The sequence below is a fragment of the Miscanthus floridulus genome, chromosome 12 (genome assembly GCF_019320115.1).
Source record: "Miscanthus floridulus cultivar M001 chromosome 12, ASM1932011v1, whole genome shotgun sequence".
Taxonomy (NCBI): Eukaryota; Viridiplantae; Streptophyta; class Magnoliopsida; order Poales; family Poaceae; genus Miscanthus; species Miscanthus floridulus.
Window position 1 is genome coordinate 57,761,913 of NC_089591.1, and position 71,637 is coordinate 57,833,549.

A 71,637-nucleotide genomic window follows, 5' to 3' on the forward strand; every position below is an offset into this window, starting at 1 on the left:
AAGTAAGACCGCTAATCCTGATAAACAAAAGTTTCAGAAGCCATCGATAATGTCCTCCTTTGATTCACTCATAAATAACATGCATGGTAACAGAAAAACACACAATTTGTGCAACCAAAAACCTGTAGCATCAAGGAACAGTACCACACTTGTTACATTAAATTCACTAAATCCCACAATTCCCCGGTCACTAGATAATTAAACAAACTGGAGACAGACTCCATGGAGAGGGAACAGCTTGCCCAGCAGCGAGCAGACTCCAGGGGTGTGAGCCCACGCACCGAAGCATGTTTACCAAATTAATAAAAAAGGTTTAATCTCTGAAAAACAAAACCTGAACATCACGATGCCCTGGCTTTGGCCTGTCACAGGGGCCAGCACGATGGGTTTGGAGCATAGCTGCTTCCCTCTTGCTTGATGTGGCCCCTAGTCGCTCCCCCTCTCTCCCAGGTCAGGCATCCGCAGCTCCTTCTGCTACGCATCTAATCCGCCAGAAAAGGGCACAGGTAAGGGGGATTGAACACTTGTGGCATAGACATGATTGATTTGGTGAAATTGGGGGCGAATTAGTCGCTGCCACATTGGATTGGAATGGCAGCGGCGGGCGCCTTGGATAGGGGCAGAGGCGGGCATGAGCAACAGTTTAAGGACAGAGATGGCGAGCTGTTGTGGACTGCAACGCCGATGGCCATGAACTCGAGCGCGAGCGGCGGCGGCCAGGGCCCCGATGGAGAAATGCAGCGGTCGTGGACCCGGAGGAGCAAACAACCTGGCACCTCCTCTGGGAGCGGAATAGGGAATTTTGGGAGGTAGAGAGAGATTTACTTGGGAGGGGCTGCAGGAAGGAAGCGCGGCTTTGGGGAGGGACGGCGCGGGAGGAACGGATATTTTTCCTGGGCGAAAAATCATAGGAATCATCAAGAAACAAAGAAAAGGAAGCTGAAGCACACGTTTGGAACGAAGGAATTGAGATTTCTTTTTCTTTGACTCTTGTAGCCAGATGCTGCTGATTTCATACGAAAAGAAGAATATGCTTTAATCGCTTGTTTTTTTCTTTTACGATTCATGCCGATTTTTCTTAGTTTCCATTTAGATCTTTGAAATTGAAAGACTCTAATAATCATATTTGAGGCATATATCAATTAAGCTAATATGATTGTACGTGTAATATATTTATATGGTCATATAAGGGAGATACATATGTTGTATTTTTGCTATAGGGGAGCGGGCCACGTGCTATAAGTTATAGAGTAAAAATATAGCACGATAATCCAGAGAATAAATTTTTATCCTACATCCAATCAAAATTTGAGATAGTCTTATATGTGAAATTTGAAAATTTATGAAATGTTAAATTCCAAGCCATATAGCCTAGTCTATTAAATATATTTTAATTCATCAAGGATCCGAACGGATCATGCCTAAACAACCAAAAATCAATCTATTATCTTCTTCTCTTACCTTTTACTCTCACGACCTCATCATGTCTAGTATCTCCCTTGACGAGGTTCTTTGGTTTTCTAAGTGGCCTTGCTGGCTCTAGAATAACCTTGTCGTGACCTTTCCGATGGTTTTTTTGGGAGATGTTAGCAAGCTTTTCATGTGAAGAACATGTGTCAGGTTTGCATGGTCATCCTGCTGGATGGCCTAACTATTTTTGACGTATCTTCGTAGTGTGCTAGGGTCGTGTATGACGCTTGGGCATGCTAACTCTAGCTGGTGTTGAACCTTAATTGACATCAACAGCAGTAAAGTTTAATCTAAGGAATTGAGTTTGCAACTAACTCTAAAATTCCCACACTACTCATATTCCTGCGTTTCAAACACTCATTCATATAAATTCTTGTGTTTTTCAATCCTCTATTTTGTACCGCAATTCTTTTTCTATTCCTCCTTTTTTTCCCCCAATTCTCGTGTGTTTGCATTCCTTCTATGCAAACAAGCACTAGGCTAGAAGACCTAGGAAGAAATTGAAGAAAGAAGGCGAAAGGAAACATAATGTTTCACTTCTTCTATTATTTCATAGCAATTCACTAAATTTGCTTATCCTTTTCAGGTTAGAAAAATTTCACAAAAGAATATAACTAAGCAAGATTTTCTTTTTAAGTGCTATATCTATCTATCTATCTATCATGATCCTAAACCCCAGCTCCGATGACTACGCGAGGCCGCTGCAGCACCCGCCGACAGCGAGAAAGTGCGTTGCTCACCGTTCCTCCCGTTGCACTCAGCGCTCTTTGTGAGCGCGCGTCCTCCCCTTCACTACGCTGGCTTCCACATCCGTGCCATATTGGCCACCTCCACATCTGCACAGCCCACACTATCGTCCTCATCCGCGCTGCACAGTCTGTCTCCGCAATGGTGAGTGACGAGCTAGCAAAGCATAGGTCGTGCTTTGGAGCTAATCACCGTTGCCCTGACAGTTCCTTAATTATTCTTCTTCTCTTAGCTTTTTTGGTTTGCTGCAGTGCTGTCATGGTGTTTGATGAAATTTGCAGGGCGTCAATTGCACATTTACCCAATGATAAAGGCCAGCTAACTTGTCGGTTGACTAATGTGCTTGTTATTATGCAATATATCTGATCTTAGAAAATGAGCGTTGTTGGGGCTACAAATAGTGTTCAAACGAGCCGACCCTACAAATCCATTTGTAGAGGCTGCTGGTGTTATCAACCGTTCTTATAAATGACTCTATTTGTAGGGATAACTCTATATCCAGTCGCCCCTACAAATTCGATTTGTAGGGGTAGATTTAGAAAAGTTATAAAACTATGTTGTTTATAATTTTTTTCATTTAAAATCATTTGGTGCTTCAAAATGTTGTTTGAAATTTAATTTTGAAATTATCGAAGAACTCTGATTTTTCTTTTTAATCTCTGGCTAAAATTTGTAACTCGTCTTTCTCCCTCGTACTAACTCTAAACTTGATGATTTTTTCCTCAAATTTTCTAAAATCATGCTCTATCAATTTATTGGGTTGTTACAGCTATTATTTTGCCCATCTCTTTCATGTGACGATGTTTTATCTATTTGAATTTCAAAAAATGACAAATTCAAACGTCATGTTGAAACATTAAATGATTTCAGCTAAAAAGTCATGAACATAAAAATTGTAGAACTCGTCAAGATCTATAACTTTTATTTTGGTTATTTCTCTCATCCGATGAAGTGGTAGTAACATTGTTTGCAAAATTTACATATATCCCTTATAGTTTCATAAACTATAACAGGGATATGTGAAAGTTATGAACAATGTTAGTACCACTATGTCGGATGAATAAATGACCAAAATAAAAGTTATAGATCTCAAAAAGTTATGAAACTTTGTAGTTGACAATATTTTTATTTAAAATCATCTTGTCAAGGAAAACTACGTTTGAATTTCTTAAATTTGAAATTTAGATTTTTCAAACAACCTCTAATGGAGAAATAACCAAAATAAAAGTTATAGATCTCAAAAAGTTATGAAACTTTGTAGTTGACAACTTTTTGATTTGAAATCATTTTGTCAAGGAAAACTACGTTTGAATTAACAAAAATTTAAAATTTGATTTTTTTAAACGACCTCGGATGGACAAACAATAAAAACGAAAGTTGTAGATCTCGAAAAGTTATAAAACTTTTTAGTTGGCAACTTTCTGATTTGAAATCATCTTGTCAAGAAAAACTACGTTTGAATTTTTAAAATTTGAAATTCAAATTTTGTAAACAACCTCGGATGGAGAAACTACCAAAATAAAAGTTATAAATCTTGAAAAGTTAAGAAACTTTGTAGTTAATAAATTTTCCATTTGAATTTGTTTAGGGCTTCAAACAATCAATTTAAGCTCGGTTTAGAATAATACGTGGGGAACCAAAATCCAATATAGACACAAGTGAGTGTGAGGTGCAGTGGTAGAGGAGGCTACGCGCAAGGAGAGGTCGTGGATTCGAATCCATGTAGCGTGCGATTTTCACGTTAAAAATGCCACGACTTGCAGGTGGGTGACCGGTGGGGGCCTCCTCGGGTTATAAAAAAAATCGAAAAATTTTTGCTATTTTTTTGCCCGATTTCGTGAATTTTCGAAAATTGATTTATAGGGGTGGTTGGCCAGGCACCCCTACAAATCGTTGATTTGTAGCCACCTCTTTGTCCGATTTTTTTGTTTTTCAGCCTTTTTTTGGAAGATTTTCATAAATATGCCCCCGGTAGTATCATTTCAAAAAAATAAATCCTGACCTTGGCGCCGTGACAATTGGCGCCGAGTTTACACGTCTCGGCGCCAATTGCTTTGGCGCCAAGGTCTATGGTCATTTTCTTCGTGTCGTTGACGTGGCCGCTTGCGTGGCGCGGACATGGCATGAGCTCGGCACCGTGGATCTTGGCGCCGAGCTCGACGCTGTAGATCTTGGCACCGAGCTATGGAAATTGATAAATTTTAATTTTTACCATGACTTGGATATTGAGAAATGTGGCTAACTCTAGATTTTTTACAGTGACTTGTTGTTTGATCACTTAAAACAGTCTCGAAATACTTAAGACAAAAAATAATCTAGGATTTATGTTCATAAACTAGCTTAAAAATGCTTCTAAGTGTTGGATCTATAGTTAACTCATTTTTTCATGATGCTGTTTTGACCAGGGTAAAACTATAGTTTCTTTTCTAGATATGAAGTTTGATCTTTAATAGAAGTTGTAGTTTGAGTTGAGTACAACAAATTTTGATTTTGACCTAAATCTAAATCAGTCTTTAACATGGCCGAATTGTGACGTTGTTTTGGCCCCTCTAAATCTTTCTAATTCCCTTATCGCCGGTAGTGAATTGACATGTTTGCGACATTTTATCTTCCCTTATCTACCTTTTGCAACCAAATTAGGCCTATTGCAATGTTTTTTCGTCGTTACGCAAGGGTCAGAAATTAGTAGTGAACAACGCTTCCCACGTCGCCAATCTTTTCGACAACAACGTCTGCATCTTGTCATAGGCCGTGTTGAGCGTGTTCCATCTGTGTGCGTTCAGGACCTGCCGCGACAAGACGCCCTCGCACACCTCCTGTGCACGAGACATGCTACACCACGGCTGCGCATCATCGACACCCTCTTATCGCTGTGTCGTGACGTAGCCTCTGTGCAACACCCGGTCGCACCACCATCACCGCGGTGCTCCCGCACTCCGGTCGACCCGGCTCCCACCATGTCTAGCCCTGCAAGTACGGATTGCGAGCCAGTCGACCCTCCCCGGGCCGCCTTCAACAAGCACTATGTCGGTCCAACTGCCACGTCTGGCCTATCCTCACCAACTACAGCCCATCGGACGGTCTAGGCCTCCTTCCTAGAGTGTCCGACACCACCAAACCAGATCACCGGTCGCCGCCATGCTCCACCTTGCGCCGCCCTGAGCAGCACCGCGACACCCATAGAGCATGATCCCCGAGTCTTCACTTTTTCCCTCGCCTCCTAAGATTCTCAAATCAACCTGGAGCTCTTGATACACCAATTGTTGTGATTCTAGTGCCTAACACGGAAGTGATTGCTTGGAACTACCTAGGCGAGATGCTCACAAGAGATCATACACACCGCACAAGAAACTCGATATTTGGTAACGAGGTTCGGTCGAAGCCTACATCCCCGGGGCATGCTTACAGGCGCTCCTTCCTGAAACCGCGACACCGGCTGCCCGGGGCACCGGCCAAAGCCGCCGGCACCCCCCTCGAGGCTGTCAGTCTGTGTTGCTTTTCACTCTCATGACTCGAGTGGGTTACAAGTGCAGCCCCCTCCTCCATTTATATAGGGACTGGGTTACAAGAGCCAACACCAAAGTCACCTAACCCTATACTACTAATTACAACACAAGTCTACTGTAACCCCATTAGTATAAATAAATATTCGACACATTTCTAACACACTGCGTAATGCACAATTTAATACAGATAGCCACTAGTTATGTGTGCAAGTTGTATTTGATGAATTCGCAATGAGTTCTCAGCCCCTGTTAAGCTAGAATTTCACCAAAACCTGGACATATAGTCCAAGCGCAGGTAAACCATCATAAAAATGCAATATCTTGTTATCATCCTCATGTTATTGCTATATTAGTAATACATGGGGGGGGGGGGGGGTGGGGGGGGGGGGGGGGGGGGGGGCTTCTGAACCAGGAAGGAGGATGGTCAGATTATGTACTCTGCTTCTTTCTTTTTAGTAAACTCCCTTTAGATGCATATTTGATAAAAAAAAAATGGTTGAGAGTTTATGGCACTGGCATACATGAACACGAGGAAATTTACCAAATAATTTCCTTCGTAAACATCTTTATTTATCAAATAACTGGGTATTATTGTACATACATGGACCTTGAGATTTCTGTATTTCTGTTCTAGGAAACCAAATGCTTAGGTGATTCTTCAGAGGCCATCTCTATCTGTTCATAGCCCTTGATAAACCTGCTGTACCATTTAGCAGACAGTTTTGGTGTTCGCTTTAGTGACTTGAAATCCACATGATAAAGACCGTACTTTGTGGTGTAACCAGAGAGCCATTCGAAGTTATCCATCAAAGACCACACAAAATAACCTCTCACATCTGCTCCTTTCCTGGAAGGAAGTAACAAAGTTTTGTTATTACCTGGCTGCAGAGCAGTTTAGATGAAAAGATAATTGAGGAATGTGACAACCTTATTGCATAGCTCAAGTAAGTGAGGTAGTCACGAATGTAACTAGATCTTTCAGTATCATTAATTAATTCTTCTGCTGTGGTGCTGCTATTGCCTATTTGGGCATAACCTGAAAAAATAAAAAGGGAGATCAAGAGGGTCCACACGGATATTATTATGGTACCAGTGTACTATATATAAAGATGCATAGAAGTGAACCATTGTTCTGTACAAAGGCACACGTTTTGTAGCTAATGTGTAGATTTTGCCAAACCTAGTAACCCACCATTCTCTGTGATGTACAAAGGTATGCTTTGATATCTCTGGTTGAAATACATGACCAACTTCTCCATAGAGCTTGGAACCACATAGGTGTTTGCAACCGGTGTCTGCAATATTAATTTACTGGTGTTAGGTTGTGCCAATCAATTTGGAAGTAGGATTGTTGTTGCATAGAATAATGCAATGTAACATGGACAACTTTTACCGGTTTTCCAATGAGTATCCCATTTCGTTCTGCTGATTCAGTAACTAAAGCATCACCGGCGTAGGTGTCCAAATCACATAGAGAATATATGCAATCCTTGATGTATAATGTTTCGTAGTGATTTATGCCGATGAAGTCAATTTGGTTTTTCAGTAGTTGCTTCTCTCCTTCTGTGAATTTCGGCAAGTTTGGACCTAAGATTTGGCGCATTTGATGAGGATAGTCACCAAAGAACAAGGGATCCAGGAACCTATTTTAGCATATATCATCAAGTGAGGATTCAATCGCGAAGACCAAGAAGTCAGTTCCAATAGTATAATACTAGTATGATGGAAGGTTACTGAATCAACTGATACCATGGAGCTTGGAAAGACAGAGCTCGGCTTACTGCCAAGTGGTCCTCTGTGATATTCCTCAGTGGTTCATACCATCTCATATATAGTGAAATTCCAACAGAGCCACCTTGCTTGGCCTGAGAAGGATGGAGAACAAGGAAAACAACTTATACAACTTCCATGAGGATTTAAGAGCAAGCACACGGTTAGTCCCCACTCCCTTTTTATCCAAATGTGTCTGTTGTACCTTGTAATACTTTCTGTAGATGTTGACCGCCTTTGCATGAGCTAATATCATGTTATGCGCTGCAATGTAGGGCTCAGTTGATGAATTCCCAGAATCGCATTTCCCATACGGCTCGGAACAGTGGCTGGGTGGAAATTTCCCCATGAAGTATTTGAGCTTTGTCAGAAAATTTGCCTCATTGAATGTAGCCCAGTGCTTTACTCGGTCACCAAACATCTTGAAGCAAAGCTCAGCAAAGTAGGTGAAGTCCTCCCTGAACAGAAATGCAGAAACAACCACATATGAGCTTACTGCATCTTCATTGATAAAGCTATGATATGGGCTTACTGAATCTCTGGGTTCAACCAGGAGCCGTATCTTTCTTGGAGTTCCTGGGGTATGTCATAGTGGTTGATCGTCACAAATGGCTGTATCCCTAAACCAAGCGTATCAAATGCCATGCCCAGATGAAAGAGACTGAACTGAAAGGCTTGCTTGTTTTGCAGGATGGCAATTCTGGAGAGAGGTAGCTGGCCACATAACAACAGAACAAAGAATGCATTACCTTTTCCTAGCAGTCCGTTGATGAGGCTGTTGTAGAATTTAACACCTGCCGGATTAACACTTCCGAAGCGACCCTCTGACCAGGGACATTTGAAAGGTAAGCATATAATTTAAGTTAAACGCTGCTATTAAGGACGGACTCCGTGCGTGTTTGTCGGGCTGGAAGCTGGGGCAAAAGGCATCGACAGTTGGTGTACTCATGAGATTCTGAGAATGAGCTCACTTGGAAGTATTCTCGACCAGGACAATGAGAATCTGTAGGAGTCGAGGCCAAGCGAATGAATTATTTCTATGTCCTCCTGCCAGTGTGACTTTGAGTGAGATGCTGTTTTTTGGAGGGAACTGCCGGCCCCTTTATCTTTCTGATTTATGCAGGGTTAACAAAAATTGCATGAGCACTGATAAAAATGTCTTTATGTTTCTGATGATGCTTACCTTGTATCGATGATAATGGTCAGCGGCCACGTCGCCATTGCTTCCATCCTCAATCTTTCCTGATTTTTGGTTAATAGCCAAGACTAAGACTGACAGGCAACAAAATCAAGTGACGTCTGTGATTTTCAAAGTGCACATGTCTATAGCAGGGACAGCCACCTCCTGAATCGAGTCTATCAGCGGTGAATTAATGATTTTGGTTGGCTTTCAGCACAAAACTGTAGTAGTTGGGTGGGCTCCAGCGCGGGTTTCGCGTTAGGCATCACTATCACCATTCACCACGGATCCTCTGTGAGCGGGCCACGTTCTGTGGATCTCTGGTTACTATAGCACAGAGCCGGTGAGTCATCCTAATCTGGTCCTTTACTTCCAAAACTGTTCACTTAGGCCCCTCCCAATTCTAAACAGAAGATGCATTCGTTGGCCAAAACTGTTCACTTGCTATAGAACAGACAGAATGTCTGCAGCGGAAATTCACTCCTGGAAACAGGGCCTTTGCCGAGTGCAAAATGCTTTGCCGAGTGTCAAAAATCGAGCGCTCGGCAAAGAATTGCACTCGGTGGCAAAAAAGGGCACTCGGCAAAGGACTTCTTGGCCGAGTGCCAGGCTCTTGGCAAAAGCGCGGCACTCGGCATAGGCTGCCCCGCGTAACGGTGTTCAGCCACGTCCTTCTTTGCCGAGTGCTTGCTGTTAGGCACTCGACAAAGTTTTTTTTTGGAAAATACTTTGCCGAGTGCCCCTGACACCGACGCTCGGCAAAGATTCAATATTTTTTTTTGAAATGTCTTTGTCGAGTGCCCCTGAACAGCTTCGGCACTCGGCAAAGGGACGAATTAAAAAAAATACAATTTTTTTTGAAATACCTTTGTCGAGTGCCCCTGTGAAGACACTCGACAGAGAGAAAATTTCTAAAAAAAATCAAAAAACCTCTTTGCCGAGCGCCTTATTCTTGGCACTCGGCAAAGACCCCCTTTGCCGAGTGCCATGCCACGGCGCTCGGCAATTTTTTTTTTGTTTTTGGCCTCTAAATTTTTTGAGCAGTCCTTTTAAAGTACCAGGAACTCCTCGTTAGAATTTAGGGATTTTTTTTTGTTGCTTTTTGATATATTTAGTTACTTTATTTCTTTTACTTGAATTTTTTCGAAAAATATAAATTTGAACTGCACGTGGTACGAATAATGGAATTTAATGATTCAAAAAATGATAGTCATGTTACTGACTGTAGTGTGAGGCCGTATCCAGGAACGGATCCGAAATTTTGGACATCTTGTTCACGAAACATAACCGCGAACTTACGTGTGAAGTATTTTTAAATTCTATAAAAAGCAAACGAAGTCCGAAAATCATGAAACTTGTTGAGATGTCGTGATATCGTATGTGGAGGTTATGATAAAAATTTCAGAAGATTTCGTGTACGTTGTCACGTACGATGCTTACAAACCGAAGAATCTCCGAAGACGTTTCATGATTTCGTGAAGAGGCCGACCAGGTGGTAAGCATTGTACATGACAAACTTGCGCGAAACCTCCTTAATTTTTTATCACAACCTCCACATATGATATCATGACATCTTGACAAGTCTCAAGATTTTCGGTCTTCGTTTGCTTTTTATAGAATTAAAAAACAACTCGATCGCAAGTTCGTGGTCATGTTTCATGAACAAGATATTCGAAATTGGTGGTCTGTTCCTGGATACAGCCTCACATTATATTAAATAACATAAATATCATTTCTCATTCATTTTTTTTACTATTCGAATGACTAGCCGTTATAATTTAAATTATCCAAGAAAATTCAATTAAATGAAATAGATTAAAGAAATATAGAAAAAGTCCAAGAAATGTGTCACATTGGAACATGGAGTACCAGGTATTGTATGAGGACTGCAGAAAAAATTTGGGGGCAGGAAGAAAAAAAAATAAAAACGATTTACCAAGTGTCTGCGTTTGCCGCTCAGCAAATAAGACTCTTTGCCGAGTGTCAAGACGGCGGGCACTGGATAAAGAATTTTATTTTTTTTTTAAAAAAAACCTCTTTGCCGAGTGCCAGATCAGGAACACTCGGCAAAGATTTTTTAAAAAAAAAATCCCTCCTTACCGAGTGCCAGGAGAAGTGGCACTCGACGAAGAATTAAAAAAATAAAAGAGGGTTTTTTTAAAAAAAAAATTGTTCGTCGAGTGGCGGATCGGGCACTCGGCGAAGAGGGGATTTAACCCCGCCGGCCCAGCACGCCCACACGCACGCGCCCGCCCCTCCCTCTCTTCCCCGGCGGCCAGCCCCTCCCTCTCCTTCCCCGCCGCCCCCTCCCTCTCTTCCACGGCGCCGGCCCCTCCCTCTCTTCCCCGGTGGCGCCTCCCTCTCCTCCCACGTTGCCGCCTCTCCCTTTCCCTTCCCCTCCCGCGACCACACGAGCAGCGTCCCGCTGCCGCGGCGTTCGCATGGCCTCGTCGGACGGCTCTGCCGGGGCACCGCCCAGCGCTACCGTCGAGGTGCCCGGCACCGCGGCCCCCGTCCTCGTCGTGGGCGCCCCGTGACTCCCCGAGGCGGGCTTCAGGTCAGTTCCCCTTCTCCAGTTCTCTCTGATGGAAAGCTCGCTCATGCGATTTGCTGGCCGCGGGCTCTGATAAGCGCAGGAATGCGGTGGAGTCGTCGCTGTTCAAGCAGTGGCTGCGGAACCTGCAGTCGGAGAAGGGCGTCCTCACCTACGGGAGGCTGAGCCTCACGCGGGTCCTCATCCAGGTGATGTGCATTTGTGCAGCTGGCTCGGTCGAATTGATTGATTGTATGACATTGCTCAATTTGCTCTCGTTTGCGTCTGGATTTGCGATGCAGGGGGTTGACACGTTCGGGAAACGGGTGGGCTTTCTCAAGTTCAAAGCTGACATCGTGGACGAGGAAACCAAAACCAAGGTGATTGGTTGGAATGTTCCTGCTGGTATTGTTGTACATTTGATTGGATCCTAGAATGGTCATTTAGGACTAACAATGATGTTCTACGGAGTCCAAATTTCTCATCAGAGTTTGATTGATAGTGATGTGAGGTGTTTCTCCTAGTAAACATATGCATATGTGATTGTACTTTTCCTGTCTTTTACCCTTTACAATTGATAATGTATTGCTGTACTGGTGAGGAGCTAATGAATAGAGATAGATGGGTGCAGCAAATGAGTAGAATAGATGGGTGCTTAGGGTGGATGTGGCCCAGCCTTTGCTTATGCTGAATATATAGGCTGAAGCACACTTTAGAAGTGTATTTTCAATTTTGTGATGACCTTTGCTTTTCAGCCTTGACTATGGCACTGAATGTTACGTGGACCATGATAGTCTGAAGTATGTTTTCCATTGTGTGCTTATTAAAATCTTTGTGTGATATACTTGATATCTTTCCTGCATCCCCTGATGAATTTTTCGCCTTTAAATCGATTTGCGGGGTCTCTACTCTCTAGCACTAGCAGGATGATGGTTTAGTTCTTACCATCTTTTGACAGTATATATAGGTTCCAGGAATTGTCTTTGCAAGAGGGCCCGCGGTTGCTGTGTTGATTATTTTGGAATCTAAGGGGGAAACATATGCTGTGCTTACTGAGCAGGTATAGTGTATCATGATTTAGAGCACATGGTTTGATTCAGTAAGGCAATATCACCTATTGACTGCCATCAAAATTGTAGGTTAGAGTTCCTGTTGGAAAATTCCTGTTGGAGCTGCCAGCTGGGATGCTAGATGATGAAAAAGGTGATTTTGTTGGCACTGCAGTCCGTGAGGTTAGTATCTTGGCTTCTGAATACAGCATGAACTGAAATTAGCCAGCCTTGCATTGATCCTGTTTTTGCCTGGTTTTGATTTAGAATTTCAGATTGCACAAGCCGTAATGCATTTCTGTTGTGGTCAGAATTTTAGATGAATCTGTTAAGTACCAATTGTTGTATACAATATTCTTGTGGCGCTGATCCTTAATTGCTGGCAGGTGGAAGAAGAGACTGGTATAAAGCTGAATATGGAGGACATGGTTGATCTTACGGCACTGCTGGACCCTGCTACCGGAGGTCGAATGCTGCCATCACCGGTAACTGGCCAACATTTCCCTTAGTTTGCTACTGTCTGCCAAAACTTCTGTTCACCTGGTTAAACTTAATCACTATTTCCACGGCGCCGGCCCCATCCCTCTCTTCTGCTGCGCAGGTCGACCAGAGCGAGGCAGCACAACGTCCGGATCAGTGGACCTGAATGGGCTAGGTAGACAGAGAATGCAACTTCCCTGGAACCTGTCCAGTGTTCACGTTCTCATGGTGCAAAGAAAAAGCAAAGCTGCTGGATATGCCGAGAATTTTTTTTTCTTTGAAAAATAGGTTTGCCGAGTGTAATTCTAAAAACACTCGGCAAAGAATTTTTTTTTAAAAAAAAATCAAACTTTGCCGAGTGCCGGCCAGAGGGCACTCGGCAAAGAATTTTTTTTTTTAAAAAAATTCAAACTTTGCCGAGCGCCGGCCAGGGGGCACTCGACAAAGAATTTTTAGAAAAAAAAAAATAAAACATCTTTGCCGAGGGCCGGATAGAGGGCACTCGGCAAAGAATTTTTTTTAAAAAAAATAAAAAATCTTTGTCGAGTGCAGCGACCGTCAACGGGGCCGGCGCCGTGACGGTCGCTTTTCTTTGCCGAGTGCCCCTGGGGCTCTCGGTAAAGCCTTTGCCGAGTGCCCGATAAAAGACACTCGGCAAAGAGGGCTTTGCCGATCAATTTTTTGCCGTGTGTTCTTTGCCGAGTGCTGCACTCGGCAAAGGTTTTGCCGAGTGCAATTTGGCCTTTGCCGAGTGCCTCAGGCACTCGGCAAAGAACCTGAATCCAGTTGTGATTTGCTCACTTGTGACTTACTATGTCATAGATTTTGAGAAGCTGAAGAAAAAGGAAGGAGAGAAAAGACCGAAGAAAAAACAGAAATGGGAGCCACCACAACCTGATTGTTACAAGATTAATATTGATGCTTTCTATCGTGCTACAACGGGGTCAGATGGTTGGGGCTTTGTTGCTCGCAACAGCAATGGAGAGTTCTTAGAGGGGGCATGTGGACATCTTGAGCGACTTATTACAATCCCAATACATGCTGAAGCACTAGCAGCTTTGAAAAGTCTTCAAAGAGTGGCACAACTAGAAATGACCAAAATTATTGTTGAGACAGATGCAACAAATTTGGAGAAGGCTTTGAGGTCTGACTCAATGGATAGGAGTCCGGAAGGCTGCATATTTCACCGTATAAGGGAATTCATGAGTGGGTCTTTTGTTCAGTGTGAGGTCCGGTCATGCAGGAGATCTTGCAACAAAGTGGCTGATAGCCTTGCTGCTTATGGGGCGAGCGTTGTGCGCTATGGTTCTGATGTGTTCATGGACCAAGTCCTGAATTTGTGACCAATTTGGTCTCTGGCCATATGCCCAGAGCCACTGGTCAGTGGAAACCCTTGTCCCAGTTCAAGAAAAAAAGAGCGTGAAATGATTCTCTAAGAGCATCTCCAGCAATGCTACCCAAATCAGACCCTCTACCTCTTGATTTGGGTAACCACCTATTTCAACACTATCTATTTTTTGTTGTTTTCTCCAACAGCACTACCTAAAACGGACCTTGGCCTCAAAACCATTCTCCTAGAGAATGACACATGGGACCCCACGTATCGTCCTCTCTCTCAGGTTTATCTCAGGGGAGTAGTTCGTCGGCAGCGTGCAGGCCGCCAGGGTTGGCCTCACCGGCCAGGGCCGGGCCGTGCGGGACAGGGCTGGCTGCCCGGGCAAGCCGCGTCGCCGGGGCTGGCCTCGCCGGCCAGGGCTAGCCACGCCACCGGGGGAGGCCGTGTTGTTGGGGAAGACGGCCGTGTCGGGAGGAGTCGCATGGAAGAAGCACGTCCCAAGCAGTTGCGAGAAAAAAAGTTTGGATAATGGAGTAGGTGGCCAATAGGAATGGGTAGTAGAAGGGAGAAAATAGGAGGCCAGCAAATCTGAGGGGTGTAGTAGAGGCCTACTGGAGCTGAGTTTTTGCCCTCCACTACCCAAATTGGATGTAGGGGGGTGTTGATGGAGATGCTCTAACTGAGACAAAAAAAAAGAGAGGAAACTACAGTGTGCAATGACCTCCTAAATGTATACATCTCCAAGTAATTCAAAAGCACTGAAAAATATCCGCACGAATCGTTTGTTCTAGAATCTCCTTAACTACTGTATAGTAGCTACTTCCACTCAAGGCGGCCATAGTTTGCTTATATCCCTTATTATTGAGTTGCTTAGATGGCTTAGATCATCGTATGCATAATTGAGACCTATGGAAGCACCTTGAATATGGGTGAAGACATCCCAATCGCTCAGGCCCTTGTTGTCTTCTAGGTAGGCGCCTTCAATCTAGAATGAGATGTAGAAGATAGTCATAAGAAGGATTTAAATGGAAAACAATAGAGGAGAAAGTATCCAAACTAACATACTATATCATCAGGCACTACTGCAGGTATGATATGATCAGATCAGCAAAACAAAAATTGAAAGGTTTAGATGGAGAGCTACGGTTTCGTTGAGTAGTCAAAAGGGGAAACGATAGAAGGAGAATGAGGCACACGTCCAGAGCAGAGCATCTAGCCGTTCAAAGGAATCTGGCTTCCACCTTCAGTTTGCAAATTAATGAAAAAAAAAATGATGGCAGCATGCGGACTGCTTACATGCGTGCGTGCGTTTGAGTTAGCATGCTGAGCTCGGCATCGGCTGCCGCACGGCCCGTACCTGGTAAGACGACGTGCCGGCGCCGAAGAGGAAGGACGGTGGGAAGTCGCTGCGCCTGAGCCCGGCGACGGAGGAGAGGAGGGGAAAGAGGAGGAGGAGGAGACGAAGCGCCATGACGGCGGGCAGCTAGATCTCGCAGCAATCTCCGTCCCCGTGCTTGCGTCCGCCCGTTCTAGTTCTAATACACTACCAATAATGCACTGCACAGTATGCGCCCGGTCTTTGGCACCCGTGCCCGGAGCACAGGCACACTACGGCCCCGAGATGGAACTTGGAAGAGTTTCGCATGGCTCCAGCTAAATATATAGCAGTAATGTAGTAGAGCAGTTCGAACTCTGAAACAACAGCTTTTCTCTGGTTCCTTCACTTATGTTTTACTAGGGCCAAAGCCATTTAGTCCTGTGCTACAGTGGGTAGCTAGAACCATCGAAGTTATGCCAAACGAGCCTTACGTACATGGAGTAGCTGGCGTACTACACATGTGAGAAAAGAGCTTCGACTATGAAGTGCGAACCGCTAGCTACCAGCTAGAGATGATGAGCCTCCGCCTGTCTATCCTTAAAAGAAATTAAAGGCGAGGCTATAATTGAGATTGAACGGGATGGATGGCACCCTTGGTCCCATCCTATAATACAGGTGTAACCAACGTGTACGGTTGCTCTGCATAATTAGGGTGTGTTCACTTTCAAATTATATAGTGGGATGGGATGGATCCATTCTAGTTTTTTTTTTGTTGGAATTATCCTAGTCTGGTGTTTGGTTGAAGGGGTTGGAGCCATCTCGGTTCCATGTTTGGTTGGAGCGGCTAACCAGGATGGGATGATACATGTCCGTTTGTGATTTGTTAGACACATGTTACTGTGGGATCCGCATGTTATTCTCTCTCACCTTCTTCCTTGGGTCACCTAGTCCGTCACCACCCTAACCCCAGCCTTAGCCCCCACTCCGCTACCTCCCTCCACCCCTGCCCATGGCTCCTAGTGGCCGGCCCAAGATTTTGAACTTGGGTATTAAAATTGTGAAGACGAATCATTTTTTTACAATGTAAAATCCAATGATGGATCTAGAATTTTGTAGGTATGCAACACTAAAATTTTCATATGTAAATCGATGAAATCTATTTAGCAATCCAGTAAGCAATAGTAAAATTTAACGTGAAATTTGGTATTTTAAATCAAGTACAAACAAACCCAAGTTTGTGTTGTATATGTACCAAAAAATTTAGCGTGAATTTTGTTGTCGTCGCCTCGTGCCAATGTGCCTTGCCACTGCCTGAGTCCGTTGCTCAGCCACCGCCATCGGTAGGCGCTAGGTATGGGGTTTAGGAAGAAAACAGGAGAGAAAAGGAGCGTTTGAGCGAGCACGAGTAGGTGATGTGCCGATGTCTCTGATTTGTGGAGTTGTGATGCGCCTGTGTGCTGCCAGCGGGGGAGATGTTTGGCCACAGAGTACTACTAGGCCCTGTTGGGTCATCGAGTGGGGTGGAAAAGCAGTAGTAGAATACATGTTTTTGGCTGAATTCTTAACATGATATTTGTTTTGGCTTTATTTTATTTTTTTCCTACGCCTACATATATACACTATATATACAAAAGGTTTTGGCAAAAATTTTGGGTATTCAGTTGAATACCCTTGAATACATGTAGGCCTTTACCCTGCCTCGCCCACCCTGTTGTCGACATCGAGTGAGGCCGCCCACGCTCCTCTAACTGTGCTCTCCTAGGCCTCTAGGCCCATTCCTCTAGACTAGAATTGCCAAGCCCACCCTACCTCAGGCCCCGGTCAAATGGGAAGAGGAACCCATGCTTCCGCACCCACTCCTCGAACGGCCTCCAACCACCTCGGCTCCTGTCCCTCCAGCCCTGGCCTAACGGAAGAAGATGATGAAAATGGAAGGAGGTAATAGGAAGAAAGCGACAAACACAACTTCTCCGGCCAACTTGCCCCTGGCCTCTGCCAAACCGAAGGAGAAAAGAAGGAGAAACCGGAGAACGAAAGAGAACGCGTGAGGACGGATAAACTCATTCCTGAACCAAACCACTTCATTCCTGTCCAATCAAGGGGACCGACTAGAGAAGGGGGTGAATAGTTATTTCTAAAACTAATTGCAATTCCTAGCCAAAATAAATGCAGAACTAAATTAATGTTGAACAACGATTTGACCCTACTACAACAACACTAGCATCCTAGCACAAGATAAGCAAAGCGGCAACTAGGGTGACTAGCAAAAGCTCCTACACAATTCTAGTAAGCAAGGTCAAACAACCTAGGCAACTAGAACATCAAGCAAACTAGAGAGCTCCTACTCATAGTAGAGAACAAAGGTAAACAAGTTTACACTAGAACAAGCAAAGATATAGTGTAGGAGAAAGCAAACCACACAAGAAGGGAGACACACGATACATCAAGGTCCTAAGCTTCATCTTATTCTTCACCAAGCATGGGCTTCTTCAATTTCTCCACCCACCCTCCTCTTCCTCCCATCTTCACCCTTGTTCTTTTATTCTAGAGAGAGAGGAGAGTAGTGACTAGTGAGATGAGTAGAACGAGGGCTGAGTCTGGTGGTGTTGAGTCCACTTCGAGCTTAACAGGTGGGGCAAAGAGGGGCATGAGAATTGGACAACACAACATTTGCATGTTTGCAAAGTCACTAGGTGTAACACCGCAGCCCATTAGAAGCCTATAGTACATAGTTGTGTTGTTGGCCCATGTGGACCATGTGACACACGAGTTGTAGTTGGTGGGTTTAGTACCACCTTAGAATCTGCTAAAAAAATACCACCTTAGAAGTTTAGGAGGGTGAGGGCTAGCTTATGATCCTTGTTGTCGTGACAAACGTAACACCTCTAGGTTGACCCTTTTACACGAAGTGAGGGTGAAAGTATAAAAGAGGTGCAACGCGGTATATAGGCCTGTTCTACATGCGGAGCTAGGTCATATAAATAGATTTTGGATGGACTCTGTCGTGTTGACCAGTCAATTAGGTTGACTGCGGATTGACAATACGTGGGTACGTGGGTCATTTGCTGACAGTTCCAGCTATGAGGTTCTTTCTTGGCTATGTCTGGGGCAGCGGTGGTGATCTTTGGACGCTGATGTAATTTTTGAGGATAGTAGGGTACGTGGGTCATTTACTGACAGTTTGTGGATTCACTTGAAGTCTTGAATTGTTCCAAAAAACTTGAGAGAAAGTTCGTGGATTCACTTGAAGTCTTGAATTGTTGCAAAAAACTTGAGAGAAAAGCTATGAGGTTCTTATTGGCTATGTCTGGGGCAGCGGTGGTGATCTTTGGACGCTGATGTAATTTTTGAGGATAGTAGGAGAGTGAACGTTTGTGTTGCTAGTCCAGTTAATCTATAGATTAGATAAGCCACTCTAACAATTGGTTTGCTATGATTTTTGTGACTGAGCTTGTGCTACTTCCTTTCATTAAAACAAAAGCTACTTGCCCGATCTTAACACCATTTCTAGTATGCACCTAACGAGTTGCATTCATGGAGACCATGTTTATTTAGCTATTAGCATAATTCTTTTAGAGTTGCTCAAAGGTTTGGAGCGAGTACTGTTGAGACGAGAAAACACACCTCTAGAGCATCTCATGCTCACCATCGAGTTGCTTTAGCAGTGCAGTGCACTAGTACAACATCAAATATACAACCCAAGTGTAGACAAGGCACCACACAATGTAGTGCAGTATTATAGTTTTGCGAGGGTCTTCGTTTTCCTATCGTCGTTGGTGATGTGAACATCTTCTCTAGCGGTGCAATCTTCTCCACCCAGGTAATCCATTATTTGCACCCTTGAATTGTAGGGAGGACTTGAGCCTTCCGCAGAAGAAAGTTCTCCTGTGTAGGCTTCTTGGAAGTAGGAGGGCAGCATCGACAATGATGAAGATGAGCTCACCATTGTCAGATGTGTTTGGAAGATTCAGCTTTAGATACCATGTAAAAGTTTAATGAATCATATAACCTCCTGTAGGAGGCCGTGTTTGTTATATATTGGTATGTCAAGCACAAGTACTTTTTCCTAACACAAGAGGTGGATTGCTTGAATTTCCTTCAACAATGAACAAAACACATTTCCTCCCTTAGTATTCTATTGATGTCTTGATGCACATACATACACACGGCACATATATACAAAATCCTTGAGACAACTTATATGAGAACATGTAATCAACTTTATGTGTAAAGCGTGATATTAAACATCCACAAATTACTAATCTTCTGAGGAGAAATGGTCCATGGATTAGGCACTGTACTTGTAGGAATTTCCATTTTGGGACCTTGTTCTCAGGGGTGACCCCTTGAGGAACTCACTATACCATTTCGCAGACAGTTTTGGAGTTCGTTTTTGTGTCTTGTAGTCGACATGGTAGAGCCCGAATCTTTGTGTGTACCCAGAGTTCCACTCGAAGTTGTCGAGAAGAGACCACACGAAGTAGCCACGCACATCGGCCCCTTTCCTTTAGAGAGTGAAATGATCGACATACAAGAAGCAGAATATGTGATTTAGTCAGTGATTAGAGAGAAAGGAGCTAGGAAGAACATGTAGATGCAGCAATGCATCCAAGGTATTGTTCAAAGCCACAAAGCATTGCTTCTGAGCTGGTTTAAGATTGATCGAGAGTTTTGACATTTACCTTATCGCTGAAGCCAAAAAGGTGAGGTAGCCTTGAAGATAATCGACTCTTCCTGTATCATTAGTAAAATCCTTGGCAGACATGTTGCTATTGCTTGCTTGGGCATAACCTGCAAAATTCTTATAGCATATGAATTTGGACCATGAATCACTAGATTAGTTTAGTAGGGCCATGTTTCTTGGTATTTTTTATGTTTATATATAAATCCTAATTTTGAAAGTACCCCCTTTGGTAAAAATGTTTGTCACATTTGACTTTGCATTATCTTTGATCCACTATATTTTGCAAACTTTGATCTGTATTATTTAGAATGTATATTTAAACTTTTTTCAAACACATTTTTTAATACAAATCTAGCATGTTTAACATGTTTTCAATCTAAATAATTTAAATTCATGTGAGTAAATATCTAAGGTAAAATACTTGTAACAATCCTATCAATGTCCTAACACATAGTGTTGTGTGTGATTATTGGATAGTGTCATGCTCGAATTACAATGATAAAAACATCTAAAATACAATTTCACTTAGAACTATGTTTATTCCATCTAAAAAATAAAGAGATGGGTAGAAGCCATACCATTTTCAGTGATATACATTGGTGTGTTATTGTATCTCCTTTTGTAATACATGACCACTTTTTCCATCCCATATGGAACGGTATTCAAGTATGGCGACCCTGTCTGCACGAATGAGATTGCAACCATCAACAACATTTCTATTCTTCCTTGGCTAACAATCGATAATTCATTTTTTTCAAAAAAAAATGACCAAGAGTTCTACTGCTCTTCCTAGTTTAGCATTCATTAAAACAGGACGTGGGCATCACCACCTAAGCTAGTCCTACTCAAACCAGATGAGCACCCTGGCCCAGGCTAAATAGAAACACCTTTCCTTGACCAAGAGGTTGGCCTATTCCAGATGTCAAATAAACTAATATTGTAACAATGCATGTTTACCCTTTCACCAATAAGTATTCCATCTCTTTCTGTTGAAGTACTAATTAGGGCATCCCCATCAAATGGATCCAATTCACATGGTGACGAGGAGATGCAGTCCTTCAAATAGGATGTTGAATAATGATTTAAACCAATGAAATCCAACTTGGATGCTTGTAGTATCTTCTTTTGTTTTAATGTGAATTCAGGTAGGTTTGGACCCAAGATCTTGTGCATCGCAGAGGGGTAATCACCAAGAATTATGGGGTCCAGAAACCTGGCATAATCAAGTAAATTAGCCATACTATAAAATACAAATATGAATTAACTAATAATACTATATGTCCAGGGCTTGTTATCAGAAAATAAAGTGTTATTTGTATTCTTGGTTATCAATATAACAGGAAGATTAGTACCATGGAGCTCCAAAAGATAGACCCTGATCAACTGCTAAGATGTCTGTTGGGATATTCCGGAATGGTTCATACCATCTTGAGAGAACTGTAATTCCAATATGACCACCTTGTTTCCCCTACCAAACATCAACCATAGCATAAACAATTTTCTTTAATTGATGTTTTCATTTTAGTAACTCATTTGATTGGTGTTTTCATTTCAGCAACTCTCAAGCTAATGTGATTATTGTTGCATATTTGGTACCTGATATTTTTTCTTGTAAATGCTGACCACATTTGCATGAGACAATACCATGTTGTGACCCGCAATGTATGGCTCAGTTGAAGAATTTCCAGAAGTACAGTTCCCAAATGGCCTAGAGCAGTGACCAGGAGGGTACCGTCCATAGATATAGCTGAGCTTTGCGAATATATTTGGCTCATTAAATGTTATCCAAAATTTTACTCGGTCACCAAACATCCTGAAGCATACATCTGCTAGGTAACCAAAGTCTCTCCTAGAAAGTATTTAGAAGTCAAATCAACCACCAATCAAGAATTAGAAGCCATTTTTATTGCAAATTAAATAAAGAAATGGACATACCGAATTTCGGGGCTCAACCAGCCACCATATCGCTTCTCTAGTTCATATGGAATGTCATAATGAGATATCGTCACAAATGGTTCTATGCCTGTTTAAAATGTAGTTCAGAACTCCATATCTTCAAAGTAGTGTTTACTGCATATATCTGTTGAACTAATACCTCTTTGTAGAAGAGCATCAATAAGAGCATTGTAGAATGCTACACCATCTGGATTAACATGCCCGAAGCGGCCTTCTGTAGCAAGAGTCCAAATTACGTCAACAACCTTTTTTTTCTAAACAATTATGCATAACCACAATTTATGCCATAAGAGAGGAAGGGACTCGTAAAGAAGTAAAATATTGTCAAACTCACTCGGTAGAATCCTTGCCCATGCAATGGAAAATCGATATGAGTTGACACCCAAGGAATGAATCAAGTCAATGTCTTCCTGGAGCATAGAAAAATGTCTCTGGTCTCAAGTAGTTGAACAGATACCAAGATCCATTGGAATATCAACTACCATTATTGATTGCAATTTTATATTTATTACTAAATAATCAACAAAGTTGAAATCCATGGAAAACTTGTAGCATACATACCATGTAACGATGACAGTGATCATCAGCGGTATCACCATTGGTCCCATCCTCAACTGTACCTAAAGGGATTGAATAAAGAAAAGGAGGTGACACAGAGAAGAATAAAAATGAATTGACATCTAGGAGTTATGTCTAAATTAATTCCTATAGATTATCATGCTTCACCTTGCTTATGGGTGAAAATATCCCAATTGCTTAAGCCTTTATTACCCTCCAAATATCCACCTTCAATCTGGACAGTCAGATAACAGTACTAATAAAAGTGAAGGAATATCTAGCTAGGGATCCCAATATGAAGAAAGCAAGAATAGACAAGGATGAAATTGGTGATATTTTCATTAGTTAAATAGAGGCATCCATCCCATTAGACGGTTTTGATTAGGATAAGTTTCCTGTTGTCCTTTCAGGGTCTTGTCCTATATGGCTATATAGAACACATTTTTTGGCGATTATATACAACACATATCCTGCTTGGGACAAATTTTTATTCCATTTGGGTCCATCATGGTATCATGAGTTCAGCCCAATGACCTTCCTTCCACTAGCCTAGTGCCTCCAACTAATTGGGGCTAAACAACTATTTACTATGAGCTCATTTAAATAGTTTCTACCACATATATCATTTTTTAGCCTTTTGGTGTTTCAGGTGCAATAATGATATATGTAGTAGAAACTAGTGAGACTCACATGTATTTAGCGTTTTCTTAAAATAAATGTTGAATGTGTCCACAGTCATCTGGATTAATGATCCACAGTTACTTCAGATTAATGTAGTAATGTTCTTTTTCCCCTCAGCCCAAACAATCACTAAATCTAATACTGAGGCAAAATTAACAAGATCGCAAAAATAAAATTCAGAGTCTAAGATACATCAAATGTGGGCCCCACCCAATGGAGAACTTCTATAACCTACTCCCTCAGTCGAAAAAGAATGCAATTCTAGATTCGAAATGTAAGTTTCACTAAGTTTTAGAAAGTAGTATCAACATTATGTCTTCAAATATATTAACTATGAAAATATACTTCATGACTAATCTAATTATATTTATTTGGTATAATTAATGTTAGTATTTTTTATATAGATGTGGTCAAAATCAAAATTGTTTGACTTCTCGCAAACTGGAAATTACCCTTTTTATATAGATTAATTGTTAGTATTTTTTACGAAGAATTCCTCAATATGGTCATCCGACTTTCCTCTCTGATTTATAAAACTACAAACCTTGTCACATGCAACTATTAAAACCGTTTTTTTAACCTCCACTAGTTTGGAAGGTAGTTTTTGTCACCGTGGTGTTGACTCAGCGAACCCACATAGACACGTGTCTCGGTTAGCCCAAGCCTACCAATCAAAGGGTGGATTTGGTAGGAATCCAGATTCTCGTAAAAACGTTTCGGATCTAGATTCTCTAAAAAATGTTTCATGAGGTGAATCAGAAACACCTTGTGAAACTGTTGGCTGGTATGCTAGATTCTGATAGCACACACGTAGGGCTAGACGAAAAACTCGAAGCTCGCCAGCTCGCTCGACTCGTGGCCAGCTCGGCTCGGCTCGTTACAATTTTCTAACAAGTCAAGCTCAGCTTTTAGCTCGTTAGCTATAATAACGAGCCAGCTCGCGAGCTAATGGCGGTTTATTGGATATTTGTTTATTTGTAGACTTAAATTTGGTAACTACAAGGAACCTGATCTGTTGGACGATAAAACTTTATATTAACCACACATCATCACTTCATCGGCACATACAGATCATGAGTTATGTCTAAATTAATTCCTATAGATTATCATGCTTCACCTTGCTTATGGGTGAAAATATCCCAATTGCTTAAGCCTTTATTACCCTCCAAATATCCACCTTCAATCTGGACAGTCAGATAACAGTACTAATAAAAGTTAAGGAATATCTAGCTAGGGATCCCAATATGAAGAAAGCAAGAATAGACAAGGATGAAATTGGTGATATTTTCATTAGTTAAATAGAGGCATCCATCCCTTTAGACGGTTTTGATTAGGATAGGTTTCCTGTTGTCCTTTCAGGGTCTTGTCCTATATGGCTATATAGAACACATTTTTTGGCGATTATATACAACACATATCCTGCTTGGGACAAATTTTTATTCCATTTGGGTCCATCATGGTATCATGAGTTCAGCCCAATGACCTTCCTTCCACTAGCCTAGTGCCTCCAACTAATTGGGGCTAAACAACTATTTACTATGAGCTCATTTAAATAGTTTCTACCACATATATCATTTTTTAGCCTTTTGATGTTTCAGGTGCAATAATGATATATGTAGTAGAAACTAGTGAGACTCACATGTATTTAGCGTTTTCTTAAAATAAATGTTGAATGTGTCCACAGTCATCTGGATTAATGATCCACAGTTACTTCAGATTAATGTAGTAATGTTCTTTTTTCCCCTCAGCCCAAACAATCACTAAATCTAATACTGAGGCAAAATTAACAAGATAGCAAAAATAAAATTCAGAGTCTAAGATACATCAAATGTGGGCCCCACCCAATGGAGAACTTCTATAACCTACTCCCTCAGTCGAAAAAGAATGCAATTCTAGATTCGAAATGTAAGTTTCACTAAGTTTTAGAAAGTAGTATCAACATTATGCCTTCAAATATATTAACTATGAAAATATACTTCATGACTAATCTAATTATATTTATTTGGTATAATTAATGTTAGTATTTTTTATATAGATGTGGTCAAAATCAAAATTGTTTGACTTCTGGCAAACTGGAAATTACCCTTTTTATATAGATTAATTGTTAGTATTTTTTACGAAGAATTCCTCAATATGGTCATCCGACTTTCCTCTCTGATTTATAAAACTACAAACCTTGTCACATGCAACTATTAAAACCGTTTTTTAACCTCCACTAGTTTGGAAGGTAGTTTTTGTCACCGTGGTGTTGACTCAGCGAACCCACATAGACACGTGTCTCGGTTAGCCCAAGCCTACCAATCAAAGGGTGGATTTGGTAGGAATCCAGATTCTCGTAAAAACGTTTCGGATCTAGATTCTCTCAAAAATGTTTCATGAGGTGAATCAGTTTTGTATGGAAGATCGATTGATAAATCAGTGAACAAAACTGTATGTTGTTTACTACTAATATCTTTTTCTTTCCATCTGGCTCGTGAGCCAAACGAGCGAGCTCGAGGTAGTTATCAAGCCAAGCCGAGCTGGACTTTTGGCCCATTAGGATAACGAGTCGAGCGGAGCTAGTCGATATCTAGCCCTACACACACGGGAGGCAAGAGAAATGAAAAAGAGTCGATACAAAACCGTCCTCCGGCCGATTCAGAAAATCAAGCAGAATACGTGAAAGGTTTCTCGGCTGAAGCGTTTCGCTCGTAGCCCGTTTGGCGCCGTTCCAAGGGATTCTCGGAACTGATTCCATCAACCAAACGGCCCCAAAATAACATCCACCCTGGTCAAAATGCCTAGCCTGGCTCCATTCGTTCCACACCCAAAATGCTCTTGGCAGCGCACGGCAGCGGCGACGAAGGCGCACGACGCCGCTGGCGGTGCACGGCTGCTGCGGCAGCGGTGTTGTACTGCGGCTTCAGCGCACGGGAGCTAGCTCGCGGAGGAAGCTGAGGGCAGAGGATACGGGCTGCTGTAGATCACGTTGCTTCGGCGCACATGAGACAGCTACGAGGTTAGTAATTTCATTGAGCATCTTCAAAAGTACCTTATTTTTTCTTCCAAAAAACAAAACATGATGTTTTCTAACATTTAAAAAAATATTGAGAGGAATAAAGAATATCATCTCCAGGAATTTCCAATAAACACTTCAAAAAATAAAAATTTGGTCCCACAAGTTTTTTTTTTTTTTTGCGGCAGTTTTTTTTTCACGCGACACCGCCTGACCGGTCACGCGAAACCCTTCGCCGCCGTCTTCTTCCATGCTCGTGCCGATCCCTTGCAGGTCCCAGGCGGCGGCAGCCAGCATCCCGGCGACCCACGTGATGATCAATCAAAACATGAAAGTACCTAGTACAACACTGTAAATCTGTAATAGCGTCATCTACCTACAAATCTACAATCATCAAGATTCAGGCACCTCGCGTCAGGTGAAAGCAACACAAAGAAACAGAGGCACCAGTACGGCCGCCACCGCGGCTGCCAGTGCTGGCGCCCCTGACCCGACGAGCTGCACGCTGAAGTTGCACGCGCCCTGCGACGCGTCCTCGTGGACGACGACAGCGATCCCTTGGAAGTCGCACGCCGACTCCACCTGCCCATGCACCTGGTAGCAGGCGTTGAACGCGTACGATGCGTTCCCGCACGCGTCCAGTGCGCCGCAGCTGCAGCCGTAGCCCAGCGCCGTGCAGTCGGCGCAGGAGCACGCGTACCCGACGTTGTCCGCGAGCCGGCCGCCGGCCCTGACGTCCCCAGCGCTGATGGGGTTCAGCGTGCACCACCGCCGGGGCTGGTACTCAACGCCCCTGGCCGGGACGGGCATCGCCGGCCGCCTGTTGCCGCGCAGGCGAGCGAGAACTTCGGCGCGAATGGACACCGGTAGCGGGAAATAGCAGCGGGCCGAGGAGAACGAGCAGAGAAGTGCCTATACGCGTGTACAGAAGTGCGCACAACTTTACGCATAGGGGCGAGGTTTTTTCAAGTGTTAGAAGATTGGGAGGTGAGTTTGAAAGTTGTTGGAAATAGATTTTCTTCATTTTTCTAAAAAAACCTGAATTGGGAAGGATTATACGGTACTCTTGGAGATGCTCTACCTTATTAACGTCGTTGTAGATCTACATGTCTAGTTTAATCATAGGAGAGGGACATTAGTACTACATGTTAATGCAGCGAAAATGGTTTGTTTATTGTTTTCCACGTCATAACATGTTATTAATAGCTTTGGGTTTGATCATCATTTAAACATCAAGATTTACTGAAACAACGACTTTTGCGTATTGTTTATTCCTTTTCGATGTTTAACTCAGCATATTTTGAGTATGTTTTGTGGACTGATTAAATTTTTAGTTTTAGTTGACATAACTTATCTTCAGTAACGTTTACAATTAATCCACCAACAACTCAAGATAAGATATGTTGTGTTATGCAAAATGTAAGAGCCCGGCAGGAGGGGGCCCTAGGGAGGCAGTGGCTAGGGTTGGTGGGGATGAAGGCGTCGGGTAGGAGGGAGGAGGCGGCGGCAGGGAGAGAGGCAGGGGCACTGGGAGAGAGGGAGAGGGAAAGGGGTAAGCCTGGTGCTATTACTTCTTGATCTCAATGATTATATTGTCTTTCTATTTATAGTCCTGAGTAGACTTGTATTCTAAGTAATCTAATGAGGGAAGCCCTTATAGATTTGGACTCCTCCTAATCTATCTAATCTCAACCGATCCTATTCCTATTCTCTTTCCTTTATTCAAGATCCTCCAGATATGGATAGTAGAGCAACGGGAGACCGCCCTTGCCGTGCGCGCCCTCCCCTAGGTGGCGCCGCTACCCCCCTTGGCGGCTGGGCCAAATGGGCCAACGGCCCCCATCAGACATATGACATCACTCCCCCCTTCTCCGATCAGCGTGTCCTCGCACTGAATCATTACCCAATCTTTGACGCCCTCGGGTGGTAGTCTAGTGCCCCAGGGTATCTCTGCAATTTGGACAGTGAGGTGCCCTAGAGTGTCGTTGAGTTAGTTGGTGCTGATGTGGTAATCGGAGAAGTGGAAGTAGTAGCGGCAGGAGCCGAAGTAGCAGAAGATGTAGTAGTTGTTGGTTCCCGAGCCTTCCATTAGTTCATGGGCGTAGCGTGCTGCATACATGGCGTCACCTGGAAGTGCTCCTGGGAAGTGTAGCGGTTGCCTGACCCATGGAGGTCATGGAAATGAGTGTACCTGGCCTGCATCAACTTGCCCATTATGTGCCTGCACAATGTTGTCGCCACGATGGTCGGTGGTGTCGTGTTGAAGTGTTGTAGCATGCCGAAGAGGAGGTCACCCATGTCGTAGTTAGCCGGGGATACTAGTGGGTGTCCTTCGGTATGTTGCCTGCTGATGTAGATATCCTCAATGGAGAGGAACTGTTGGCCATTGTTGTCGAAGAAGATGATTGTCGCTGATGGTAGTATGCGTTGTGGCCACACTTCGAGTAGTAGGATGCTCGAGGGGAAGGCTTGTGTTGTCGGTGTAGATGTCATTGTGTGGAGGCTGATGGCTAGGAGATGCGGAGATGTAGTTCCTAGCGACTCGAGCAGGTCCTGCAGCAGGGGTGAAGTCACCGAGATGTAGTAGCGGTTGTTGTAGCGGATGATGCCGTGTTGGAGCGACCAAGCTGGTGCTGCTACCTGGACTTCAATGGTGGCGGAGATGATCTGGAGTTCGCGCTCGTCCATGGCGTCAAGGCGGAGCTGTACGAGGATGTGATGGTTAGGTTCGCTATGGGCGGATGCTTTGGTGTTGTAGGCGGCTAGTGGAGGGAGTGCTACTGCTAGAGTGTTCTATGGTGCCAGGGCTATTATAGGAGGGGGAAGTGGTAGCTCCCCGTCCATCTTGTTGTTGAAGATGTTAGCATCTTATCATGGTGTGGATTCAGCGTCGATGTCGGGGGCAGTGTGCCCTGCGTCGGTGGTGGTAGGTGGGAGATGGTCTAGGATACGTGCGAGGTTGAAGGCCGTCTCCATCTCGCGTGGGTGGTGGCGTGTGACTGCCATCCGGTGTTCATATTGAAAGCCAGTGACAAAGAGGTTGACTTGATGAAGCTCACTGGTAATGCCGACGTGTAGAGCCTAGGCAATGAAGTTGTTGATGTAGTCGTTCACGGTGCCGATATGCTGGGGTGGTGCGAGGTCACCAATGGTGTCCCGGTCGATGGGCGGGCCAAAGTCGCGGATGAGGCTCTAGGAGAATAGTGCCCACTTGGTCATAGGTGCATCCTTTGTTGTGTGCATGAACCATCGGTGTGCTGCACCTGTCAAATGAAAAGTCGCGTACCATATTTGTTGAGTCTCTGGTAAACGGTACAACTTGGAGAGCTGTTGCATCTGCGAAAGCCATGGTCTTGGGTCCATCAAGCCATCATACATAGGGGTTGTGAGCCAAGCCCTGACAGGTTGGTGTTGTTGTGGTGGTGGTGGCATTCTTGACGGGGTCGGAGGCAGTGGTGCTCTAGGCGCATGAACCCTTTTTGCCGGCGGCCAGGTGGTCGGCTGCTACTATGGTATTAGTGCCGCCTTGGTCTACTGGGCGGCCCCTAGGCTAGCTAGGGGTTGGCTAGGCATGTAGACACTCGCAATTGATGCCGAGCTGCTGGTGGAGTCATTGCCAGTGGCATTCCCATCGTAGACTCCTGCTAGTTATTGCCCAACGCTTGCTGGACAGCCGGGAGTTGGTACTGAGTTGCCGGTGGTGTTGTGGTTGTTGGTGTTCCCGGTGCAGGTTCCTACTGGTGGTCGTCCTGGAGGACTGGGGTCGGTGAGGATGTTGTTCTCTGGAGCATTGGAGGGCTAGGGTTCGTCTATCTTGCGCTTGAGGTATGATTTGCCGGCGGCAATCATGGCTCTCTGGGTTTCTACTGCAAGGTCGTCGACGGCAGCTTCCCGGTCAAATCTGGCTTGGATGCTGGTGATGGTAGCGTCGCCATGGATGCGCGCCTTCTCGATAGCATGCAGACATTTGTCGAGGTTGACGAGTTAGCGATGCATCTCCTCGATGTTCTTGCAGAGGTCAACGACAAGGTTCTTGATCAGCTGCTGCATGGTGGAGGTGGCGGATTCTATGAATCGTCTGGTCTCTAGATACTAGTGTAAGAGCCCGACAGTAGGGGGCTCTATAGGGAGGCGGCAGCTAGGGTTGGTGGGGGGGTGAAGGCGTCGGGCAGGAGGGAGGAGGCGGCGGCAGGGAGAGAGGCAGGGAGCGCTGGAGGAGAGGGAGAGGGAAAGGGTAAGCCTGAGGCTATTACTTTTTTTATCTCAATGATTACATTGCCTCTCTATTTATAGTCCTAAGTAGACTTGTATCCTAAGTAATCTAACGAGGGAAGTCCTTATAGATTTGGACTCCTCCCAATCTATCTAATCTCAACCGATCATATTCCTATTCTATTTCCTTTATTCAAGATCCTCCGGATATGGATAGTAGAGCAGCGGGAGACCGTCCTTGCCATGCACGTCCACCCCCTAGGTGGCGCTGCTGCTCCCCTTGGCGGCTGGGCCAGATGGGCCACCGGCCCCCATGAGACGTATGACACAAATCTGGTGGCTTAAAAAAATGATGAAACCCAAAGCTATTGAGTAACATGTTATGAGGTATTGAGGTGGCAAACTGTAAACAAACCATTCTCGCTGCACTAACAAGCACTAATTCCCCGCCTCTGAAGTCTGAATAAACTAGACACTTAGCATACTGAACCTAAATGAATCGATCTGCAGCAACGTTAGAATAAGGTAATGAAAGCACTAACCTCTTAGCTGGCTCATGTGCGCCAAATTAAAGCAACCTGATCTACAGCAACGCGGATCGATCCTCTGCCCCTCCCTCCGCCCCGATAAAGCTCCAAGAACTCGAATCGAATCTGCCCCACCAAATGGATGGACCTAGAACTAGAAGTGCTCAGATCTCGCGCCCGCATAGTCATGGGGATGCTAACATGGGCGCTGGCTTTGGCGCGTGTCTGTGAGCTCGATCGAGTGGGAGCACGACGTACGCCTCATCAAGGAGCTGGCGTCGGCAGTGCCCTTGGTCCCTGGTTCCAGCGCTCTGTAGGAGCATCTTTACGTGCAAACTGAAGAGAACCGATCGACACACTAGCAATGCTTTAATTTCTCTATTGTGTGAGGACCTCCGACCAAGAGTGAATGCTCTTCACGTTTTGAGGCAAATAGGTACGTAGGTGAGTGTGGGGCGTACCTGGTAAGCAGAGGTAGAGGTCCCAAACAGGAAGTCGGGAGGGAACTGGGTGCGATCAATAGCTGATCATGAAGCGAACGGTAAGAGCTCGTGAGCAAGAAAGAAGGCGAGCACAATTATCACGCCCGCCATTTCTCGCTCCTGGCTTAGCTGGTTGCTTTGCTACGCCACCAACAGGCAACAGTCTGTGCCCTCTTTATTTATACTAATCTCACGGGAACGCAGCGATTAGAGGCTTTGAAAGCTTGATATTTTTTTAGTTAGCATTCAGTTTTGAGATCTATGGTTCAAATAGGCTGTGAACACCTGAGGATGTTAGAGCCGTGTAGAATGCACACGTGGGAAGAGATTTTTTTTCGCTTAATTTCTTTCTGTTTACCTTGTGTCCTTCTCGATTATAATGTCATGGCGTCCAACGTCCACCGACCCTGCACAAATGTCCTTTAATTTGGAGAGGGACATGGACTTAATTGGATGGATGCAGAGCAACGAACGAACAACACATGTAACACGTGTAGATTCATTAGGAGTATGAGGCAATGACCACATACAGCTTAGCTGATGGACATCACAACTCATCAGAAATGCAGATTATTTAGTCTCACTTCACGATTCAAACATATACATTGAGATAATATAAGAGATCTCATAATGTTAAGGCCTTGAAAAAATTACTTCCGACCTCTACTGCCTAACAAACACACAGCCACAATGCAACTTGCGGTGTACTACTATAACTGATGGATACTTGTTGACTCAGTGCCACACTGAAACCAAGGGCTATGCAACTTGCGGTGTACTACTATAACTGATGGATACTTGTTGACTCAGTGCCACACTGAAACCAAGGGCTGTACGTATGATCATTGCACGATTGAAACAAGTGGTTAGGTTTTAGAGTTTGAAGTGTCCTGCGGCGTCACTCTGTGGGTGTCTCACTCGTCCGGATGGACGTTCCCTATTCCTTTGCTTTCATTCATGCATGTTCATCCTGGTACGAGGCTGCTACGGGCCACCAGTTTACCCGTGTGGTTGTAATGTCAGGCCGGCACAAATATCAAAACTGTAGCATCGCGCCATTTAGATGTGGTCATGTGCGGCTCAAATATCAATGAGTATGCAGTGAAAATATACGGATGAAGTTGAAGCTCGCGCTGTGTCCAAGCTCAGATTGATTGCATTTTCTTGAATGACAAATGAGGAGCGTAGGAAGGGAGATTTGGGAAAGACACCTCATGAACCATCAGGTCAGGGTGTGGTTTATATTAAGGCCACAAGGGCCACAAAGAAATCATCCAGATCCACGATTAATGGAGCTAACCTAGAAGGTTGTTATAACAAACATACTAATCTTTACAACATTTTATCTCTAATAAAAAGAACCCATTTTCTCCCTGCCTTTTTATAATTTTATTGATGCCACATACTGACATACATGATACATGCATACACACGGCGCAAATATTCAAAGTCCTTGAGATAGCTCATGTGAGAACATGTTGTTGAAATAGGTTTCCTGTTGTCCTTTCAGGGTCTTGTCCTATATGGCTATATAGAACACATTTTTTGGCGATTATATACAACACATATCCTGCTTGGGACAAATTTTTATTCCATTTGGGTCCATCATGGTATCATGAGTTCAGCCCAATGACCTTCCTTCCACTAGCCTAGTGCCTCCAACTAATTGGGGCTAAACAACTATTTACTATGAGCTCATTTAAATAGTTTATACCACATATATCATTTTTTAGCCTTTTGGTGTTTCAGGTGCAATAATGATATATGTGGCAGAAACTAGTGAGACTCACATGTATTTAGCGTTTTCTTAAAATAAATGTTGAATGTGTCCACAGTCATCTGGATTAATGATCCACAGTTACTTCAGATTAATGTAGTAATGTTCTTTTTTCCCCTCAGCCCAAACAATCACTAAATCTAATACTGAGGCAAAATTAACAAGATTGCTAAAAATAAAATTCAGAGTCTAAGATACATCAAATGTGGGCCCCACCCAAATGGAGAACTTCTATGACCTGCTCCCTCAGTAAAAAAAGAATGCAATTCTAGATTCGAAATGTAAGTTTCACTAAGTTTTAGAAAGTAGTATCAACATTATGTCTTCAAACATATTAACTATGAAAATATACTTCATGACTAATCTAATGATATTTATTTGGTATAGTTAATGTTAGTATTTTTTATATAGATGTGCTCAAAATCAAAATTGTTTGACTTCTCGCAAACTGGAAATTACCCTTTTTATATAGATTAATTGTTAGTATTTTTTACGAAGAATTCCTCAATATGGTCGTCCGACTTTCCTCTCTGATTTATAAAAGTACAAACCTTCTCACATGCAACTATTAAAACCTTTTTTTTAACCTCCACTAGTTTGGAAGGCAGTTTTGTCACCGTGGTGTTGACTCAGCGAACCCACATAGACACGTGTCTCGGTTAGCCCAAGCCTACCAATCAAAGGGTGGATTTGGTAGGAATCTAGATTCTCGTAAAAACATTTCGGATCTAGATTCTCTCAAAAGCATTTCATGAGGTGAATCAAAAACACCTTGTGAAACTGTTTGGCTGGTATGCTAGATTCTGATAGCACACACGTAGGGCTGGACGAAAAACTCGAAGCTCGCCAGCTCGCTCGGCTTGTGGCCAGCTCGGCTTGGCTCGTTACGATTTTCTAACAAGTCAAGCTCAGCTTTTAGCTCGTTAGCTATAATAACGAGCCAGCTCGAGCTGGCTCGCGAGCTGATGGCGGTTTATTGGATATTTGTTTATTTGTAGACTTAGATTTGGTAACTACAAGGAACCTGATCTGTTGGACGATAAAACTTTATATTAACCACACATCATCACTTCATCAGTACATACAGATCATGTATATATATGTTTCCTTTTGTATGGAAGATCGATTGATAGATCATGTATAAACAGCAGCGGGCCAAGGAGGAGAAGGAGCAGAGAAGTGCCTATACGCGTGTGCGGAAGTGTGCGCAACTTTACGCATAGGGGCGAGGTTTTTCCCAAGTGCTAGAAGATTAGGAGGTGAGTTTGAAAGTTATTGGAAATAGATTTTCTTCATTTTTCTAAAGAATCCTCAATTGGGAAGGATTATACGGTACTCTTGGAGATGCTCTACCTTATTAACGTTGTTGTAGATCGATTCATATGGGTCGGGTGCGCTACGTGTCTAGTTTAATCATAGGAGAGTGACATTAGTACTACATGTTAATGCAGCGAAAATGGTTTGTTTATTGTTTGCCACGTCATAACATGTTATTAATAGCTTTGGGTTTGATCATCTTTTAAACCTCAAGATTTGCTGAAACGACGACTTTTGCGTATTGTTTATTCCTTTTCGATGTTTAACTCAGCATATTTGGAGTATGTTTTGTGGACTGATTAAATTTTTAGTTTTAGTTGACATACCTTATCTTCAGTAACGTTTACAATTAACCCATCAGCATCTCAAGATAAGATATGCTGTGTTATGCAAAATGTAAGAGCCTGGCAGGAGGGGGCCCTAGGGAGGCAGCGGCTAGGGTTGGTGGGGATGAAGGCGTCGGGTAGGAGGGAGGAGGAGGCGGCAGGGAGAGAGGCAGGGGCGCTGGGAGAGAGGGAGAGGGAAAGGGTAAGCCTGAGGCTATTACTTTTTTATCTCAATGATTATATTGGCTCTCTATTTATAGTCCTGTGTAGACTTGTATCCTAAGTAATCTAATGAGGGAAGCCCTTATAGATTTAGACTCCTCCTAATCTATCTAATCTCAACCGATCCTATTCCTATCCTCTTTCCTTTATTCAAGATCCCCTAGATATGGATAGTAGAGTAATGGGAGACCGCCCTTGCCGTGCGCGCCCTCCCCATAGGTGGCGCCGCTGCCCCCCCTGGCGGCTGGGCCAAATGGGCCATCGGCCCCCATCAGACGTATGACATCACTCCCCCCTTCTCCGATCAGCGTGCCCTCGCACTGAATCATTACCCAATCTTTGACGCCCTCGGGTGGAAGTCTAGTGCCCCAGGGTATCTCTGCAATTTGGACAGTGAGGTGCCCCAGAGTGTCGTTGAGTTGGTTGGTGCGGATGTGGTAATCGGAGAAGTGGAAGTAGTAGCGGCAGGAGCCAAAGTAGCCAGAGATGTAGATATGTAGTAGTTGTTGGTTACCGAGCCTTCCATTAGTTCATGGGCATAGCGTGCTGCATAGATGGCGACACCTGGAAGTGCTCCTGGGAAGTGTAGCGGTTGCACGACCCATGGAGGTCATGGAAACGAGTGTACCTGGCCTGCATCAACTTGCCCATTATGCGCCTGCACAATGTTGTTGCCACGATGGTCGGTGGTGTCGTGGTGAAGTGTTGTAGCATGCCGAAGAGGAGGTCGCCCGTGTCATAGTTGGCCAGGGATACTAGTGGGTGTCCTTCAATATGTTGCCTGCTGATGTAGATATCCTCAATGGAGAGGAACTATTGTCCATTGTTGCCAAAGAAGATGATCGTCGCTGATGGTAGTATGCATTGTGGCCACTCTTCGAGTAGTAGGATGCTCGAGGGGAAGGCTTGTGTTGTCGGTGTAGATGTCGTTGTGTGGAGGCCGATGTCTAGGAGATGCAGAGATGTAGTTCCTAGCGACTCGAGCAGGTCCTGCAGCAGGGGTGAAGTCACCAGGATGTAGTAGCGGTCATTGTAGCGGATGATGTCATGTTGGAGCGACCAAGCTTTTGCTGCTGCCTAGACTTCAATGGTGGTGGAGATGATCTGGAGTACGCGCTCGTCCATGGCATCAAGGCGGAGCTGTACGAGGATGTTGTGGTCAGGTTCGCTGCGGGCAGATGCTCTGGTGTTGTAGCCGGCTAGTGGAGGGAGTGCTACCGCTGGAGTCTTCTATGGTGCCAGGGCTATTGTAGGAGGGGGAAGTGGCAGCTCCCCGTTCGTCTTGTTGTCGAAGATGTCAACATCTCGTCGTGGTGTGGATTCGGCGTCGATGTCGGGGGCAGTGTGCCCTGCGTCGGTGGTGGTAGGTGGGCGATGCTCTGGGGTACGTGCGAGGTTGAAGGCCATCTCCATCTCGCATGGGTGGTGGCGTGTGACCGCCATCTAGAGATCATGTTGAAAGCTGTTTACCAAGAGGTTTACTTGATGAAGCTCACTGGTAATGCCGACGTGTAGAGCCTAGGCGATGAAGTTGTTGATGTAGTCGTTCATGGTGCCGATATGCTGGGGTGGTGCGAGGTCACCGATGGTGTCCCGGTCGATGGGCGGGCCAAAGTCGTGGATGAGGCTCTAGGAGAATAGTGCCCACTTGGTCATAGGTGCATTCTTTGTTGTGTGCATGAACCATCGGTGTGCTGCACACGTCAAATGAAAAGTCACGTACCATATTTGTTGAGTCTCCGGTGAACGGTACAACTTGGAGAGCTATTGCATCTGCAAAAGCCATGGTCTTGGGTCCATCAAGCCATCATACGTAGGGGTTGTGAGCCGAGCCCTGACAGGTTGGTGTTGTTGTGGTGGTGGTGGCATTCTTGACGGGGTCGGAGGCAGTGGTGTTCTAGGCGCATGAACCCTTTTGTGCCGGCGGCCAGGTGGTCGGCTGCTACTATGGTGTTGGTGACGCCTTGGTCTACTGGGCGGCCACTAGGCTGGCTAGCGTCGGCTAGGCGTGTAGACACTCACAATTGATGCCGAGCTGCTGGTGGAGTCATTGCCGGTGGCATTCCTGTCGTAGACTCCTGCTGGTGGTCGTCCTGGAGGACTGGGGTCGGTGAGGATGTTGTTCTCTGGAGCATTGGAGGGCTAGGGTCCGTCCATCTTGCGCTTGAGGTATGATTTTCCGGTCGCAATCATGACTCTCTGGGTTTCTGCTGCAAGGTCGTCGATGGCAGCTTCCATGTCCAATCTGGCTTGGATGCCGGCGATGGCAGCGTCGCCATGGATGCGCGCCTGCTCGATAGCTTGCAGACGTTTGTCGAGGTTGACGAGTTAGTGATGCATCTCCTCGAAGTTCTTGCGGAGGTCAACGACGAGGTTCTTGATCAGCTGCTGCATGGTGGAGGTGGCGGAGTCTATGAATCGTCTGGTCTCAAGATACTAGTGTAAGAGCCCGGCAGGAGGGGGCTCTATAGGGAGGCGGCAGCTAGGGTTGGTGGGGGGTGAAGGCAGCGACAGGGAGAGAGGCAGGGAGCGCTGGGAGAGAGGGAGAGGGTAAGCCTGTGGTTATTACTTCTTGATCTCAATGATTACATTGTCTATTTATTTATAGTTCTGAGTAGACTTGTATCCTAAGTAATCTAACGAAGGAAGTCCTTATAGATTTGGACTCCTCCCAATTTATCTAATCTCAACCGATTATATTCCTATTCTCTTTCCTTTATTCAAGATCCTCAGGAAATGGATAGTAGAGCAGCCGGAGACCGCCCTTGCCATGCACGCCCTCCCCTTATGGGCGCTGCTGCTCCCCTTGGCGGCTGGGCCAGATGGGCCACCGGCCTCCATGATACGTATCACACAAATCTGGAGGCTTAAAAATTTGATCAAACCCAAAGCTATTGAGTAACATGTTATGAGGTATTGAGGTGGCAAACTGTAAACAAACCATTCTCGCTGCACTAACAAGCACTAATTCCCCGCCTCTGAAGTCTGATTAAACTAGACACTTAGCGCACCGAAACCTAAATGAATCGATCTGCAGCAACGTGAGAATAAGGTAATGAAAGCACTAACCTCTTAGTTGGCTCATGTGCGCCAAATTAAAGCAACGTGATCTACAGCAACGCGGATCGATCCTCTGCCCTCGCTTCCTCCGCGGGGTAGCTCTCTACGCTAAAGCCGCAATGCAGTGCAACACCAACGCAACAGCGGTACGCCATCGCCGGCGTCCGGTGTACAGCTGTGCGCTGACGAGAGCACTTGGATGTGAAACGAGCAACGGTCACGGAGGAGCTAGGATAGGGATTTTGACTGCGGGTGGATGTTATTTTGACTGGTACGTAGGCTTGGGCTGGGAGGCACTGTATCAGTTTTGGTTTTGCATCCCGGCAGGCCGGCACCTGTCCTTCCTCCGCACCAACATCGTCCGTCTGTCCCTCCCTCCGCCCCGATAAAGCTCCAAGAACTTGAATCGAATCTGCCCCACCAGATGGATGGACCTAGAACTAGAAGTGCTCAGATCTCGCGCCCGCATAGTCATGGGGATGCTAACATGGGCGCTGGCTTTGGCGCATGTCTGTGAGCTCGATCGAGTGGGAGCACGACGTACGCCTCATCAAGGAGCTGGCGTCGGCAATGCCCTTGGTCCCTGGTTCTAGCGCTCTGTAGGAGCATCCTTACGTGCAAACTGAAGAGAACCGATCGACACACTAGCAATGCTTTAATTTCTCTATTGTGTGAGGACCTCCGACCAAGAGTGAATGCTCTTCACGTTTTGAGGCAAATAGGTAGGTGAGTCGTGAGTGTGGGGCATACCTGGTAAGCAGAGGTAGAGGTCCCAAACAGGAAGTCGGGAGGGAACTGGGTGCGATCAATAGCTGATGATGAAGCGAACGGTAAGAGCTCGTGAGCAAGAAAGAAGGCGAGCACAATTATCACGCCCGCCATTTCTTGCTCCTGGCTTAGCTGGTTGCTTTGCTACGCCACCAACAGGCAACAGTCTGTGCCCTCTTTATTTAGAGTTAAATGTATCAGTGGTCTATCAACTTGCACTTTAGTTTCACTTATGTCCATCAACTCTGAAAGTGGGTTTTAGGGTCCATAATCTTTGTAGTTAAATGCATCAGTGGTCCATCAACCTGCACTCTAGTTTCACTTATGTCCATCAACTCTGAAAGTGGGTTTTGGGGTCCATAATTTTTGTTAGTGGTGTATTTCTAGTCCATACCTCTTTGTTTCAGTTTTTTAACCGACGTGGCTGTCTATCGTGGCGTCCAGGTTGGATTTGGCGGGAGTTTTGGTGCCAGAATGGTTGGTGGAAGAATGCATTTAAGTCCTTACCTGAGTTATTAAATGGCAATCCATCCTCCTATCTCTCTTCCTCACTCTCCACTAGCTGACCAAATCGTTCTCCTTCTCTCTGTGTGCTTATAGCCGGCGCTATTCACCATCTCATCTACAAGTATGGAGGTTGGATCCACTGCATCGGCTTCAAATCTGCTGACATCAGATGGTATACCACTGATTATTTGCACCGATTGCAATCAGAGACGAGTGGTACACCAGGTTTTAATGAAACCATGGAGCAAAGGAGAGGTGTTCTTGTGTTGTCCAACCCACAAGGTCAGTGTAGATTGTGTTCCTTGTGATTTCCTTCATTTTTGCTGTTTTGGCGCACTGATTTTGGAATACCACTTTTCATTGGTGATGGATCTAGTTTCCCGCAGTCCAATGGAATCGGGTGCCCTTTTTTCTACTGGAAGGATGAGTACGTTGCATATCTGGGGCAACTGAGAAGAGAAGGCAAGTTGGTTGATGATTCAGTCAATGTTAGGCTTGGCGATGGTGCCGATTCCAACATAAATAAAACAGCAATGCTTAACACTAGTGGTGACTCAAATATTAAGGACTCAATAGCTGGTGCTTTGACTGAGATAAAGAAGCTGGTTGGCTTGTGCAAAGTTGCTTGCCTTCTCCTATTATGTATCTTGTTTGTGCTTTTGTTGCTGTTGTGTGTCATTCTTGTAAAGAACTGAATGAATGTTGTTTGTAACTAAAGCAAGGTCATTGTAACTCAATCATTTGTGAATGAAACCATATGTTTCAGCATACTACCATAACCAGCAAGTAAATTAGTCTGACAATGCACATTACTGTTGTCCCCAACCATTCTATCTATTTTCTAGATGGTAGCACTTAGAGTTGCTGCTATCCAAAAGCTATCAGGTAAGCTGCTATACAAAAGTTAGTAGTGAAGTGGCTGTTATGCAAAAGCTGCTAGCAGTTAAGTTACTGCTGCACAAAAGAAGGAAGCAACAAACAATGTTTTGCTGCTTTACAAAAGGATTACATATCACACATGCATGAATTTAGTTTTTAGCTTCAGTTGGAGCCTTCTTCCTCCCACCAGTAGCTTTCTTCTTCTGCAGGTGTAGTTCTTTTGCCTTCATGGTTGCAATCTTTTTTCTCCCAGATTTGGATATTGTGGTTAGAGGCACAGGTCTTGCTGCTGGAACATTAGAGCTAATGAAAGCTGAGTCAGGGAGAGGTTGGTTCACTTGTATCCTGCTCTGGGTTGACTTCAACATAAAATTATTTTAGTTAAGAAATATAGCTATTGAATGGCTAAGATGGGCTAGTAGTTGACTGACCTCTTGTTCCATATGTGATACCATGGTGGCACTAAGTTGGCTCATCAAAGGAATAGTGGACTCTGACCACATAACCACCTATATAATAGTGTGCACAAAAATGTCAGTACATAAAAACACTTCACATAGAGCATGGCAAAAAATTTAAGAGACCTGGCTCTGTATTGGCCCATCGTCATCCATCTCTTCTGGTTGGCGTCCTCTGAATTGACTTGTTCTTCTGGTTGGGCATTGCTTGTATGCTTTGGTGGCAAGACACTAGCCTTTCTCAAGCTATATCCCTTTTTATTATGGCCTGCGTCTCCACAATACCTACAGTGCATGGTGACACCATGTTTTGACAATCTTGGACCTTGGGGGCCTTGAAACTCATGTGGCTGCTTCTTTTTGGACTTGGGAGGCCTGCCCACCTTCTTCTCATAAATAGGAGGAAGTATTTCTATTTCTGCCCCCTTGTCCCATGTATTTTTGTCCCTGCATGGTCTTATATGTTGTCCATAAGCAAGTAGGTAGGAAGTAGTGGAGTAGGATTCTGGTAGCACAGATTCAGGTGCAATTCTTTCATGCCTCAAACAAGAAATAGCATGTGCACATGGAATTCCAGTTAGGTCCCATCTTCTGCATTCACACTTTTTCTCCTTGATATCCACAATGAATTGGTAGTCTCTGTCCTGAACCTAGAAAATACCATCTCTAGAAGGCATAGCATAGCATGTGGATGCCCACTCTGTGTTCTTGTTCAGTTTCTTCCTAATCTTGGGACTATGTGTCCTAGCCACTCTTCTCCCACCTCCTTCTGCTTTGTATAGTGCCTTGTCATCAGCTAACCCTTGATCTGCTCAAGCATGCTTAGGATGGGCATTTCCCTTGCCTCCAGAATGTATTTGTTAAAAACCTCACACATGTTGTTTAGAAGAACATCACACTTTGGAAAGATACTAAAAAATGCTCTAGTCCAAGTTTGTGGTGGCATCTTCTCTAGCCATTCATAAGCCTTTTTATCTAGTGTCCTCATCTTATCCATGTTTCTGTTCCACTGAGGAACTGAACTAGATCTAGCACAAGACCAGAGTTGGTTTTTTAGATTCTCACCTTTGAAGTGTTGTTGGAAATTTGAGTATAAGTGCCTCACACAGAATCTGTGCTCTAATTCTGGAAACACCTTTTGCACTGCTAGAATGAGGCCCTCCATAGCAATAAGATGGTTAGAATTGCAGTGCAATTGATTGTGGCACTTGAAATAAATAGATGCAACTAGTGTCGTCATCACCTTTTGTTTGTCTGTCATTATGGTCTAGGGAAAGGTGTTCTCAATACCAAGATCTGTCTTCAATGTCTCTAGAAACCATGTCCAAGATGAAAGTGATTCAACCTCAACAATTCCAAGTGCGATGGGATACATGCAGTCATTGGGGTCTATGCCTACTGCAATAAGAATCTATCCCCCATACTTAGTTTTTATGTGACAACCATCTAGAAATATCAGAGGCCTACAAGCAGACAAAAATCCCCTTTTGCAAGCATCTAAGGATAAGTATAGTGTACTGAAGATGTTACCATCCAGGATCAAAAAGAAAGAGGTACCAAGGTTTGATTTTCTAAGCTCATTGCTATAATCCCAAAACAACTTGTACTGCTCCACCTCATCACCCATAACTATTTGCATGGCCAGCCTTCTAGCTCTTTGCAACTTGGACCTTGATGGAGCACTACGCTAGATTTGCATATCACTGCCGGCATCATCACTATCGGATTTATGAGAACCAACAGTGATGTACCTTCACTGTCGGTTATGAGCTTGAAAATAAAAAAATGATTGGGGCTGGGCTAAAACCGGCAGTGAAGGACCACATCACTACCGGTTTGTGGCTTGAACCGGTAGTGTTTTGGCGGCCACTCATCAGTTCCGGTTTAAGCCAAGAGCCGACAGTGATTGGGCTCTATCACTGTCGGTTCTAGCCAAGAACCGACGGTGATAAGCCTACAACACAAAAGGCTGCAGCCATCCTCTTCTTCCTCCTCTCTTCCATCCCGAGAACAGAGGCGCACGTTTGGACCCTTCCCTCCATTGTTGTGGCTGCTCTTCACCATGAAGCTAGTGCTTGGATTTTGAAGAATGGCTTGATCTTTTTGCTTTAAGGTTAGTAACAAACATCCACTCCTTTGATTTTGTTGCTTAATTAGCTTTGTTTTGATGTCTACATTGTTTGATTCTCATTCTAGTTCTTTCTCCATTCTAGAGAGCACTTTTCCAATTGGACATTTGTGCAAGGCTCAAATTGTGGTGAATCCATCATCCAAACGGTTGGTGTCTATGAACACATTTAAATTCCTAGCTAATTATTCCATGGTGGTCAAGATCATCATTGTTAGTATGTGATGCTATAATTAGTTCTTAGAAGTAGAGTAGAATAGATGTTCTTTATTATTGCGCAATAATTGTTTTTACTACGATTTTCAATTTACAGGGCCGGGGCTATAAATTTCAATTTTCCAATAATTAGTGTACAATAATGTTTTCTAAAAGTAGTACTTTCGAGCTACAATTGTTGTTCATGAAGCTCGATTTCTTATTAATTCTTTGTAATTACTGTCTCAGTATTTTTTGTACAGAGATGGATCAAGAGTGGATGCATCTATCCCGAACGAACAAGCGGTACATGCATGGCGTCAGCCAGTTTATCACCGATGCCAAAGCCCATGCTGAGAATGGGAACCCTGTCTTCTGCCCATGCAAAGATTGCAAGAATCATAGGAACTTTCATCAAATTGAGTTTATACGATCGCACTTGATTACGAGGGGGTTCATGCCAAACTATACGATATAGACTATGCATGGTGAGGTTGGTGTGAATGTTCTACAGGAAAAATGATGATGATGTGGACATGCCTAATGTAGCCATCCACGATGCTGATGAGAAACCCGGTGTCAATATGAAACCTATGGCCACAATTAATAATGTGTTTAGGAACACGCTAGCTGACGACACCGAGGATAACGATGGCATTTCTCAGCTGCTACGTAATGTAGAGACCGGATGTCTTAGTGAAAGATAGCTGAGAAAGCTTGAGAAAATGAGACAAGATGGCAAAACACCATTGTATAGGGATTGTCCAATGAGCAAACTGGAAGTCGACATCATGCTGTTAGAGTTCAAATCGACAAACGGATTGAGCGATAAAGCTTCGATTAGTTGTTAGGTATAATAAGGAAAATGCTCCTAGAAAAAAATGAGTTGCCAGAAAAGACATACTTGGACAAGCAAATGATCTACCCCATCGGCCTCGAGGTTGAAAAAATCCACGCGTATTCCAATGATTGCATATTGTACCATGGAGAAAAATACAAAGACTTGGATAAGTGCCCCAAGTGTGAAGCTCCACGGTACAAGGAAAGGCCGTCAGATGAGGGTACCAAGACCAGAGGAGGTCCCGTAAAGGTCGTTTGGTATTTCCCTATAGCTCCCTGGGTGCATAGGCTATTTGTATGTGCAAAGTCAGCCAAGCTGTTGCACTAGCATGGCGAAGAGCATAAGAAAGATATAATGATGAGGCACCCCGTCGATGGGCATGACTGGAGGACTATCAATACTATGTTCTATAAGGACATCGGTGGAGAGGTAAGGCACCTTTGGTTTGCTTTGAGCACAGATGGGATGAATCCTTTCAACCAGATTAGAAGCAATCATAGCACCTAGCCAGTGATGCTCTGTATATATAACCTTCCACCTTGGGTCTGCATGAAGCGGTCGTACATCTAGATGCCACTACTGATCCAAGGGCCAAGACAACCTAGGAATGACATCGATGTGTTTATGGAACCAATGATTGATGAACTAGTGAAGATGTTTAAAAAGGGTGTGTCAGATGTTTGGGACGAGTACAAAAAGGAACATGTCACGATCAAGGGAGTACTTATCGCTACGATCACCGACCTGCCAGGTCAAGGTTTGTTGTCCGAAGAGAAGACAAAAGGCTATACTGGATGTGTCGAGTGCTTAGATGACACTGATGTAGTAAATCTGCTAAATAACTCAAAGATAGTTTATATGGGACACCGTAGGTTCCTACCTAAGGATCACCCTTACCGCAAGAACAAAAAAGATTTCAATGGTACTATTGAGAAACGCTTAGCTCCAAAATATCGAGATGGGCCTGTGATACTTCAAGAACCCAACAAACTAGAGGTTGTCCTTAGGAAGGGGGACAATACAGTAGCAGCGCCTGATGGGAGCATTTGGAAGAAAAAACCGGTTTTCTAGAAACTACCATACTGGTCATTTCTGAGTGTACACCACTGTCTTGATCCCATGCACATCACTAAAAACATGTGCGCTAACACTCTTAACACCTTGATGGACACCGGGGGGACATCAAAGGATTAACTAGCCACACACCTAGACATGCAACACTTGGGAATCAGGAAGGAGCTACATCCCGTTGAAAGGTCCTAATGGCTAGAGGGGGTGAATAGCCTATTAAAAAATTTCTACAACAACACTTAACAAACCGATTAGACAATTATGAGGCGAAGCAAGTGTTGCGCTAGCCTACTAAAATAGCAAGCCACCTACCTCAATTCTAGTTTATATAGTTTTTAACCACACAATAGCTATGACACTACACTAAGTTAGTGTGCTCTTAAAAGCTAACTAAAGAGTCACACTAACCAAACTAACAAGCTCTCACAACTAGCTACACTAAAGAGCTTGACAACTAGTTTGTGGTAAAGTAAAGAGAGTGAGCAATTTATTTATACCGCCGTGTCGAGGAAGGAGCCAATCAATCACAAAAATGAATACCAATGAAGACCAATCACCTCGGAATCAAATGATGAGCACAATGATTTTTTACCGAGGTTCACTTGCTTGCCGGCAAGCTACTCCTCGTTGTGGCGATTCACTCACTTGGAGGTTCACACGCTAATTGGCATCACACACCAAACCCTTGATACGGTGCTGCACAATCAACACAAGATGAGGATCACATAAGCCACGAGCAATCCACTAGAGTACCTTTTGGCTCTCCGCCGGGGAAAGGTCAAGAACCCCTCACAATCACCACGATTGGAGCCGGAGACAATCACCACTCTCTGCTCGACGATCCTTGCTGCTCCAAGCCGTCTAGGTGACAGCAACCACCAAGAGTAACAAGCGAATCCCACAGTGAAGCACGAACACCAAGTGCATCTAGATGCAAACACTCAAGCAATGCACTTGGATTCTCTCCCAATCTCACAAAGATGATGAATCAATGATGGAGATGAGTGGGAGGGCTTTGGCTAAGCTCACAAGGTTGCTATATCAATGCAAATGGCCAAGAGAGAGAGAGTTTGAGCTAGCCATGGGGCTTAAATAGAAGCCCCCATGAAATAGAGCCGTTGTACCCCTTCACTAGGCACAACATGGGGTGACCAGATGCTCTGGTCATATCGACCGGACGATGGACCTCAGCGTCCGGTCACACGATGCGTGCCACATGTTCCCTCTCTTCAAATGTTGATCGACCGATCTCAACGGTCATGTGATGACCAGACACAGTAGCTCAAAGTGACCGGACGCTGAACCCTAGCATCCGGTCGTTTCCAGTAAGCATCCAGAGATGACTTTTCATGACCGGACGCGTCCGGTCATGCTTGATCGGACACAGCCAACGTCCGGTCAGTCACCTTCAACACTGTGTGTTGCCACATTAGCAAGACCGGATGCAGGCATCCAACGTCTAGTCAGTTTGTGACTAGCATCTGGTCAGAGACCAACATTGCGCGCCCTCTGCTTCCACTGACCGGATGCACCGGTCCAACCGAGACTAGCATCCGGTCACTTACAGTGACCTCCGTCTTTTCTGTCTAGGGCACCGGTGGCACCATCGGACTGTTTGCACCTTATGGGCAGACACTCCGCCATTGAAGTTCCTATCCCTTGCTCAAATGTGCCAACCACCAAGTGTATCACATTGTGCACATGTGTTAGCATATTTTCACAAATATTTTCAAGGGTGTTAGCACTCCACTAGATCCTAAATGCATATACAATGAGTTAGAGCATCTAGTGGCACTTTGATAACTACATTTTGATATGAGTTTCACCCCTCTTAATAGTACGGCTATCGAACCTAAATGTGATCACACTCTCTAAGTGTCTTGATCACCAAAACAAAATAGCTCCTACCATTTATACCTATGCCTTGAGCCTTTTGTTTTTCTCTTTCTTCTTTTCAAGTCCAAACGCTTGATCATCACCATGGCATCACCATCATCATGTCATGGTCTTCATTTGCTTCATCACTTGGAATGTGCTACCTATCTCATGATCACTTGAAAAACTAGGTTAGCACTTAGGGTTTCATCAATTCACCAAAACTAAACAAGAGCTTTCACCCATGGAGCTAGAGAATGGCCAGTTCAAACTTTCGATTGCGTCATAGACATTAAAGAAGGAAGAAAAGCGTGCACTTATTTCTTTCTTCAATGAACTCAAAGTCTCAATGGGCTACTATGCGAACCCGAAGTGGCTAGTGAACATGAGAGAACTCAAGTTCAACTATGGCCCTATGAAGGCCCATGACTATCATGTCATTATGACTCAGCTACTCCCTGTTGCCCTATGTGGTATCCTCCCCCAAAGGTCTATGCCCCAATCATAAAGCTTTGCTCATTCTTCAACGCGATCTCAAAAAAGGTCATTGATGTGTCCACGCTAGAGCAGCTGCAGCGGGACATAGCCGAAACTCTTGTTAGGCTTGAGTTGCATTTCCCGCCGACTTACTTTGATATCTCATTGCATCTGCTCATTCATGTTGTTGACCAAATTAGAGCCATTGGCCCAATGTACCTGCATTAGATATTCCCTTTCGAAAGATTGATGAAAGTTTTCAGGAGGTATGTTAGGAACAGATTTAGGCCAGAAGGGGGCATGGTTGAAGGATGGTCAATGAGGAGGCCATTGAGTTCTACACATATTATCTAGACATCAAAAGGGTCAGAGTTCTAGAATCTCATTATGAGGGAATACTACGTGGCAAAGGAACGATTAGAGAGAAATCTGTTATAGTAGACGACCCTGTTTCTTTCAGAGAGGCACAGTTTGCTGTTCTCTAGCAAGCCGAGGGTGTGATGCCATACATTGATGAGCACAAGCAATCGCTGCAAACTCTGTATCCGAGCAGGTCATAGGCTTGGCTGGATAAAAAACATAAGGAGGAATTTGTCAACTGGTTGCGACGTCGCTTGCTTGGAATAAAGTTGGGTAATCAACTAGATGCCTTAGCCAAGGGACTTTCGAGTACATATCTTAAGTACCAAGGGTATGAGATCAATGGATTCACATTTTACACAAAAAAGCAAGATGGAAAAGAGCACATACCAAAATTGTGGTGTTCGTTTTGATGCTCATGATGAAAACAGCAACGTGAAGGCGACATACTATGGTTTCATAGAGGAGATATGGGAGCTAGCCTATGGTCCATTGAAGAATTCTCTTTTTCACTGCCAGTGGGTCCGGCTCGAGGAAATCAACACTGACAGCGAAGGGTTCACTACCGTTGATCTCTCTAAGACCGCATACAGAGATGACCCCTTCGTCGTTGCAAGAGATGTTATGCAAGTCTTCTATGCAAGGGGTAAAAAGACAAAAGGAAGGGTAAAAGTAGTCCTAGAAGGGAAAAGGAAGATTATCGGTGTCGATGGAGTGACGGATAAAGAAGACTACAGGGGCTATCAGAAAATGCCTCCATTCGGGGCGAACGTGCCCCTACCTATCCTTCAAGAGGGTGATGAACCTGCTTACATACGGCTTGATCACAATGAGGCCCTCATTGTTGATGCACGTAAAGATAGTTAGATTATTGTTAACTATGTAATCATTATGCACATAACCATGAAGGATGTTTGATCCTAATGAAACTCTCATCTCCTCTCTCCTCCTCGTTAATACTCTGCCAACTCAGCAAATATGCCGACGTATCATAGCAATTAATGAGAATGAAAGTTATTTAAAACTACCATTGAGACTGACCTTATTACTATTCAAACACTCGATTAGACACCAGACGTAACATTTCTAAACTTTACTCTCTGAATTTAAACACCAGCTGAATATAAATATAAATATATATGTCTAGACTTTTGATAGAAGGACATTGGGGCAGCCATTCTCTTCCGAGCTACTACTAGTAGTGAGGGATCCACATCTCCTCGGTGCCACTAGTCCCCAACCAGTTTGTAGTCCCTGCTCGCAATACTCGAAGGAGCCCAGCCCATAGTCAGCATTGAGCAAAGGTGTAGTAGCTCCATTCCTCCTCCAACCTTCATTGACCATTGATGTATGTGCTCCTGGAGATGTGAATGGGAATGCCTGTGGCTTGTGTGTTGACTGTTGAGTAATCCATTTACTTGATGCGTGTACTGTTCTAGTCTCCAGATCAGGCCGTGATGAAGAGGAACACTAAGAAGGCCATGGAGAAAGAAGGTGCACAGAGAAAATTCATTTAATAAATTATAAATAGAACAAAAAATTGGGCCGCCTAGGACTCGAACACGGGTCTCGGGGGCTAAGTTGAGTGGTCTTAACCATTGCGCCAGTAGGAGGAGTTCGAAAGAAATCTAAAAGTTATCCTACTTAACACCTGCTACACCACATCACTGCCGGTTTGGGGAATGACCCGGCAGTGATGTACCCCATCACTATCAGTTTATAATCAAAACGAGCAGTGATGAGCTATTTCCAAAGTAAATTAATAATTTATTAAATAGAACAAAAAAATTTTGCCGCCTAGGACTCGAACACGGGTCTCGGGGGCTAAGTTGAGGGGTCTTAACCGTTGCGCCAGTAGGAGTTCGAAACAAAACGAAAAGTTATTCTACTTAACACCTAACTGCTACACCACATCACTACCGGTTTTGGGAATGACCCAACAGTGATGTACCCCATTACTGTCAGTTTAAAAGCAAAACTGGCAGTGATGTACCCCATTCACTGTCGGTTTTTACACTAAAACCAACATTTATGTGTAGATGCTCCTCACATGCCAACAGTGCTCCCACTGACTACAATAGTTGGAACACTGCTCCCACCTACCCCAACAACTTTAGTTTAGAAATAAAAATGTACCACGACTGCTAGCTCCTATAAAATGGCCCTCAGCCAGGAGCTAGCCTCTCCATGCATGTTGGTTTTAGCCAGGCCTTATCAGCCGTGATACAATATTTTCCTCTCACAACAAACCACAGATATCGTTATGCGTCGTAGTCTACCAAAATGGTGCACACAAGTGGTACTAGAAGAATGCTACTGAAGATAGAGCAACATTGAAGATTGGAGATGCCACGAAGTTCACAGAGCCATCCGCTGTGGTGCGCATTTGGAAAAAGACCATGTACAGATAAGGCGGATTCATCGATGCCACCTTGTCATCTCCACCTTGTCATCTCCAACCTTGTCATTGATTGTAACATTGACTTGTATGCAAATAGGTCTTTTTTTATCGTATATAGAATTTTAGTGTAAGGTCTTTGTTATCATATATGTAATTTATTTCTAATATTTTTGTTATTTTTTGATGTATTTCATTACTATCTAAATAAATATATCATTGTTGTTAAAATTTTCCTACTGTACTATCTAAATAAATATATCCTTTACATATATGCACCATCACTGTCGGTTCTACTTACAAACCGACAGTGATATTAACTTTCACTACCGGTTCTACTTAAAAACCAGCAGTGATGTCCATGCCCCCTTTATAAAACAAACCGCCGGCCACAAACATCGATCTCACCCACCCACGAACTCTCACAGTCCCATTTCTCACGTTTCACTCTCACTTCTCAAGAAATCCACTCTCTCTAAGTGATTTGATCATGGCTCCTGCATTTTTCAATGGTATTGATATGTTGTCTTCTCTAATATTCTATCTATATTTATTTGATCTATATTTAATTATGTTTCTTTGCATTCTACATTTATATATATTCTTATTCCTTATATTTGATCTATATTTAATTATGTTGCCACATTTTACTTGAAAGAATTTTTTGTGCATATATTTTATGTTCATATTTTTTTTTGGCATTTTATCGATCAGGTGGTATGAACAACGTTCCTCCCCCACCACAAGAACTAGGTTTTCACGTGGCGATGAGCCATTCGCTCCTAATGTGGACATTCCATGGTTCCCTGTCCCAGCTATTGTATGAAATATTTTCCAACATCTTTTGTTTTTTATGCTAACAAATAAGTGTAATTAGTTTAATATCATTGTTGCATACATATATGTCATAGACTATATCCCCAATAGATTGGTTGCGAACAACACTTAGCTGATTCTTTATCTCAAACATCGTCGAGAACACGGCATCTAATGCAAGTGGTCGGTTATTGACGTGTGAACTCAGTTTTTCCATCCCTCTAAGGGGTGCAAATCATCGGAACCATATCCACGAGACGGGAAGACAGAGCCCAGATGTGATAAGTGCCTAATTTAGTGTTGTGTGCATCTGTTTAGAGGCACTTCGATGTGTTTGCTATGATGTGCCTAACTTCTCGCACTTCAAGGAACTTGCTTTGAATGCTGGTGATATCCCCATCTGGCAAGCAAACGAATGGTTTGCGAGCTACAACCATGCAGATATGGTAAAATGGTCACTTATACCTGAGTCATGGTTATTTGTTGTTTATTATTATAATAACATTCTCTAATTTTTTTCTTTTTCTCCGCATGCAGATTGCGCTCTAGGACCTTACATATGCTGCATGTGGCTTGTGGGCCGTTCTAGACCAAGCTACAGAGCAACTCGAGTACAATTGGGACTTCTACAATGATAACCTCGGTCAGCTCACTGTAGAAGGACACCAGTACTGCATAAGGATTACTAACAGGGGCTGTGGTCGTTCTGTAGGTTACATCTATAGCCGACCATTCTTTCGGTATTGTGAGGCATGAGAGAGTGCACTCATACAAACATTAAACTTCATCGATACAAGCGGATACATAATCCGTGACATCAATTACCATATATGGCTATAGAGACATGATAGTGTGCGTGTCCCGATCGAACCCGATAGTGATTCTGAAAGTAATTAATGTTTATTAGGTTGTTTTCAAGGTCGCAGTTTAATTGGGTTCTAATTTTAATTTATACGGCTTTGTATGTTTAATTATTATCATGCATGTAATTCGTGTAACATTTATTAGGCAACTAGAAATATACATTCCGGTATTGTATTCATCTCAAACTTTTTCTTAGGCTTCCACGTGCCATGTGTGAAGGAAACAGCTAGTTTGAGATTTTTCGGAGATGGTTTGCTACTTTCTGAGGTTTAATTGAATTTTCGTGCGACGACACCGTTTAATTATAGGTTGAACTGAGTCTACCCACGAAAAGATCTAGAATGGTGCTAAACTTTTATATAGGCTCTAATGTGCCCTAGGAATAAGAATTTTGTGAAGGTGGATGACAAAATCTATTGGGTCCAAGATAAAATTCACCCTCTTTTGTCTCATTCAGCACAGAGAAAAATATAATAAATAAAAAAACTGAACAAAAAAACCTAAGATCCTGTGTGGGGTCTTAATTTGGGTGTACATGCTTGCTAAAAAAATTTCAAGCTATTTCGACATAGATAAAGTATACATGCTTCACAAAAGTACATGTGCCATTTCATCGAACCATGACTACACACATAGGTTATCAAGGTTTCTATGGTTCATACGTATTCTGGTGTTGTATTGGTCTAAAATTTTTTCTTAGGCTTGCACGTGCCACGTGTAAAGGAAACACCAAGTTTGGGATTTTTCGGAGATGGTTTGCTACTTTCTGATGTTTAATTGAATTTCCGTGCGACGACACCATTTAATTATAGGTTCAACTGAGTCTACCCACGAAAAGATTCAGAATGGTGCCAAACTTTTACACAGGTTCTAATATGCCCTAGGGATAAGAATTTTGTGGAGGTGGATGAAAAAATCTATTGGGTCCAAGATGAAATTCGCCCACTTTTATCTCATTTGGCACATAGAAAAATATAATAAATAAAAAATTGATAAAAAAACCTAAGATCCTATGTGGGGTCTTAATTTGGGTGTACATGCTTACTAAAAAAATTTTAAGCTATTTCGACATAGGCGGAGTATACATGCTTTACAGAGGTAAATATGCCTTTTCATCGAACCATGACTATACATATAGGTTATCAAGGTTTATGTGGTTCATACGTATTCTGTTGTCGTATTGGTCTCAAACTTTTTTAGGCTTGCACGTGCCACGTGTGAAGAAAACACCAAGTTTGGGATTTTTCGGAGATGGTTTGCTACTTTCTGAGGTTTAATTGAATTTCCACGCGATGAGACCATTTAATTATAGGTTGAATTGAGTCTACCCACGAAAAGATCCAAAATAATGCCAAACTTGTACACAGGCTCTAATGTGTCCTAGGGATAAGAATTTTATGGAGGTGGATAAAAAATCTATTGGGTCCAAGATAAAATTCACCCTCTTTTGTCTCATTCGGCACATAGAAAAATATAATAAATAAAAAAATGATAAAAAAAACCTAAGATCCTGTGTAGGGTCTTAATTTGGATGTACAAGCTTGCCAAAAAAAATTTAAGCTATTTCGACATAGGAATACATATGCTTCTATTTATTCAGTATATAAAAAAATTTAATATATATAAACATCACTGTTGGTTTCAAAAAACTGGCATTGATGAGAATAAACCGACAGTGATACTGGTTATCACTATCGGTTTATTTTAAAATCGATAGTGATATATAAAAAATTAAAAAAAAATATGCCAACCATCAGGTTCAAGCTTGGGTCTCAGGCTGTAGAGTTTAGAGACTTAACCGCTGTGCTAGTATAGGATGTGTGCCAAGGGTTATTTACTTTTTCCTTTTGACCTTTAGGTCACTTAATTAATTATAAATAGAACAAAAAAATTTGGGATGCTTGGGACTTGAACACAGGTCTCAGGGGCTAAGTTGAGGGGTGTTAACCGCTCTGCTAGTAGGAGTTTGAAACAAAACGAAAAGTTATCCTACTTGACACCTAACTGCTACACCACATCACTATCGGTTTAGGGAATGACCCAACAGTGATGTACTCCATCACTGTCGGTTTACAATCAAAACAGACAGTGATGAGCTATTTCTCGAAGTAAATTAATAATTTATAAAATAGAACAAAAAATTTAGGCCACCTAGGACTCGAACACGGGTCACGAGGGCTAAGTTGAGGGGTCTTAACTGTTGCGCCAGTAGAAGGAGTTCGAAACAAAATAAAAAGTTATCCTACTTAAGATCTAACTTAATACCTAACTGCTACACCACATCACTACCGGTTTGGGGAATGACCCGACAGTGATGTACCCCATCACTGTCGATTTATAATCAAAACCGGTAGTGATGAGCTACTAGTATAAAAGAGGCACAGGTTGAAATTATCCAAACTCATTTCAACCCCACGCCATCCTCTCCCCCTGCGCCGCCGGAGCACCACCCCACGTCGGAGCACCGCCCCACACCATCCACCGCCCCATGCCGGAGCACCGCCCCACGCCATCCACCGCCCCAAGCCAGAGCACCATGCCGTCCGTGCCCTTGTTCCTCGTCCACGACACCGATCGTGCCCCTCTGAAAGGTCCTAATAGCTAGAGGGGGGGTGAATAGCCTAATAAAAATTTCTACAACAACACTTAACAAAAGGTTAGACAATTATGAGGCGAAGCAAGTGTTGCGCTAGCCTACTCAAAATGTAAGCCACCTACCACAATTCTAGTTTAGATAGTATTTATCCACACAATAGCAAATACACTACCCTATGTTAGTGTGCTCTCAAAGACTAACTAAAGAGCCACACCAACCAAGCAAACAAGCTCTCACAACTAGTTACACTAAAGAGCTTGACAACTAGTTTGCGGTAATATAAAGAGAGTGATCAAGATAGTTATACCGCCGTGTTGAGGAGTGAACCAATCAATCATAAGGATGAATAACAATGAAGACCAATCACCTCGGAATCAAAGAATGAACACAATGATTTTTACCGAGGTTCACTTGCTTGCCGGCAAGCTACTTCTTGTTGTGGTGATTCACTCACTTGGAGGTTCACGTGCTAATTGGCTTCACATGCCAAACCCTCAATAGGGTGCCGCACAACCAACACAAGATGAGGATCACACAAGCCATGAGCAATCCACTAGAGTACCTTTTGGTGCTCCACCGAGGAAAGGTCAAGAACCCCTCACAACCACCACGATCGGAGCCGAAGACAATCACCACCCTCCGCTCAACGATCCTCACTGCCCCAAGCCATCTAGGTGGCAGCAACCACTAAGAGTAACAAGCGAAATCCACAACGAAACACGAACACCAAGTGCCTCTAGATGCAATCACTCAAGCTATGCACTTGGATCACTCCCAATCTCACTATGATGATGAATCAATGATGGAGATGAGTGGGAGGACTTTGGCTAGGCTCACAAGGTTGCTATGTCAATGAAAATGGCCAAAGATATGAGCCATAGCCTGCCATGGGGCTTAAATAGAAGCCCCCACGAAATAGAGCCATTGTACCCCTTCACTGGGCACATTACGCTCTGACCGGATGCTCCGGTCCATCTGACCAGACCCTGGACTCAGTGTCCAGTCCACTGATGGACACCATGTGTCACCAGCTTCAAATGCTATTCATCAGATTTCAATGGATATGAAGCTGACCGGACGCTCTGGCAAAACTGACCGGACGTTGGAGCCTTAGCGTCCGGTCCAGTACAGTAAGGGTCAAAAACCGGTTTTCCTCGACTGGACGTGTCCGGTCCACCTTGATCGGACACAGCCTAGCATTCGGTGGTAAACCCTAGCCTCTGTACCGCCAATCAGTGTGACCAGACACAGGCAGTCAGCATCTGGTGCTTTTGGATCCAGCATCCGGTCACTTGACCGATGTTGGCATCTCCTCCATTCTCTTCACCCTTGCTCAAGTGTGCTAACCACCAAGTGTATCACCTTGTGCACATGTGTTAGCATATTTTCACAAACATTTTCAAGGATGTTAGCACTCCACTAGATCCTAAATGCATATGCAATGAGTTAGAGCATCTAGTGGCACTTTGATAACCGCATTCCGATATGAGTTTCACCCCTCTTAATAGTATGGCTATCAAACCTAAATGTGATCACACTCTCTAAGAGTCTTGATCACCAAAACAAAATAGCTCCTACAAGTTATACCTTTGCCTTGAGCTTTTTGTTTTTCTCTTTCTTCTTTTCAAGTTCAAGCCCTTGATCATCGCCATGTCATCACCATTGTCATGTTATGATCTTCATTGGCTTCTCCACTTGAAGTGTGCTACCTATCTTATGATCACTTGATAAACTAGGTTAGCACTTAGGGTTTCATCAATTCACCAAAACCAAAATAGAGCTTTCAATCTCCCCCTTTTTGGTAATTGATGACAACTCTTATACAAAGATATGAATTGAAATTCAATTGAATCCATGTTGCTTGCCCAAGCATATTTACCTTGTGTAAAAGGATATGGACAAGTTTCATGAACCCCAAATAGTAGCAATTGCTCCCCCTACATATTTGCTAAGAGTTTGGATTGTAGCTTGCACATATGCTTAGATAGGAAATGTAGGAGTCAATGTCTACCACATGGTGCTAAGGTATAAGAGATGGACCTTTGAAGCGTGATACCAATCGGAGTGCACCATTATACCATCCTTAGCAGCAAGGTTAGCTCAATACCACTTGGAAACATACTTTAGAAAGATACCATTTGTAAAAAAAACTTACTTGGAAGTGAAAATTATCTAGTGATTTCATTTCATCATTCAATCTTACAACTACCATTCATCACACAAGCATGGATGTGTAAATTTAATACTTGTGCCATGCAAGCAAACATATGAAATGTACATACAAATGCCCCCTACTTGTGTGCTCAAACTTTTAGTTGATCCCTTTCCTTTGTTCATTTCTCTCATATATCAAGATATCTTTATGTTTCTTTGATCCCTTTCCTTTGTTCATTTCTCTCATATATCAAGATATCTTTATGTTTCTCTCACTTTATGATATTTCTCCCCCTTTTCACTATTTTTACTACTATCTTTGTTTCTCTCCCCCTTTGTCATCAATGACCACAAAGGTTTTAAATATAGATAGTATTACTTGTAGGGTCAAGATTATCAATGTCAATCAATGGGGTGAGGATCATTTTCCCAAATTTGGTCTAGTCTAGATCATTTATCAAAGATATTTAACTTGGTTTGATCCAAGGACAAGCTTCTTCACACCTCCAAATAAGGGTTATCTTGTACCATGTTGAGTTAAACACTTATAGCTCATATTCTAGATTAAACACTAGGTTTACACGCCCATAAACACGTCATATGCTATCACTAGATCAAATCAAGCATAGAAGCAATAGTGACACCATATAGACATCAAAATCATTTGATTTTCATGAATGAGCCTAATAAAATAGAACCACTTGAAAGGTCCTAATTAGATTGAAAATATGACTAGATGCACTAAACATGTCCTTAGCAAGGATGTATGCCATGCCAATCAACTTTTACCTTAGATTGCTCGAAGGAGAGGCATGTCATATGAGTGGGGGTGCATCAACACATATTTGAGAAATCCAATATGTTCAACTCATTCCTTAGCTTGCAAAACCTTTTCTCATCCAATGGCTTGGTGAATATATCAGCAAATTAATCTTTGGTGCCTACACTCTCAATGCAAATGTCCCCTTTTTGTTGGTGATCTCTTATGAAATGGTGGCGGACATCAATGTACTTTGTTCTTGCATGTTGAACCAGATTGTTGGTTAGCTTGATTGCACTCTCATTGTCACATAGCAATGGCACCTTCTTGAACTTGATTCCAAAGTCACTCAAAGTAGCCTTCATCCAAAGTATTTGTGCACAACAGCTACCCGCGGATATGTATTCGGCTTCGGCGGTTGATAATGCAACACTATTTTACTTCTTTGATGACCATGAAACAAGTGACCTTCCCAATAATTGACATGTGCCCGAGGTGCTCTTCCTTTCAACCTTGCATCCCGCATAATCCAAGTCGGAGTAGCTAACTAGCTCAAACTTTGCTCCTTTGGGATACCACAAACCAACATTTGGTGTATGCTTTAAGTACCTCAATATCCTTTTTGTAGCCTTCAAATGACTTTCTCTTGGTGAGGCTTGAAATCTTGCACACATGCATACACTAAACATGACATCCGGCCTTGGTGCGGTCACATAGAGTAGGCTTCCAATCATATACCGATACAACTTTTGATCTACCATATTTTCACTTGCATCACTATCTAAGTTGCCATTGGTTCCCATTGGTGTGCTAATGACTTTGCTATCAATCATGCCAAACTTGTTGATCATGTCCTTGATGTACTTGCCTTGACTCACAAAAGTACCATTCTTCAATTGCTTGATTTGAAGACCACGGAAGTAACTCAACTCTCCAATCATGGACATTTCAAACTCATTAGCCATCATCTTTCCAAATTCATCACAAAAGTCTTGATTTGTTGATCCAAATATGATATTATCAACATAGATTTGCAATACAAATAGATCTTTTCCAATCTTCTTGATGAAAAGAGTGGTGTCAACTTTCCCCATTGTGAACCCTTTAGAGAGGAGGAAGTCCCTCAATCCCTCATACCATGCTCTAGGTGCTTACTTCAAGCCATACAATGCCTTCTTCAACTTGTACACATGGTTGGGCTTCTTATCATCTTTAAAACTGGAAGGTTGCTCAACATATACTTCTTTATTAATGTAGCCATTGAGAAATGCACTCTTAACATCCATTTGATAGAGCTTGATATTGTGGGCACAAGCATAGGCTAGCAAGATTCTAATTGCTTCCAATCTAGCAACCGGGGCATATGTTTCTCCAAAGTCAAGACCTTCAACTTGTGTATAGCCTTGTGCTACTAATCTTGCTTTGTTTCTAAAGACCCATTTGGTTCCAATTACATTGTATCCCTTTGGTCTTTCTACCAACTCTCATACTTGATTTCTTGTGAAGTTATTCAATTCTTCATGCATAGCATTCACCCAATCAACATCCTTCAAAGCTTCATCTATCTTCTTTGGTTCAATGGATGACACAAATGAGAAGTGTTCACAAAATGATGCCGATCTTGATCTTGTTTGTACACCTCTTAAAATATCTCCAATTATGGTGTCCAAAGGATGATCTCTTGCAACATTGGTTGGTTGGAGGATTGGAACTTGATTGCTTGCACTTGCTTCATCATTTGGTTGAGATGATGTACTAGCCACTTGATCTTGATCAATATCATGAGAGTCAATTGCACTAGCTTGATTTGTATCATCTTACACATTTGAGTTAGAGAGCACTTGCACTTGATCATCTTCATCATCATTCACTTGCCTAGGCCTCAATTCACCAATATCCATGTTCTTCATGGCATTTGAAAGTTGAATGCCTCTAACATCTTCTAAGTTCTCATTCTCTACTTGTGAACCCTTGGTTTCATCAAATTCAACATCATGAACTTCCTCAAGAGTACCATTATCCAAATTCTAAACTCTATATGCTTTGCTTGTAGTGGAATAACTAAGTTGTAATTCTTCATCACATTTCTTATCAAACTTGCCCAATCTTGTGCCTTTCTTCAAGATATAGCATTTGCAACCAAAGACCCAAAAATATGCAATGTTGGGCTTTCTACCATTCAAGAGCTCATATGGTGTCTTCTCTTTCAATCCGTGACAATAGAGGCAGTTGCTACAATAGCAAGCCATGTTGATAGCTTCAGCCCAAAAAGATTGACTCACATTGTACTCACTAAGCATAGACCTTGCTATATCAATGAGTGTTCTATTCTTCCTCTCAACAAGGCCATTTGATTAGGGTGTGTACTTGGCCGAGAATTGATGTCTAATTCCAAATTCATCACATAACTCATCAATTCTAGTGTTCTTGAACTCACTACCATTGTCACTTCTTACTCTCTTGATGGTTGTTTCAAACTCATTGTGAATGCCCTTAACAAATGATTTGAATGTTGCAAACACATCACTTTTGTCCACTAGAAAGAATACCCATGTGTATCTAGTGTAGTCATCCACTATCACAAAACCATATTTATTTCCACCGATACTAGTGTATTGTGTTGGCCCAAACAAATCTATGTGCAATAACTCAAATGCTTTGCTAGTGCTCATCATGCTTTTCTTAGGATGGGTGTTTCCAACTTGTTTGCTGGCTTGACAAGAGCTACAAAGCTTATCCTTTTCAAACACAACATCTTTCAAGCCTTTAACTAAGTCATGCTTAATCAATCTATTAAATTGTTTCATTCCAACATGACCAAGCCTTCTATGCCATAACCAACCCATGCTAGACTTAGTGAATAAGCATGTAGATAATCTAGCTTCATAGCATTGAAATCAACCAAGTATAGATTCTCATATCTAAAACCTTTGAAGATCAAATTAGAGCCATCTATACTTATGATTTCTACATCATCTACTCCAAATATGCATTTGAATCCAAGATCACATAATTGAGCCACGGATAGCAAATTGAAGTTCAAGCTCTCTACTAGCAACACATTGGATATGCTCAAGTCATTGGATATTGCAATCTTACCAAGCCCTTTGACCTTGCCTTTGCCATTGTCACCAAATGTGATACTATCATAACCATCATTGCCATTGGTGTTGATTGAGTTGAATATTCTTGCATCACCGGTCATATGTTGAGTGCACCCACTATCAAGAACCCAATGCCTTCCTCCGGCTTTGTAATTGACCTACAAAAGTAGATCAATTCTTTTTAGGTACCCAAACTTGCTTGGGTCCTTGAAGGTTAGTTACTAAGCTCTTTGGAACCCAAATGGCTTTCTTCTTTGAGCCCATCCATGGTTTACCAATGAACTTAGCCTTCACACCATTTGTACCCTTAGTAAGCATATAGCATGAATCAAGCTTAATGGAGGATACATTAGCATTTTTGCTCTTGTTTTTGCATTCTTGCTCTTTATGACCAACTTGCTTGCAACTAGTGCAAAACTGACCATTGTTCTTCACAAAACTAGTCTTGTGAGAAGCAAAGGCTGCCTTGCCTTTCTTGGGGGTATAGCCCAATTCCTCTTTGTAGAGAGATGCTCTTTGGCTACCCAAGGCCATAAGCAAGCGGTCCTCACCACCATAAGCCTTAGCTAAGGTGTGAGTGAGCTTAGTGACCTCCTTCTTGAGGTTCTCATTCTCAACCACTAGTGAGGCACCACAAGTGAGACCATCACTACTAGATGAGGTAGAAGTGGAAGTGCTACAAGAAGGGTTAGTAGGAGCAACAATGATAGGCATAGATAGTGATTCATCAATTATGTCACAAGTTAAACCTACATTGCAAGTTTCAACATGCTTCTTTTTATTTTGCTCATCAAGCAAAGAGGAATGAGCCTTTTCAAGCTTTTTGTGAGCTTTGTCAAGCTTCTCATTGGCTTCCTCTAGCCTCTCATGAGATGCATTGAGCTCATCAAAGGCTTGCTTAAGGGCTTTTAGTTCCTTACGCAAGCTTTTGCATTCCCTTCTCTCGATATCAAAGTGTTCTCTAGCATCTTCTAGCATGTCAATTAATTCATCCTTAGTAGGTTCATCATCATCACTATCACTATCATTTTCATTTTTATGTTCATTATCATCAACATGTTCTTCATCACTTTCATCATCACAAGATTGTACCTTAGTGGCCTTAGCCATGAATCATGATGAAGATTCAAAGAGAGAAGGCTTCTCATTGATGGCAATGCTTGCAAGAACCTTCTTCTTGGTGGTCTTGTGATCATCACTATCATCATCATCATCACTTGAGGAAGCATCACTATCCCAAGTGACTACATATGAACCACCCTTCTTCTTCTTGAAGGCCATCTTGTCCTTCTTCTCTTTCTTTTCCTTCTTGTCCTTCTTCTTGTTCTTCTTGTTGTCATCATCATTGTCACTATTGTATGGGCATTGAGCAACAAGATAATCTTTGCTTCCATACTTGAAGCACCTTCTTGACTCTTCTTTGTTCTTGAATGAAGACTTCTTTCTTCTAGCACGGTAGCCTTTCTTCACCATGAACTTGCCAAATCTCTTGACAAATAGAGCCATCTTCTTATCATCATCATCCCAAGATTCATCTTCTTCACTTGAAGTTTCTTGCTTTGCTTTGCCCTTGGATGATGTGGCTTTGAATGCCACACTTTTCTTCTTCTCATCCTTCTTCTCATCCTTCTTCTCCTTCTTTTCTTCCTTCTCATCATCATCTCTATAAGTATCATCGGTCATTATATCTCCCAACACTTGGTTTGGTGTCATGGTGTCCAAACCACTTCTCAATAGAATAGTGACCAATGTACCAAATCTTGAGGGTAAGCATCTCAAGAACTTGTGAGAGAAGTCTTTATCCTTCACTTCTTCTCCAAGTGCTTTGAGATCATTGACAAGCACTTGAAGTCTATGGAACATTTCCGGCACACTCTCATCATCCTTCATCTTGAAGCTTGCAAACTTCTCTTTGAGAATGTATGCCTTTGCACCCTTCATGGCTTGAGTGCCCTCAAATGATTCTTCCAACTTCTTCCAAGCCTCATGAGCCATCTCAATATTCTTGATTTGCTCAAATGTTCTCTCATCAATTGCATCATGAATAGCACTTAGAGCAATATCATTGTTTTGGAGAAGTACTTCTTTGGCCGTGGTGGGATTCTCTGGATCACCAATCTCAATTTTGGTTTCTACCACCTTCCACACCTTTCTATTGATTGACTTGATATGTGCGGTCATCTTTGACTTCCAATAAGGATAATTTGTGCCATCAAATTGGGGTGGCTTCTTGGTGTTGTTGATTTGAGCCATTTTAACACCGAAGGTTGTTAAGCCTCAAATAACGGTGACCTCATCTCTGATACCACTTGAAAGGTCCTAATGGCTAGAGGGGATGAATAGCCTAATAAAAATTTCTACAACAACACTTAACAAAAGGTTAGACAATTATGAGGCGAAGCAAGTGTTACGCTAGCCTACTCAAAATGCAAGCGACCTACCACAATTCTAGTTTAGATAGTATTTATCCACACAATAGCAAATACACTACCCTATGTTAGTGTGCTCTCAAAGACTAACTAAAGAGCCACACCAACCAAGCAAACAAGCTCTCACAACTAGTTACACTAAAGAGCTTGACAACTAGTTTGTGGTAATGTAAAGAGAGTGATCAAGATAGTTATACCGCCGTGTCGAGGAGTGAACCAATCAATCACAAGGATGAATAACAATGAAGACCAATCACCTCAAAATCAAAGAATGAACACAATGATTTTTACCAAGGTTCACTTGCTTGCCAGCAAGCTACTCCTCGTTGTGGTGATTCACTCACTTGGAGGTTCACGCACTAATTGGCTTCACATGCCAAACCCTCAATAGGGTGCCGCACAACCAACACAAGATGAGGATCACACAAGCCATGAGCAATCCACTAGAGTACCTTTTGGCGCTCCGCAGGGGAAAGGTCAAGAACCCCTCACAATCACCACGATCAGAGCCGGAGACAATCACCACCCTCCGCTCAACGATCCTCGCTGCCCCAAGCCGTCTAGGTGGCAGCAACCACTAAGAGTAACAAGCGAAATCCATAGCGAAACATGAACACCAAGTGCCTCTAGATGCAATCACTCAAGCTATGCACTTGGATCACTCCCAATCTCACTATAATGATGAATCAATGATGGAGATGAGTGGGAGGACTTTGGCTAGGCTCACAAGGTTGCTATGTCAATGAAAATGGCCAAAGATATGAGCCATAGCCTGCCATGGGGCTTAAATAGAAGCCCCCACGAAATAGAGCCATTGTACCCCTTTACTGGGCACACTACGCTCTGACCAGACGCTCTGGTCCATCTGACCGGACCCTAGACTTAGCATTCGATCCACTGATGGACGCCATGTGTCACCAGCTTCAAACGCTGTTCGTCAGATTTCAACGGCTATGAAGCTGACCGGACGCTCTGGCAAAACTGACCGGACGCTGGAGCCTCAGCGTCCGGTCCACTACAGGAAGGGTCAAAACCAGTTTTCCTCGACCGGACGCGTTCGGTCCACCTTGACCGGACACAGCCCAGTGTCCGGTGGTAAACCCTAGCCTCTGTACCGCCAGTCAGCGCGACCGGACGTAGGCAGTCAGCGTCCGGTGCTTTTGGATCCAGCGTTCGGTCACTTGACCGACGCTGGCATCTCCTCCATTCTCTTCACCCTTGCTCAAGTGTGCTAACCACCAAGTGTATCACCTTGTGCACATGTGTTAGCATATTTTCACAAACATTTTCAAGGATGTTAGCACTCCACTAGATCCTAAATGCATATGCAATGAGTTAGAGCATCTAGTGGCACTTTGATAACCGCATTCCGATATGAGTTTCACCCCTCTTAATAGTATGGCTATCAAACCTAAATGTGATCACACTCTCTAAGAGTCTTGATCACCAAAACAAAATAGCTCCTACAAGTTATACCTTTGCCTTGAGCTTTTTGTTTTTCTCTTTCTTCTTTTCAAGTTCAAGCCCTTGATCATCGCCATGTCATCACCATTGTCATGTTATGATCTTCATTGGCTTCTCCACTTGAAGTGTGCTACCTATCTCATGATCACTTGATAAACTAGGTTAGCACTTAGGGTTTCATCAATTCACCAAAACCAAACTAGAGCTTTCACCCTCCTCCTCCACGCCTATGCTCCCACCACCAAGGCCTTCAGGAGTGCGTAGGCAGCTGCTTTCCCACCCCCACGGCGAGTGCGTGGCTCACTGTCTGCTATATGTCTGATGAAATGTGCCATGGTGTTCCATAGTTGCTTACTTGAATCAGTAGAGGCTTTTCATTTACCAAACACACTGTTAATTAGACCTTTCCCGGTACTAGAGTACTTCTATAGTTTTGTGGGTATGAAAAAAAAGACCAAGACTAACATTTTGGGCTTGGTGTGTTATAGTATAAACAACCATTTAAACTATATGTGTATGATAGCACCGGTTATTAAGTGTTAGTGCAGGGCTGCTGGTTAGGGCATTACCCATTTCATGCTTCGTTTATTCACTCATGGACTAAAATTGTGAAATTATGCTGCAAGCAGGCGGTATTCTCCTAATTGTTCTCCATTTGGATGGTCACTTGCTGCTTATGTGGCCTTTCAGGCTGCATGACCTTACATTTACAAATACCTAACATATATCCATTGCCTTGAAGAGCAACCAAGATATAGCTGACTATTAAAAAAAGACTATTGCTTTTATTTAAATTAGGAAAGGGTATTGGATGGTAATTAAAGAGCACTAATATCATATATCATGTTGCCTCCAAATCATAAATCACAAGTAGGTCCCATGAAGCTTAGTCTAGGGTGACATACAAAATTTGTGGTTAATACCACTAGCATGGTCCTAAGGTTGTTTAGCTTGGAAATTACTTAGCATTGTCTGATTTAGACAAATGACATTTCCCTACCATTAGGAAGCTGCTTTATATGTGGATAACTGAGTTGGTATTTGGTTATAAGGAGAGTATCCCAGGGACAGGAAATATTTGACATTAAATTAAAGATAGTAAATTGGCGTGTAAATAAGGAAATAAAGTCTTGAAACATTAGGCTGTCACCTGACTTCTCTTTTCTGTACTTATTTTCAAAACAATCTTCATTCCTGAAAAGCATCTCTCAACTGTTGCAGTAGCGATAAGCAATCCTAGCAAAGCAATGCACATAATAAGCTGTTTTACTTTCTCTCATGATCAATGATTGCAAAGTGACTTTGCAGCCCTGCAAAATTTTCATTTGAAATGTCACCTGGATTGCTTGGAGGATGAGTAACATTAAATAGATTTAGTTTGGCCATATAAGTTGAATAATAACTCTTGTTTAGTGAGTTACCATTACCACTTACACATGCCTAATTTACTTAAATGTATAGGCAACCATGGCATGGTATGTAGTGCATGTTGGTCACGTGCCTGGGATTTATCGAACCTGGGAAGATTGCTATGCTCAAGTCAATCGCTACCCTAATAATTTGCACAAAAAGTACAGCATAGAAGTTGAAGCTTTGAGGGCCTACTATAGTCATCCGGCCTACCTTGCAAACCATGGGCAACCAGCCTACTATGGTCCAATGAATGCAAACCATGGCCATCCGCTGGCACTGGAGATTGAAGAGAAGCCACCCACCAGAGATGTGAAGATTAGGAGAATTGCTCCTTGGTCTTAGAAAGATGTCATGCTTTTATTTATGGCGATGGTCATTGCTTTTCTTATTTGGAAGTTGATATAGGTTTAGTTTCGTAGAACAGTAGGTGGACTTTGTTGTATGTGGTCAATCAAACAATGAATTTGTTCTAGGTGAACATATGCTATTATTTGACTTTGTTGTATGTGGACTTATTATTAGACTTTGCATTAAACATATTATATATATGAACATATGCTATTAGTAGTTGTCCGCAGCCAAAACTAACCACGATCGTGTTATGGCCATGACTCATCATCGCCTATTACCCCATCGTCGAAGAACAGATCGGCAACAAGAAGTGGCTGATATTGCTGGGATGGGAGAGCCGCATGATCCAACAAACGGTGATGGCGCCAATTAGGACGGTGAGAACGAGCAGCCATGGACCATGTTCGGCCTGCTCGATCTAGGTCAAAATGACCAAGATAGCCAGGTAACTTTGGTATCATGTGACTATGTAGCCACACATGCTAATCAATTGAGAGGGTCATAGCTTACTTTGTGTCTCTAGCAGGAGGCTCTGTTGGCCGAGGAGCCAGAGGATTCAGGTAGAAGGAAGGCTAGATCCAAGCGCGGTGTGTCAAAGATTCCTATTGGTAGGAATGCACACTGGCACATTACTGAGTTTGATGAATTTGGGGATCCACTCTCACCGCCTATAGCTTTGACCAAATACAAGACTATCCTTGGGTTACTTGTTAAGGACTTCATCCCGATTAGGTACAGGAAGTGGATTGAGAAAGATGATGACCTGTGGAGGGTTCCCGAAAGTGAGAAGGATTACATATGGGATATCAAGATCCTAGAGTATTTCACTTTCCCAATGGAGTATGACAGGGAGTTAGTCAAGAAAAAAGCAAAAGAAATCATGTGGACATGCTTCAAGAATTTCAAGGGGACATTGTACAGGAATTTTGTCCTCCAAAATAAAGAGCTAGATTTTGATGGTGGATAGTTTAGCAAGCAAAAGGACTTATGGCAGGATTTCAAAGAATACAGGTTATCCGAGGAGTATTTAGAATTGAGCAGGAAGAATAAGGAGAACTCATAGAAAGTGATGAATCCTCATCATCTCGGCTCTCGTGGCTACGCCAAAAAGATACCAGAATTTGAAGCAAAACTTCAAAAGATGGATCGCCTTGCTGAGGAAGGTGTTCAGGTTGAGACCACCGATTGGGAGCCCAGATCGGTAATATACTGTATGAGGAGGAATGTACGCCACGCAGAGGACGGGAGCTTTAGCTCCACAAATCAACCCATGAGTGAACTCATCCAGAGGATCTCCTAGGTAACTGAGGAGGTGAGGCAAGGGACTCGCACTTCTAATAAGGAGAAAGATGTGCTCACCCAAGCACTTGGAACCAAGGAGCACCCTGGTCGCACTAGAGGAACCGGTGTTGTTCCATGGAAACTAGCATTCCCCCAAGAATCTAACACTTACTAGAGCTGCTCGAGGGGTAGAGCGGATCAAGAGGCAGAGTATTTGAGGTGACTAAAAGAGATGGAAGAAAGAATGGACGCATGAATTGAGGCGACTGTTGAAGCACGAGTCCAACAAATTTTGCTGCCCAAGGGGTCAGGAGTACCACAAAACCCTACTCCTACTGCCTTTAGCCCACAGTTTAGGGGTCGCAGTAGCTACGGATTGACCCCGCTCGACGAAGAAGATGCGAATGTGCCTCATCCGGTGGATGACATCACCGAACCCGTCAATGTCAAGTTGTACATCCATCAGGAATGGACAAAGGACAAGGTGGCGCTCGGCCAGCCCTGGCCTACGAGAGACGAGACCATTAATGGCTGTCCAATTCCATAGGGGTACGCTCATGTCACCATTGACATAATACTTGATAAGAAGTATAACAAGATACATATTGAGTACCCCGTAGCGGAAGATAGGCCAAAACTTGGTCATAACAAGGGCTCTCAAGTAGCCTAGCGCAAGCGCTTCATTAAGCTTGACCACCAATTGTCCTCTAATGATGAGGACGATTGCGAGTCTTCACCCACCAATGATGATCCCTCACCATCTCCCAACAGAGATCACTCCCCTCCTCATCCCTTGCCATCACCCCTGAGAAGACAGAGGTCTCCTTCTATTCCTCCTTGTCCGACTCCATCTTCATCAGCCCTGAGAAAAGAGACTCCTCCTCCTCCATCTTCATCAGCCCTGGGAAAACAAAATTCTCGGCATCATCCTCCTCCTCCTCCTCCATCTCAGCCCAAAATAAGATCAAGGACATCCTCACAGTCGCAGAAAAAGTCCTTGGATTCGGTCGCTAATGCTCCCAAAGTGGACCAACAAAAAAAAGGTCGTTCAGTGGCAGCGTTACAAACTTAATAGAAGGAAAATTTACAGCACACAACTCGAAGGAAGATTGTATTAGTTTCTTCAATCTCTGTGCCTCACTGCCTCCATTTTTGTTGAAGTCCGAATTTAAAAGGCAAACACAGAATCAGTACGCTACAACAAGAGCCGATGAAATACATAATGAAGATTTAAGGAAGATATAGAAGTTCATCGAAGACAACCCCAAATTAACCATGGAAGAGGTCACGACCATCTATTATGATGTATAAGGGATGGCAACACCGGCAATGAAGTATGAAAGGGGCAATCTTTTAGTTCCCAATGACGAGTATAAAAATTTGACAACATATATGCGTCAGTTGCATGAATATTACATGGCTCAAATAACAGAGACGGAGGACTTTGGTTTTAAGGTTATTATCCGTTCGCCACATGTTTTTAATTATCCTGAAGAAGAGAAATTCAATGTTGAGTGGGAGTGCTTGTTCCAGCTATACTAGAAACACTCTCTCGATACACAAATGTTGACACTGTGGACTATGTAAGTACCCTACATGCACGATATTACAATTAACTACTCTCTCGGGACACAAATTGTTAACTTTTGAGCAGTTCCCATGATTTTATGTAGATGTATAGCAAAATTTTACATTCTAAAAAGCAAATGGGATAACATGGGCTTCTTGGACCCCTTGCGAGTCAATGAGAAGACATGTCTAGGCCTCCATGGATGTGACGTGGAAGACCTAAAACAGAGATTGATTGTTGTTTTTGACAAATTCAAGATAAAGAACAAAACCCACATACTTCTAGCCTACAACTGCAAGTTTGTGTTCTTGGATTTTAATTTTATGCTTCTTTTTTGTTAAGATTATTCGATAATTAGGATTCTATGATTGCAGTCACCATTTTGACTTCATTTGTGTTAATCTTGCCAAAAATCTAATCGATGTGTGGGACTCAAAGAAAAACTCATTTCATCATCTGGATGCACTGGTGGCAGTGCTGAATTAGTAAGCGATCCTAATAACATATTATTTTCTAATCACACATATCGCTTTCTAACGTTTCTCCTTTTAATGTTGCTTAATGTCCGAAGAAGACATATCGGTGGGATGCAGGTCCCATTCAAGGTTGTTGAAATGGAGGGTAAGTACCTAAAACGGCCGGCGGGAAACAATGAATGTGGATTTTATATAATGTGGACAATGCTTCGCTACATCGGTGGGAAATTGGAAGAAGCCGATAAGTTGGTCTATATAATCCCCATTTCATTTATGTCTATTAATTATTCAACAAAATGATTTACTGATTCCTCTTTAGATATTATCTTTTTTGAACGATAGCGCAAGAAATATAACCACAAAAGGCTGTTAGACATGGAGATCGTCACGCTTTAATCGGAGCTAGCAAAATTCATCTTAGCCGAGGTATTGGAAAAAGATAGAGTATTTTCCATTGCACAATCTGTAAAGTTCAAGGACCAAAATGGCCCAGAGCGGCTCGCCAGATTATTGTAACAAGTCCAAGAAACATGCTTTATCTTATCGAATAATTTCTTTTTTATTTTGAGGGATCGAGATCTTGATAAGAACATTTGAACTATAACCATAACATTTGTAATGTTTAATATTGATAGACATGTCATCTACGTAGCGTATATAAAGCGAACCCCGATTCCATGAAAAAATATAAATTAAAATAAATTATAAAACAATAAAATATGAACGGGCCCTCACTGTCGGTTAGCAACAAACCGACAGTGTTGTCATAACCATCACTACCTATTAGCAACAAACTGGCATTGTTATCGTAACCCTCACTGCAGTTAGCAACAAACCAATAGTGTTGGCTTGCTCAACACTGCTGGCTTGAGTAATGAACCGACAGTGATGGTTACGACAACACTACTGGTTTGACCCATGAACCAACAGTGTAGGCTTGCTCAACACTGCTGGCCTGAGCCAAGAACCGACACTCTTTAAGCAACCTTCACTATCGGTTGGGACTACAAATCAACAGTGTTATTTAAATGGACACTGCTGAGTGGACCTAGAACCAACACTATTGCCTGTAGATCAATGTCGGTTTTTAAGAACTAACAGTGATGTCAATCCTCCATCACTGCCGGTATGCCATTGTCGGTTCAAAATTCGGCAGTGAAAGTGGTTTTTGAATCGACAGTGATGTTCATATCTAGGGTAGTGGAGTTAGGTTCCACTCCTTTTGAACAACCCTTGCAAAGTTAGCTAGGGTCATCTTCTGGTCATCCTTGAATGATTCTAGGTACTTCTCTACTAGCCACCTAGAGGTGCACCTCTTGACAACCCACTTCATCTAGCAGTTGTGGGTACCTTGGTAGGTTTTTATGACCATTCCATTTGACCTATTGTCCACTGATCCATATAGCAACCAAGGGCATCCATCTGCACAGTGTGCCTTCAACCTCTTCTGCTCATTCCTTGAGAACCAGATGTCCACTCTTTGCTTCAAACTATACTTAGTGACAGCCTTCCTAAGTACCTCAACCGATTCAAAGAGCATACCCACCTTGAATATTGGATTGCCCACATCCTGGTCTCTAAAATTAATGAACCTCAAGCCTCCTTCACCTTCACCATCTAAATCTGGCAGCTGCAAATCTTCATCATCCATTGATATATCATCAACAATACTGTGAATTTGTTTGCCCTTCTGTGCCTTCTTCTCTTTCTGTATCTTCTTGCCTTTGGCAACTCCCTCATCTGGCACTTGGTCATCCACACAATCTTCTAACAAATCATCATCATCCTGATCAATTTCATAGTCTAAGTCTTGGAAGTCAGAGTCATCATCAGTCTCACTGGGAGGGCTTAGATTGCAATAGAACTCTAGAAGCTTTTCACCTTATTTACTGGGAACTCTATCAACATTGTGAGGGCTCAGACCCTTGGGCAAGGATGCAATTGGGTTTACAACTAGGTCATCCTAATCTAGCCCACTGATAGTGTCATCATGGTCTAGATACAGAACAAAATTCTTAACCCTGTGCACTAGTGAAGCCATCACAATTATGTGTGTATCTGCACTAATTTCTCTAAGTCCTTGTTCAAAAGTCAGTCCTAGTAGCAACCAATAGACCTTCATTACTGGATTCCTTAGGTAATGCAACTTAAAGGCTAACTCATCAAAGCACCGGGGAGACCATGTAACTACTTCACAGTGATCGAACCAATTGACC

At 43.1% G+C, this 71,637-nt stretch overlaps 3 protein-coding genes, 1 long non-coding RNA gene and 1 pseudogene across 9 annotated transcripts in view; 1 reads left to right on the plus strand and 4 right to left on the minus strand.

Annotated features, from left to right (window-relative positions):
- LOC136496527 (uncharacterized) overlaps positions 1-934 on the minus strand; it is a 3,804-nt gene extending 2,870 nt beyond the window's left edge. For 3 of the 4 annotated variants that reach the window (XR_010769074.1, XR_010769075.1, XR_010769073.1), the window contains exon 1: positions 1-934. This exon is cut by the window's left edge and continues 629 nt beyond it. This is a non-coding gene — a long non-coding RNA (uncharacterized lncRNA). The other variant, XR_010769076.1, reaches the window with a different exon arrangement.
- A 5,325-nt stretch (positions 935-6,259) lies between these two features.
- LOC136496565 (beta-glucosidase 16-like) lies at positions 6,260-15,850 on the minus strand. Of its 3 annotated transcripts, none has more exons than XM_066492279.1 (12): positions 15,429-15,850; positions 14,990-15,056; positions 8,677-8,735; positions 8,465-8,603; positions 8,243-8,317; positions 8,026-8,113; positions 7,699-7,951; positions 7,473-7,588; positions 7,117-7,366; positions 6,916-7,018; positions 6,651-6,759; positions 6,260-6,570 (listed from the first exon to the last, which is right to left on the minus strand). In XM_066492279.1, exons 1-12 carry the CDS (start codon positions 15,540-15,542, stop codon positions 6,354-6,356), a joined length of 1,590 nt encoding a protein of 529 aa, XP_066348376.1. In that variant the 5' UTR covers positions 15,543-15,850; the 3' UTR covers positions 6,260-6,353. The 3 variants fall into 3 exon arrangements, with proteins under 3 accessions (XP_066348376.1, XP_066348377.1, XP_066348378.1); XM_066492280.1 differs by having other exon boundaries at positions 8,465-8,540; positions 15,429-15,847; XM_066492281.1 differs by lacking the exons at positions 8,465-8,603; positions 8,677-8,735 and having other exon boundaries at positions 15,429-15,848.
- LOC136496566 (nudix hydrolase 14, chloroplastic-like) lies at positions 10,930-14,982 on the plus strand (annotated as a pseudogene).
- A 3,644-nt stretch (positions 15,851-19,494) lies between the features above and the next one.
- Positions 19,495-39,090, minus strand: LOC136497183 (probable inactive beta-glucosidase 14). The gene is made up of 12 exons (XM_066492968.1): positions 38,937-39,090; positions 24,386-24,452; positions 22,591-22,649; positions 22,364-22,439; positions 22,169-22,243; positions 22,009-22,096; positions 21,670-21,922; positions 21,426-21,541; positions 21,031-21,286; positions 20,652-20,754; positions 20,072-20,180; positions 19,495-19,894 (listed from the first exon to the last, which is right to left on the minus strand). Exons 1-12 carry the CDS (start codon positions 39,066-39,068, stop codon positions 19,678-19,680), a joined length of 1,551 nt encoding a protein of 516 aa, XP_066349065.1. The 5' UTR covers positions 39,069-39,090; the 3' UTR covers positions 19,495-19,677.
- On the minus strand, positions 24,506-31,788 carry LOC136497184 (glucan endo-1,3-beta-glucosidase 8-like). The gene is made up of 2 exons (XM_066492970.1): positions 31,464-31,788; positions 24,506-30,815 (listed from the first exon to the last, which is right to left on the minus strand). Exon 2 carries the CDS (start codon positions 27,071-27,073, stop codon positions 26,678-26,680), a length of 396 nt encoding a protein of 131 aa, XP_066349067.1. The 5' UTR covers positions 27,074-30,815; positions 31,464-31,788; the 3' UTR covers positions 24,506-26,677.
- Positions 39,091-71,637: the final 32,547 nt, after the last annotated feature.

What these genes read in the sequence shown, in the direction of transcription:
- LOC136496565 (XM_066492279.1), bottom strand. Translation starts at nt 15,542, where the DNA reads ATGGCGCTTCGTCTCCTCCTCCTCCTCTTTCCCCTCCTCTCCTCCGTC. An exon ending in ACCATTATCATCGATACAAG is followed by an intron (nt 8,604 to 8,676) that starts GTAAGCATCATC and finishes TGCATAAATCAG; the next exon opens with AAAGATAAAGGGGCCGGCAG. An exon ending in CTGTCTTTCCAAGCTCCATG is followed by an intron (nt 7,367 to 7,472) that starts GTATCAGTTGAT and finishes ATGCTAAAATAG; the next exon opens with GTTCCTGGATCCCTTGTTCT.
- LOC136497184 (XM_066492970.1), bottom strand. Translation starts at nt 27,073, where the DNA reads ATGCCCGTCCCGGCCAGGGGCGTTGAGTACCAGCCCCGGCGGTGGTGC.
- LOC136497183 (XM_066492968.1), bottom strand. Translation starts at nt 39,068, where the DNA reads ATGGCGGGCGTGATAATTGTGCTCGCCTTCTTTCTTGCTCACGAGCTC. An exon ending in TGGTTGAGCCCCGAAATTCG is followed by an intron (nt 21,923 to 22,008) that starts GTATGTCCATTT and finishes AATACTTTCTAG; the next exon opens with GAGAGACTTTGGTTACCTAG. An exon ending in GAATACTTATTGGTGAAAGG is followed by an intron (nt 20,755 to 21,030) that starts GTAAACATGCAT and finishes TCATTCGTGCAG; the next exon opens with ACAGGGTCGCCATACTTGAA.